The 72,089-nt window shown below is 45.6% G+C and overlaps 1 protein-coding gene and 1 pseudogene across 1 annotated transcript; both read left to right on the top strand.

Annotated features, from left to right (window-relative positions):
- Positions 1-22,341: 22,341 nt before the first annotated feature.
- LOC149449561 (cytosolic phospholipase A2 gamma-like) lies at positions 22,342-42,199 on the top strand. The gene is made up of 9 exons (XM_089693062.1): positions 22,342-22,356; positions 25,918-25,940; positions 31,973-32,057; positions 36,374-36,519; positions 36,705-36,912; positions 37,660-37,768; positions 39,308-39,448; positions 41,600-41,650; positions 42,099-42,199. Exons 1-9 carry the CDS (start codon positions 22,342-22,344, stop codon positions 42,197-42,199), a joined length of 879 nt encoding a protein of 292 aa, XP_089549188.1.
- Positions 42,200-61,315: 19,116 nt separating this feature from the next.
- LOC149449560 (U2 spliceosomal RNA) lies at positions 61,316-61,433 on the top strand (annotated as a pseudogene).
- The last annotated feature ends 10,656 nt before the right edge of the window (positions 61,434-72,089 follow it).

The following is a 72,089-nucleotide window of genomic DNA, read 5'->3' as shown; positions in this document are numbered from 1 at the left end:
AACTGACAATAAAGAATTACAGGGGGTTTTTTTGTTTTAATTGAGCACTTGAACACTTTACGACCTCCTAGTTTAAATTCTGATTTTGATTTACATTTGATTCTCTGTTTAGAGTATATGAGGGACCTATTATTGATACCATTTGGTTGAAACATCTACTTTTTTTTTTTTTTCTTTGGCATAAATAGTATTTGGCTGGCCTGAACGATCGGTTATTTAGATCGAGGATACATTCTTCCTCCACTGTCCAGAGAAGAGGTTTTCTAAGATTTGTGTGTTTTGTATAATTATGTATTTGCTAATTGATACAAAGTCTTCACTTCCTGTGTACATATATATCATTTAACCAGTTGCCCTCCACCCTATAGCAGAAGTACTGCTATAGGGCGGCAGGGCTGAGCACATTCATGTATATATACGTGATTTTGTATTTGTGGGTAGGGTGCGTGCACACGCATGCACACTATCCACACCGCTATTGGCTGATGGGGATGTCAATCAACAGGTCTGGGCTTGGACTCGGTGATCATCGGTAGGGCTGTGAGGGGAGAGACCTGTGTGTAAACTACACAGGTATCTCTACTGTCAGCAAGGACATGCTGCTTTGTATTTCTCTGCACAGCATTTCTCCCGAGTAACACGGCACACAGGTAACCCTTTGATCGCTCTAGATGTTAACCCCTTCAAGCCCGTTGTCATTAATACAGTGTCAGGGCTTTTCATTAGCACCGATCACTGTATTGGTGTCACTGGGGATGTCAGTGACACCAAGTCAGTCCCCCCCCCCAGTGTCAGAATGTTCGCCGCAGTCCCGCTATAAGTCGCTGATCACCGCCATTACTAGTATAAAAAAAATACAAATCCCAGTATCTATACCGCCATTGTTGACGCTATAACTTTCACGTAAATTAATATAAAGTAATATAAAAATTAATACATAATTACTGGGGTTTTTTTTTTAGCAAAGACATGGAGCAGAATACATTTTGGCCTAAATTTATGAAAAAATCAGATTTTTAATTTTTTTTTTATCGGACATGTTTTATAGCAAAAAGTCAAAAAGTGTTTTTTTTTTCAAAATTGTCGGTCTTGTTGTTTATAGCACAAAAAAATAAAAACCGCACAGGCGACCAAATACCATCCAAAGAAAGCTCTATTTGTAGGGGAAAAAAGGACATACATTTCAACGGGTGCAGCGTTGCACGACCGCGCAATTGTCAGTTAAAGTAACGCAGCGCTGTATCACAAAAAATGGGCTGGTCAGGAAAGGGGGGAAATCTTCTGGAGGGCGAGTGGTTAACATGTTACATTTTTCATGCTTCTTACCTGAAGAACAGAAGACTTTCCGGGAAAGCTTCTATTTACTGAAATAATGTCACCTGATCTTCTGACATAAATTCACAGAGTGCTGCAATCATGGACTTTGCTTTAATTTATATATATATATCATGAAATGAATAGATTGACTGACTTTGCAAAAAATGAAAAGCCATGTGCACTACAGAAATGAATGTGTGTATGTGAGTGTGCATTTGTCCTTCTGTGTGTGCCCCCCCATCCCGCCCCGGGGGTTCTTCTTCTCATACCCCAGCCCAGTATATCTCATACACAGACACACAGATCACTGCCATACAAAGCCATTTATTTCTAGAGAGAGAAAAGCAGAACAAAGATTTTCATGTTACAGGAGAGGATCTGACATCTGATCTGATCAATAGGAAGATTATTGATGAACCTCCAACTAATCAATGTCACTTTCCTGGGATCAGATGAATGGAATTCCAGAATGTTTACAATGGATCCATTCCAGAGATCCAATGACTGAAATCCATTCATCCTACAGAACAGATTTATTGACCAACCTTCCCGGAATTCTGTGTGTGGAATGTCCATATCACAGATTGTTCCCGGGAAAGAAGTCATTATTGATGGGACAGAAGAAGATCCACATCCTCTATACAAGTCATCCTCCATTTCTAATAAACATCACCTATTCCCCAATGGAAACATTTGTATCTGTATAGAGATCTGATCTCTGTGTGTATGGAGTGAGCGCAGTGTCTGGATGATGACAGAGAAGGAAACATTGTGAGATCATCAGAAACACTGCGACACCCACCTAGTCACCTCATTTACTTGGTTATATAAAAGTAACATTGCAACAACAGAATTGTTAAGGAAAGACAATTTCTTTACCTTCAATCATGTTATTTGTTACATCAATTCAATAAAAAGAAATGTGAGCTGTATAAAAAGTCTTACGAATTTAGAAGCTTTAGAAAGGTAACCTTGTCTTAGTCTATATTTGATCCTGGGTTGGGTTCTCATCAGGTCCGGTTGGCAGAATTACAACACATGATGAAGTGAAATGTATAGCTAATTTAGTTCAACAGAGATCTTTCCAGGCTGATCTCTTCTTCCTGACAGTTTATTAAGAAAATGTATTTCATGGAACTTAGATGGAATCATTTTGGGTTCTCTCACCCATAGAGGACAATGATTTAGTCACTGGAAGTCTGCATCAGATCAGAGTTAGTGTTATGGGTGGAGTTCTTCATCAGATCGGAATTATTGTTATGGGTGATCTTCATCAGATCAGAATTGGTGTTACAGGTGGAGATCTTCATCAGATCAGAATTGGTGTTTTATTGGGTGGAGGTCTTCATCACATCAGGATTGCTGTTCCCTGGAAGTCTCCATCAGATCAGAGTTGGTGTTACGGGTGGAGATCTTCATCAAATCAAAATTGGTGTTTTATGGGTGGAGGCCTTCATCACATCAGGATTGCTGTTCTCTGGAAGTCTCCATCAGATCAGAGTTGGTGCTACGGGTGGAGGTCTTCATCAAATTAGAATTGGTGTTTTATGGGTAGAGGTCTTCATCAAATTAGAATTGGTGTTTTATGGGTGGAGATCTTCATCACATCAGGATTGCTGTTCTCTGGAAGTCTCCATCAGATCAGAGTTGGTGTTCTCTGGAGATCTTCATCAGATCAGAATTGGTGTTTTATAAGTGGAGGTCTTCATCACATCAGGATTGGTGTTCTCTGGAGGTCTCCATCAGATCAGAGTTGGTGTTCTCTGAAGATCTTCATCAGATCAGGATTGGTGTTACAGGAATTAGGGCTCTCTGTAACAGGCAGGCCATCAGAAATCAGCAGAATAGAAGGCGATGCAGAGAGAAGCACACTGCTCAGCATTTCATGGTAAGGTGGTGGAGAGAGGGACAGTCCACCACATCTCACTTGGGAGCCTCTTGAGCCTAATATGTCTCATAAGGCTGCACAGGCTTTAGGGAGTTTACTCTATTATTCCAGCCAAAATCACAATAATTTTCCATTTCATCTCCTGCCAGAGCGACCATCTGTTCACCTGTGTAATAATCCCCAGTATACAGGATCCAGGCCCCACTGACCTCTTTGTGTGAGGAAGCCATGTTATCAAATCCATAGGGCTTTAGAGAATCTGTAGGCCTCTCCAGGGTTACGGATCTCCCATCATATTTGACGTGCTCAAACAGCGTAATCTTGGGATTATACAGACCGCCCTTCACACATCTCACAGAGCTGATTTTATTCTCAAATGCTGGGATGGAGACGTAGTGGCCTGCTTTGAAGCATTTAAAGTCCCCTTTATAACCGGTTTCGCTGAAAACAAACCATGGGTCTCCATGGACTTTGAGAGATTGGGCTCTCTTCAGGAATCCAACAAATTTCAGATCATCATTGTCTTGCTGTATACACACAGAGGCTCCCTTGAGATCTGGGAACTGGAACAGCTCAATAGTGTTCATCTTCCAATTCTTTGTGAAGGTCCAGTGATAGGTGTAGAAATCTCTCTGCAAGTTGGTTTGAGTTTTCTTCTTGGCTGTTGGGGCATTTATACAGAATCCTCAGTGTTGAAAGCAGGTGGAAATGTTTTATGGAAATTTTCCACTTTCTTCAGAATGTCTGTTGGCTCAGTGTCATTAATCTTTATATCTGTGTTGTTCAAATAGTTGTTTCAAAGTCAGCGATTCGGATTGTATTCCTTGCTTCCTGCTTCCATCTTACTGAGTGTCAATAGGTTGTAAGATGTTTGTCTTTCTGCACAATACACAATGTAATCTTTCCTAAGAAAATGGAATTTGTGTTGTTTTCTTTGTCACATTTCTTCGTAAGTAAAGTCTGATCTCCGGTTTAGCTGGAATCCACCTCACCTCAGTGTGCTATAAATTATTAATATTGATCAATCACTTCATAAATGGTCACACACTGGTCACCTGGATGAGGCCACTTTTGGGATCAAAAATGAGTTTGGTGTTTAGGATGAAAAATCTACATTTTTGGTGCCTACTTTGGGGATAGCACGGCCAAGGCTGTTGATAGAAATCACGGGGCTCCATACAGCCAACCTGACAGGCCCCCCCCCGACAAAAAAAAACACAGTTTACTATGCTTCAGATATGAATGAGCACAATGAGTGATTTGTACCGATCACTCCTTGTGTTAATTCAGGAAGGGAATGGTAAATGTGACATATTTGCCAGAGCTTTCCCCTACTTTCCATCCTGAATGATTCTATTATGTGATTGCAGCTGCCGGTGGGAAGGAGAGGAGGGAAGCCAACAGCACTGGGGAACACAGGGGGAAACATCTGGTTCAAAGGGAGGGTGATGGGCGCGGCAGGGGGCAATTACTGGAACTGATCCTCTATATGGTTCTCTCTGCAGCAGCTGAAAGTCAGCTGGAGGGAGAGGAGAAGAAGCCAGCTTTCAGCTGCTGGACAGAGAGCCATATAGGGGATCAAACTAAAATAATGAAGTGCAGCGCTAAGAAGAATAAAAAGTCAATAGAGTGATAATCTGGTATCACAATGATAAACTGTAGAGGTACGGAATCCCACGGCTTCCACTTTATCAGAGTAACAGAAATGCGCACTCACCGGAAACGCATGGGTTATGCGCATGTGTGATTATGCATCACGGGCAATGGGAACATCAGAATCCAGGCAGCCAGGCGTCTCCCTCACGGTGGGTCATCACAGACTCCTGTAACAGGTCCGGGGGATCCCCTTAAGGTAAGCCAGGTGTTCCCTTCTCCAGGAAAAAACCTCCTCTCAGGATGGCAAAAGTGCTTTCTCTATGGGAGTGAAAGCTCCAGATAGGAGCCCCAGAAAACAAATGCCCAAAATAGTGTAGTATGTTCAAAATCTCAGGTTTATTCATCAAAATAGCAGCAGGACAGTAAGCATATGGTACATCATGATATGTGAAGTGCATAGAGTAAACAAATGCAGTACTGACCCCCAGTGGTGTAAAACGCCGGGCCTCCTCGTGGCTCCGGCGGGTATATGACGTCACGCTCTGTGCAGTTCCTCCTTAGGCCTTTCGTGCTAAAGGCACATCATCAGAGGGGAGACTGCACAGCAGACGTCGGTCACGCTGCTGTGCAGTCTCCCCTCTGATGATGTGCCTTTAGCACGAAAGGCCTAAGGAGGAACTGCACAGAGCGTGACGTCATATACCCGCCGGAGCCACGAGGAGGCCCGGCGTTTTACACCACTGGGGGTCAGTACTGCATCTGTTTACTCTATGCACTTCACATATCATGATGTACCATATGCTTACTGTCCTGCTGCTATTTTGATGAATAAACCTGAGATTTTGAACATACTACACTATTTTGGGCATTTGTTTTCTGGGGCTCCTATCTGGAGCTTTCACTCCCATAGAGAAAGCACTTTTGCCATCCTGAGAGGAGGTTTTTTCCTGGAGAAGGGAACACCTGGCTTACCTTAAGGGGATCCCCCGGACCTGTTACAGGAGTCTGTGATGACCCACCGTGAGGGAGACGCCTGGCTGCCTGGATTCTGATGTTCCCATTGCCCGTGATGCATAATCACACATGCGCATAACCCATGCGTTTCCGGTGAGTGCGCATTTCTGTTACTCTGATAAAGTGGAAGCCGTGGGATTCCGTACCTCTACAGTTTATCATTGTGATACCAGATTATCACTCTATTGACTTTTTATTCTTCTTAGCGCTGCACTTCATTATTTTAGTTTGACTGTTTATATTTAAGGCATTATGGTTGCCTAATGTGTTCTAGCTGCTGACATCTATTAGAGCGCTCACTACCTATTTTATATGTACATATAGGGGATCAGTTCTAGTATTTGCACTCCCCTGCTGTGTCAATCACCCTCCCTGCCCACATCAGATTCACCCAGCTGCCTGGGCCCCTCCTTCTGGCCTGGGCCCTGTGCAGGAGGCCTGGTGGTACCCCCTTATACATCCCTGCTATGCTTGTATTTCCAAATGCCTGCCAATGGCTACTCTCTGCTGTCTGCTGCAAAGTACCCCTATTCTTGGACAACCTTCTCCCTCTTCCACCACATCAATACAAAACAAAATTTGCCTCCAGCACATAACTATTCTGCTTTACCTTGTTGTCTAATCATTGGGGATGTTTATTTCAATGTGTAATATTTGTTTTTATTGTTCATGTGGGGACTGCCCCTATTTCTGAAGTGTATAATAAACCTGTATTTCTGTTTAATAAACAGTTCCAGTTTACACTTAAGCTAGTGTCACCTAATTCTTGGGTGCAATGCCCAGCTATCACACCTTGGTCTTGTGTCCCAGCGGTGAGGAATCAGTTCTCTCACGGAAGCACTCAGGTGGGGTGCCAGGCGGTCCGTCACAACTCCCCCTCTTAAAGATGGCACATCCCGTGCCCATGGGTGCCCATAACAGGGAAGATGGCTTGCATAAACCTCACATACTGTAGATTAAACCGCAGAGAAAACAATTCTTCTCTACGCAGTAAACATAAACACTCGCTAGCTGCCTAGGTTCTCGGCAGGAGTTTGCTTTCATGCAAAAATCAGCATTAAGGCATAACTCCAGACCTAGAAAGGAGCCACCATGAGCACAATTAACCCTCTATAATCCATGGCTAACTGACTGACGGCTACACTAAGCGCTACAAACATTTACCACAGTTGGAGAACACCAACCCCCAGGCGTGCAGCATTTAGGGACCGTAGTGCCTGCACCGGCACCCCCCAAACCAGCAATTCTTGTTACCTTCAGTGGCGTCGCTATGTGGGTGCGGGACTCACCTGGATGACACCCACCAGAGGGGTGACACCCAGAGCCCACGCCAGCATATGGCAGCAGGACACCAGGCTGGGGGGGAAATCCCTGCCTGTTCCCTATTGCTGTGCCCTCTTCCCTACCGGGCCCAGCGTGACACATGGACGGAGGGGTCTCAATCTTCCTGTCCAGCATGTGGCAGAGTGGAGAGGACACAGGTGGATTCCTTCTGATGGGATGTGTGCTGAGGTGGGGGAGCCATGTAACTCCTGGACACATTGGTGAGGGCTGTGTGTGGGGGAGGGGGTCTGGCACGTAGGTTGAGCAGTCGGCTTCCCTGGATCAGATGGGGAGGCAGGAAAGTTTGCGGTGATGGAGGGAAGATGGCACAGGGCAGGAACTGAACTCCTCAGGACTCTACAGGGGAAGATGGCAGTGGGGACACTGCTCCTTATTGTGCCATGTGGACTGTGCAAGGGGCCAGGAGAGGACTCCTAGAGGAAGGAATGTCTGAAAGACTCCGGGGTAAGAGCCACTGCTCTGCTTAAATTTACCCCCCCCATAACCAGCAAGGCTGGGGGGAGGTGGGTAAGTTTCACTGTACGACCACAAATGCAGATGGGGGTTGGTGGGTTAAAATTTCACTGCCTCGACTCGTAATGCGAGATGGGGATGAGGGTATACTTTCACTGCCACTCCCCCCCCCATCATTGGTGGTCAGTGGGAGTGGAATGTAACCCCCATCACTCACCCAGTAGGCATTGGTGGTCACACCAGTAAAATTTTAACCCATTATCCCTCCTACAGCATTTGTGGTCATAACGCAAAAGTTAATTCACCTCCCCCCGCATTGGTGGTCACGGGGAGATACATTTCACTTCCGCTGACCACCAAAGTGGGGCTTGGGGTTAATAGTACTGACACCTATGTTGAGGGTTTTTACATTTTTACATCCACTGACACCAATTCAGGGTTTTAATATTGCGTTAATTGACACCAATGCAGGGGTTTATTATTGTGTCCAGTAACACCAGTGCAGTTCTTTCCCCTTAACTGGCCCAAGGTATGTAGGACTCACTTAGTCCTGTTCCTATGAGCTGTTGGGTTGGCAGCTGCTTCTGCTGGGCCTGCTCCTTCCCTGTTGCACAGGTAGACCTTGCTCTGCTGGCTGATAAAGTCTGAGCGTTCCTCCTCTCCAGCACCACTGCCTGGAGGTGAGCCCTTTCATAATTGGGCCCCCTCCCAGGCTCCTGCTTCTCAGTCTTCTCTGTCACTCGCCTACCCGAACTCTCCTGCTGCTGAGCAGGCTCTAGGACATTTAAAGTCTGCCCTAGCCCCATGCCAAGTTTCCTGCTTAGGGATTGGCCAAGGCCCCCCAAGTGTACAGGCCTGCTCCTCCTCAACCCTGCCCACTCCAAGATTCTCAAGCAGGGTGAGGTGTCAAGAAGCTGACATGCAGAGCCTCTCAGCCCTGACATAGCTCTCTGACTCAGCCCAGGCTGTTACTCAGCCTTTCTGTCTGAAAAACCTGAGCTAGCTCCCCCTAGCTGCCTAGGAGGGTGCTACATGTATGTAGGCACAGGCCCCTCCTACATAGCATTTAGTGATTGGTCATTCCAGCTGGAAGAAAAGACTACGTGGATGAGTGGTAAAGCCACCCAAAATGAGCAGGGCCTATGATGTACTGAACAAAGATACTACTTCCCTACAAACGTACACTAAATTGCCCAAAGTATACACCTGTGTCCATGGAGGGGATTGGAACACCTGAATCCAATTATTTGGAGGGCGGGGACAATACTTTTGGCAAGATAGTGTATATACGGCTCAAAAAATGAAAGGAAGACTTTGAAAACCCATCAGATGCCAATGGGGAGAAATCTCCTGCTGGATCTCTATACTGACATGGACTGGGTAATGTGTTAGAAACGTAAGGACAGGGGCATCCCTGGGGTTGGTGTCACCCGGTGCGGTAACACTTGGTGACACCCCCTCCAACGATCCCCGCAGAATGTATCAGATCTGCGGATCGAGCATAATGGATCAGACTCTGATCCATTATGCTCCCCAATCCACAGATCCAATCCATCCTGTGGGGATCGCTGGCATGCAACCTTTACGGGGTGACACCGGACCCGCTCCACGAAAAGGTAAGTTGTAAAGAAAGCCGACAATCCCCGCAGGATGGATCGTTGGCTTGCTTTACAACTTACCTTTTTGTGGAACGGGACCCCGTTCGGTCGGTGTCACCCGATGCGGACTGTACCCCCGCACCTGCCTCGGGACGCCACTGCATAAGGATGCCTCATCGTTTGATGGAAATGAAAATGATCAACCTACAGAGGACTGACTGATGCAGTAGACGAGTCCATCTAGCTGAAATGTCATTGCAGCAACTCAGAATGGTCCTCAGTAGTTTTCATGGCCCCCACGTGCGTGTATGCATGCCTCACAATGTCAGGGGAGGCTCCTAATGAGACCACGGATGGTGTCATGGGGGATTTCCTCCCAGATCAGGACCAGGGCATCACTGAGCTCCTGGAAAGTCTGAGGTGCACCCTGGCGGCATTGGGTGGACCACAACATGACATCCCAGAGGTGTTCTATTGGATTTAGGTCAGCTGAGCGTGGGGGCCATTCAATGGTATCAATTCCTTCATCCTCCAGGAACTGCCTGCATACTCTCGCCACATGAGGTCGGGTATTGTCGTGCACCAGGTCCCACTGCACCAGCGTAGGGTCTGACAAGGGGTCCAAGGATTTCATCCCCATACCTTAATGGTAGTCAGGGTGCCATTGTCTAGCCTGTAGAGGTCTTTGTGTCCCTCCATGCATATGCCTCCCCAGACCATCACTGACCCACCACCAAATCGGTCATGCTGAACCATGTTACAGGCAGGAGAATGTTCTCCATGGCTTCTCCAGACCCTTTCACGTCTGTCACATGTGCTCAGGGTGAACCTGCTCTCATCTGTGAAAAGCAGAGGGCACCAGTGGTGGACCTGCCAATTCTGGTGTTCAATGGAAAATGCCAATCCAGCTCTATGGTGCCGGGCAGTGAGCACAGGGCCCACTAGAGGACTTCAGGCCCTCAAGCCACCCTCATGAAGTCTGTTTCTGATTGTTTGGTCAGATACTTTCACACCAGTGGCCTGCTGGAGGTCATTTTGTAGGGCTCTGGCAGTGCTCATCCTGTTCCTCCTTGCACAAAGGAGCAGATTACGGTCCTGCTGATGGGTTAAGGACATTCTATGGCCCTGTCCAGCCCTCCTAGAGGAACTGCCTGTCTCCTGGAATCTCCTCCATGCTCTTGAGACTGTGCTGGGAGACACAGTGAACCTTCTGGCAATGGCACGTATTGAAGTGCCATCCTGGAGGAGTTGGACAGCCTGTGCAACCTCTGTAGGGTCCAGGTATGGCCTCATACTACCAGTAGTGACACTGACCCTAGCCAAATTCAGTGAAAAACTGTCAGAAAATATGAGTAGGGAAAAAATATCAGTGGCCTCCACCTGTAAAACCATTCCTGTTTTGGGGGTCGTCTCATTTTTGCCCATCTAGTGCACCTGTTGTTCATTTAATTAACACCAAAGCAGCTGAAACTGCTGAACAACCCCCTCTGCTACTTACCTGACCAGATCAATATCCTAGGAGTGTAACTGACATGATGCTAGACTCTGATTAAAACATGTTCCCTTCATTTTTTTTAGTGGTGTACAGTCTGCAGTTCCATGGAAGAGATTTTTTTACTGATCAGCCCCAGGGCTTTACCAACGGGACCTGGCATGTTCCTATAAAGTACATTGAGACAAAACCAGATCGGTAAAAAACAAACGTATATACATGCTTAACCCCGGTGATGTTTGTTGTTCCCAGGGCTGGGCTTTCATGGTTTTATATGTTACTGTATAATCTTACTTATATTACGGTCTGCAGTTCCATGGAAGGTCTCTTCTACTGACCAGACCGGTAAAAACAAAACACCCTTGGAGGTGTCTGGGAAGCCACCCAATGATATTGTGCAAGGTCAGGTTTATACGAGGCTAAAAACTGGCACGTGTTCCAATAAACCTTCCTAACCACACGTCTACCATCAGCTGATTCCTGATACAACCATCTCCACCTTGTATATGTGAGCTACACTCCTCTTCAGAAGTCTTACTGCTGCTTTTTGTGTTTGCAGATTTACACGTTGGGAATTAGACGATGACCTATCTTCGTTTCCAATGGCGGGCAATGAGGTGAATGACTTTCTATTCATTTTCAATAGTGTGATACCAAATCATTCAATACAAATGATGCAGAAAAACAAAAATGGTGTTACCAGCGCCACGGGTGGACACATAGATGTTCCCAGCACCATGCTTAGTATGTGCTCCCCACTAAGCGCACGCCGAGAATTGGTGACGAAAATGTGATAGCGGTGTTAGGGAAAAGCAATAGGCCTCTACACTAACAAATGTTAAAACATAACACAACATTAGTGCCAACAATATACTAACTAAAACCCGCAAATAAAATATCATCTTAAAACTGTCCCAACATGGTACTGTGCTCCAACAATGTCCATAAATCATACATGGTGCTCAACTGAGGCCCTGTGCTCCAACAATGTCCATAAATCATACATGGTGCTCAACTGAGGCCCTGTGCTTCAACAATGTCCATAAATCTTATGTGGTGCTCTACTGAGGCTCTGTGCTCCAACAATGTCCATACATCATACGTGGTGCTCTATTAAGGCTCTGTGCTCCAACAATGTCCATAAATCATACATGGTGCTCAACTGAGGCCCTGTGCTCCAACAATGTCCATAAATCATACATGGTGCTCAACTGAGGCCCTGTGCTCCAGCAATGTCCATAAATCATACATGGTGCTCAACTGAGGCTCTGTGCTCCAACAATGTCCATATATCATACGTGGTGCTCTATTGAGGCTCTGTGCTCCAACAATGTCCATAAATCATACATGGTGCTCAACTGAGGCTCTATGCTCCAACAATGTCCATAAATCATACATGGTGCTCAACTGAGGCTCTGTGCTCCAACAATGTCCATGAATCATACGTGGTGCTCTACTGAGGCTCTGTGCTCCAACAATGTCCATAAATCATACGTGGTTCTCTACTGAGGCTCTGTGCTCCAACAATGTCCATGAATCATACGTGGTGCTCTACTGAGGCTCTGTGCTCCAACAATGTCCATAAATCATACGTGGTGCTCAACTGAGGCTCTGTGCTCCAACAATGTCCATAAATCATACGTGGTGCTCAACTGAGGCTCTGTGCTCCAACAATGTCCATAAATCATACGTGCTGCTCTACTGAGGCTCTGTGCTCCAACAATGTCCATAAATCTTATGTGGTGCTCTACTGAGGCTCTGTGCTCCAACAATGTCCATAAATCTTATGTGGTGCTCTACTGAGGCTCTGTGCTCCAACAATGTCCATAAATCTTATGTGGTGCTCTACTGAGGCTCTGTGCTCCAACAATGTCCATAAATCATACGTGCTGCTCTTCTGAGGCTCTGTGCTCCAACAATGTCCATAAATCATACGTGCTACTCTACTGAGGCTCTGTGCTCCAACAATGTCCATAAATCATACGTGGGGCTCTACTGAGGCTCTGTGCTCCAACAATGTCCATAAATCATACGTGGTTCTCTACTGAGGCTCTGTGCTCCAACAATGTCCATGAATCATACGTGGTGCTCTACTGAGGCTCTGTGCTCCAACAATGTCCATAAATCATACGTGGTGCTCAACTGAGGCTCTGTGCTCCAACAATGTCCATAAATCATACGTGCTGCTCTACTGAGGCTCTGTGCTCCAACAATGTCCATAAATCATACATGGTGCTCTACTGAGGCTCTGTGCTCCAACAATGTCCATAAATCATACGTGCTGCTCTACTGAGGCTCTGTGCTCCAACAATGTCCATAAATCTTATGTGGTGCTCTACTGAGGCTCTGTGCTCCAACAATGTCCATAAATCTTATGTGGTGCTCTACTGAGGCTCTGTGCTCCAACAATGTCCATAAATCTTATGTGGTGCTCTACTGAGGCTCTGTGCTCCAACAATGTCCATAAATCATACGTGCTGCTCTACTGAGGCTCTGTGCTCCAACAATGTCCATAAATCATACGTGCTGCTCTACTGAGGCTCTGTGCTCCAACAATGTCCATAAATCATACGTGGGGCTCTACTGAGGCTCTGTGCTCCAACAATGTCCATAAATCATACGTGGTTCTCTACTGAGGCTCTGTGCTCCAACAATGTCCATAAATCATACGTGGGGCTCTACTGAGGCTCTGTGCTCCAATAATGTCCATAAATCATACGTGGTGCTCTACTGAGGCTCTGTGCTCCAACAATGTCCATAAATCATATGTGGTGCTCTACTGAGGCTCTGTGCTCCAACAATGTCCATAAATCGTATGTGGTGCTCTACTGCGGCTCTGTGCTCCAACAATGTCCATAAATCATATGTGGTGCTCTACTGAGGCTCTGTGCTCCAACAATGTCCATAAATCGTATGTGGTGCTCTACTGAGGCTCTGTGCTCCAACAATGTCCATAAATCATACATGGTGCTCTACTGAAGCTCTGTGCTCCAACAATGTCCATAAATCGTATGTGGTGCTCCAAGCCCACTCAGTGCTCTACTGAGGCTTTGTGCTCCAGTGAAAAGACACTGCAAGCAAGGTGGTAGTGCCACGTACCCCCTGTAGGTGAAGATTCAACAGAGGCTAATGACCCTGAAAAAGTCATAAGTCAAAAAGCTCTTTATAAACTTTGGAATTCCAACATTCTTATGCCAAACCAGGACCAGGACTCTCCACATCAGAGTTGTCAACATCAGTGCATCTCAGATAGAGAAACCCCAGAACACATCTTATTGTGCTCCCCATTTATTAAAAGTAGCCAACAGACAAAACACAGATAAAAACTCCCCTCTTTGTTCCCACTCCCGGAACCCAGTGTCTCCAGCGATATAATGTATAGAGCAGGGGTGTCAAACTCAATATCATGGAGGGCCGCATCAGCATTATGGTTGCCGTCAAAGGGCCGGTTGTATCTGTAAGGCACCCCACCCCTCCTTACATCACAGTGCACCCCCTTACCTTGTGCTGCTGCAGGGAAGAAGCTGGAGGTGGAGCTGCGAAGCACAAAGTGCAGGGTCTGGAGGAGGACCAAAGGAGGGTTGGAGTCAGCTGCTGGAGTCTACAGGGGTGGTGGAGACAAGGGGGTGCTGCGGCTGCACAGAGATGTGCAGGTTCTGTAGGAAGAGTTCCGTCCTCCTCTCTGCTGCAAATTGCTGAGACCAGGGGTGGGGAGGATGCAGAGATGAGCCTGTGGGTGCATGGAGAAGTGCAGGATCTGGTGGAGGAGGTCTGTCCTCCTCTCTGCTGCAAATTGCTGAGACTGGGGGGTGTTGCAGGGATGAGCCTGTGGCTGTATGGAGAAGTGCAGGATCTGGTGGAGGAGTTCTGTCCTCCTCTCTTCTACCAATTGCTGAGACCAGGGGTGGGGGGTTGCAGAGATGAGCTTGTGGCTGTATGGAGAAGTGCAGGATCTGGTGGAGGAGGTCTGTCCTCCTCTCTGCTGCCAATTGCTGAGACTGGGGGATGTTGCAGGGATGAGCCTGTGGCTGCATGGAGAAGTGCAGGATCTGGCAGTGGAGTTCTGTCCTACTCTCTTCTGCCAATTGCTGAGACCAGGGGTAGGGGGTGGGGGGTTGCATATATGAGCCTGTGGCTGCATTGAGAAGTGCAGGATCTGTATGTGGAGTTCTGTCCTCCTTTCTGCTGCCAATTGCTGAGACCAGGGGTAGGGGGTGGGGGGTTGCATATATGAGCCTGTGGCTGCATTGAGAAGTGCAGGATCTGTATGTGGAGTTCTGTCCTCCTTTCTGCTGCCAGTTGCTGAGACCAGTGGTGGGGGGGGGGTTGCAGAGATGAGCCTGTGGCTGAATGAAGAAGTGCAGGATCTGGCGAAGGAGTTATGTCCTCTTCTCTTTTGCTGACTGCTGAGACAAGGGGGTGCAACAGCTGCAGGAGAGATCTGAGTGCCACATGAAATGGCCTGGAGGGCCAGATTTGGCCCTAGGGCCCTGTGTTTGACACCTGTAGTATAGAGCCTCCCCTGTTCAGGTACCTGGAACCAGCGTGCACTCCACTGCCAGGAACTGATGTCACTGGAAGTCTGGAAGTGCTGTTGATCTCCTTAGACCTGCCTCAACGCGTTTCACCCTAGGAAGGGTGTCTTCAGGAAGCTGGGAGGATGCCATGCTGACTTCAGTATATACACCTAGACCCAATTAACCCCAATGTTACCCAGTCTCTAGCTGTCAAGATGTACACTATGGTATAGACATGAAGGCAGAATTTCATGCAAAAAAATAGCTCCCCCCCCCCTAAACATTCATACCAGCCCCTAATCCAAGCATGCAGCCTGGCTGTCCAGGAGTCCATACAGGTCACATGGCCTCAACATGGGCCCCCTGGTAAAGTACCTTGTCCCCATGTTGAAGAGGAGAAAGGCCCGCTGGGCCAGGGTTGTGGGGGGACCTGTAGGCAGAATGCTTACTGGAACCTGGAAATCCCCTTACAAATGAAGGGGGCCCCAGATACCAGCCCCCTTCAGTGTGTGGTTGAGTGAGGGGTGCATAGTACCTCTATTCATACACAAAACCAAAGTAACCTAGAAAATAAGACCCCCAAGTGTTTGACTATTCCTTCATGAAAAAAATAAAAATTCCCCCAAATATCTATTGTAAATAATGATGTCCATTACCTTACCACCTGACCAAAAGGAAAACATGGCAACCTGGCACACATTGTACCAATCCCAACAGTACTCCGAGTGGAATGATGGCTCCCTGAGCTGTCATTAGCTATGTAAGGGAAGGGCGGTGAGAGCGGTGAGAGAGGTGAGAGGAGTGAGAGCGGTGAGAGGGGTGAGAGCGGTGAGAGAGGTGAGAGCGGTGAGAGCGGTGAGAGCGGTGAGAGTGATGAGAGCGGTGAGAGCGGTGAGAGGGGTGAGAGGGGTGAGAGCGGTGAGAGAGGTGAGAGCGGTGAGAGCGGTGAGAGAGGTGAGAGCGGTGAGAGGGGTGAGAGGGGTGAGAGCGGTGAGAGAGGTGAGAGCGGTGAGAGGGGTGAGAGGGGTGAGAGCGGTGAGAGAGGTGAGAGCGGTGAGAGCGATGAGAGCGGTGAGAGCGGTGAGAGAGGTGAGAGCGATGAGAGAGGTGAGAGTGATGAGAGCGGTGAGAGCGGTGAGAGCGATGAGAGCGGTGAGAGCGGTGAGAGAGGTGAGAGCGATGAGAGCAGTGAGAGCGGTGAGAGCGATGAGAGCGATGAGAGCGGTGAGAGCGGTGAGAGAGGTGAGAGCGGTGAGAGAGGTGAGAGCGATGAGAGCGGTGAGAGAGGTGAGAGCGGTGAGAGCGGTGAGAGAGGTGAGAGCGATGAGAGAGGTGAGAGCGGTGACATCATCGACCAAATATGGTAGTACCATGATACCAGGTAAAAAAAAAAAAAATCCCTGATTCCCCCTCCCCCCCTTCCCAGTATAGTACAGTGTCACTATGGTGAAGAAAGAATGCAAAAAATAGTCAGTATCCTTGACCATCGCCACACCGGTCATGTGATGACTCTGCACTGCTCTGGTGACAGGATGTAAAAAAAGAAAAATGTGAAAAAAACAGTTTTTATATAATTTCTTAATTTTCAAAAAAAAATTGTAAAAAAAAATTACAACTTCAAATAACCCAACACTAAATACATAGGGGTATCAAGAAGGGGTCATCTGGGGGGATTTGTCCTGTCCTGACATTTGGGGGGGATTTGTCCTGTCCTGACATTTGGGGGGATTTGTCCTGTCCTGACATTTGGGGGGGATTTGTCCTGTCCTGACATTTGGGGGGATTTGTCCTGTCCTGACATTTGGGGGATTTGTACCATCCTGACATTTGGGGGGATTTGTACCATCCTGACATTTGGGGGGATTTGTACCATCCTGACACTTGGGGGGATTTGTACCGTCCTGACATTTGGGGGGATTTGTACTGTCCTGACATTTGGGGGGATTTATACCGTCCTGACATTTGGGGGGATTTGTACTGTCCTGACATTTGGGGGGATTTGTACCATCCTGACATTTGGGGGGATTTATACCATCCTGACATTTGGGGGGATTTGTACCATCCTGACATTTGGGGGGATTTGTACCGTCCTGACATTTGGGGGGATTTGTACCGTCCTGACATTTGGGGGGATTTGTACTGTCCTGACATTTGGGGGGATTTGTACCATCCTGACATTTGGGGGGGATTTGTACCATCCTGACATTTGGGGGGATTTGTACCATCCTGACATTTGGGGGATTTGTACTGTCCTGATATTTGGGGGATTTGTACCGTCCTGACATTTGGGGGGATTTGTACCGTCCTGACATTTGGGGGATTTGTACTCTCCTGACATTTGGGGGGATTGTACTGTCCTGACAAAGCCCTTTTGATAACGCCCTGTGGGTGGGGCGAAACGCGTTGACGCACTTCCGGTTGCCTGTTCCGTCGTCTGACGTCATTTCCGGTGAGTGGAGCGCACGCCGAGCGGTGCGTTCCAAGGGGCCATCTTAGCTTAGCAGATGAGTCTGTAGCTGAGGTCTGCCATCCTGCTGCACACGAGGCTGTGGGGTCTCTTAAAAAGTCGGTGTACTTGAAAAGTGGATCTTTTTGGAAGAAAATTATTGTTGTTTTGAATAAAATGCGGGTTATATCCCGCAAAAGAATGTGAGTGGTCTGGAGAGATTACTTTGAGGAGAAATTACTACGGTATCACGCTATGGTCTTTTCTTCTTCCTGATTTTCCTTGGGGGATTCGGTGAGAGGAGTAAGCAGAAGAGGTACCCAGACATAAGAAGAAACAGCATTTGGAGGTCTCACAAAAAGTAAAGGGGGTCCAGGAGCCCTTAATATTCCTGAAAGGCGTGTGACTCACTACTATCTGGTGAGTGCGGTTAATGTTGATTTCTGCACTGGTGGATGGTGAAGGGATCATAAACACGGAAGAATCCAATGAAAATTATAATTTATTTGATTTTTTTGTCACGGGACTGTTAAATATATAATTTTTGGGATCTTTTGGTTTTTTTTGGGATTTTTTGGTTTTTTTGTCACTTGATTTTTAGTCACTGGACTTATGAATTTAATATTTTTATATTAACTTATTTATATATAATTTATTTTTATATTTTTATTAACACAAAAGTGGTTTTCTAAGTTGAGTAATGCAATTGATTATGTGGGTTTGCGCTGGTTTTTATTGATAAAGTAGCGCAGTGCTGAATATAAAACCAAAAAAATGGCCTGTTCATGAAGGGGGTAAAACCTTCCAGAGGTCAAGTGGTTATACAACTTTACAGCTCATCATTAGGGAGCTTCATCCAGTCCTAGATGATGGCCAACAAATGATTCCTCTACCTGGGAGGGGTGTGCTGGATACCGGGACTTTACTGACATTGAGGGACGGATGGGACCAGCAGAATATCCAGCAGCACAGGTCTATTAACCCCTTCCATACCGGGCACTTTTACCCCCTTCCTGCCCAGGCCAATTTTCAGGTTTCAGCGCTCTCACACTTTGAATGACAATTGCGCGGTCATGCAACACTGTAACTAAACTAACATTTTATCATTTTCTTCACACAACTAGAGCTTTCTTTTGGTGGCATTTAATCACCACTATTTAGTTCACAAACTATGGAAGATATCTGAAAATTGATCAATCCTGAAGAACCGACGACCAATCTAATTTCTTGAAGCCCAAAAATGTCAGGACAGTACAGATATCCCCCAAATATCAGGACAGTACAGATATCCCCCAAATGTCAGGACAGTACAGATATCCCCCAAATGTCAGGACGGTACAGATATCCCCCCAATGTCAGGACGGTACAGATATCCCCCAAATGTCAGGACGGTACAGACATCCCCCAAATGTCAGGACGGTACAGATATCCCCCAAATGTCAGGACGGTACAGATATCCCCCAAATGTCAGGACAGTACAGATATCCCCCAAATGTCAGGACAGTACAGATATCCCCCAAATGTCAGGACGGTACAGATATCCCCCCAATGTCAGGACGGTACAGATATCCCCCAAATGTCAGGACGGTACAGACATCCCCCAAATGTCAGGACGGTACAGATATCCCCCAAATGTCAGGACGGTACAGATATCCCCCAAATGTCAGGACAGTACAGATATCCCCCAAATGTCAGGACAGTACAGATATCCCCCAAATGTCAGGACGGTACAGATATCCCCCAAATGTCAGGACGGTACAGATATCCCCCAAATGTCAGGACAGTACAGATATCCCTCAAATGTCAGGACGGTACAGATATCCCCCAAATGTCAGGACGGTACAGATATCCCCCAAATGTCAGAACAGTACAGATATCCCCCAAATGTCAGGACAGTACAGATATCCCCCAAATGTCAGGACGGTACAGATATCCCCCAAATGTCAGGACGGTACAGATATCCCCTAAATGTCAGGACGGTACAGATATCCCCCAAATGTCAGCACAGTACATATATCCCCCAAATGTCAGGACAGTACAAATCCCCCCCAGATGTAAACGGATGAAAAATGGACAAAAAAACAATGCAGACAGATGAAAAACAGATGTAAACTCATTCTTTTTTTTTTCTTTGAAAAAATGTGACTGAACTGAAGAAAAAAAACGGAACGCCCGTTTGGAAGGAACCTTTACAGCTATAAAAGTCCTCTATAGCTCCGGGTTTTTATTTCCAGCCAGAAAACGCTGATTCCAGTCTCTGTGTGTATGGACACCGAGGAGAACATGCTGGGGGGTTTACTGGCTGGAGAAAAAAATCATCAAAAGCCAAAAACAGCCGCTGTAACAACATCCCGTGTGCATGAGGACTCAGACATGTGTAGTAGAGGTGTAGAAGCAGTGTAGTAGCGGTGTAGTATTGGTCTCTTCTAGGGGGATCCCATGGGTATCCATACCTGGAATTCTTCATTAAAAACATTTCCAGGAAGTATATAAAATACAGTCCAGTTTTCACTTCCCGTGAGCTCCAATGGAAGCACCAAGAACTTCTTCCTTTTTGTAGAACCTACAAGTCCCATCAATCACCATGTCATGGAGGTGAACAATGGTGAACATATTGGTGGTCCAGCCGGGGTGACAACCACAGATACATTGGAGAAGTGAGTGTAGCCACCCAGAGGCAGAAATGTCATTGATGATGAGGTGCTCCCAAAGGGTTAATCAGGTGGGAAGGGATCCTGACTTAGAAATGCTCCTCATTAGGACCAGCAAGTCCATCAGCTGCTTGATAAGGAAAGTCCCTCCCGGTCACATTTAGTTTCCATCCTGACGGTTCTGAACTCGAGCAACAGAGGTAGGAGTCTGCAACAGAGTGTGTTCTGATTGTTGCTGTGTGTAGAGATTCCCCCCCCGTCTTAGTATGGGGGTCTAGGAGATGGGGCACCACCTCAGTACTGGGGTCTAGGAGAGAGGGGTGGGGGCACCACCTCGGTACCGGGGTTGAGGAGAGGGGGCACCACCTCAGTACGGGGGTTGAGGAGAGGGGGCACCACCTCAGTACGGGGGTTGAGGAGAGGGGGCACCACCTCAGTACGGGGGTTGAGGAGAGGGGGCTCCACCTCAGTATGGGGGTCTAGGAGAGAGGGGTGGGGGCACCACCTCAGTGTGGGGGATTTAGGAGAGGGGGCACCACCTCCGTACTGGGGTCTAGGAGAGAGTGGTGGGGGCACCACCTCAGTACTGGGGGTGAAGGAAGGGTAGGGGCACCACCTCAGTACTGGGGTCTAGGAGACATCTGAGGGGGTCTGTACAGCAGGAGCCCCACCATTCCATCATAGAAATGAGGAGGTGGAATGAATCCTGCATGGAGGGCTGAGGGTTTGGTGGTGGGATGTGTGTAGATCCTTCATCCCGGGTGAGGATTGGTGTTCCCAGGGTTGGGATTTTCAGGTTTTATTGGTTCCTGTAGGATCTCAGGCCCGGCTCACACCTATGTGTCTTGTAGAACCACCCTATAGTCCATTCTACATGGCTTCCTATGGATCTGGTTCATATCAGTGTGTTTTGAGCCGCTGCATTTTTGGGAAGGGTCATGGAATTTCTTCCCCCAGCAGATCGTGTTTTGTAGGTAATAGACTTCAATGGCACCGCACCAAAAACACAAGTGTGGCAACTGATGCATTTTGCTTTTTTTTTTGGGGGGGGGGGGGGGGCGCTAATAGAAAAGTACGAGAGTTCTGTTCATACTGTGCTACTTTGATATGACTTTACACTCTCTGGCACTCAAGTCGCATCAAAGTAGCTCAGGAACTTTTGTGTCCAAAGTCATTTTCTTGGCTGATTAGAATGCGTGCCTGTTCTGTTCCTGTGGGCTGCACTCACATTTGAGCGCTTTGTAGCCTTATGCTCCACAAAACAAAAAAAAAAGAAAAAAAACAAATCAATGGTCGCATGAGCAGGCACCATAGAGAACAATTTACTTTTTAATTTTTTCCCTTTTTTTTTTTTTTTTTAATGGGGCTTCGAGCTTCACGCTGCACGACACTCCAGTGTGAATGCAGCATTAGTGTTACTTTGATGCTATTTGAGTGCCAGAGAGTCGCATCGAAGTCGCACTACATGAACAGAACGCTCATACTGTCTAATTAGCCTAAAAATTTGGACTTTGGCCACAAAAAGGTTCCTGCACTTCGATGCGACGTTCATGCTACTTGAGTGTCGGAGTGTAAAGTTGCACTACATGAACAGAACGCTCATACTTTCCTATTGGCCAAAAACTCCCATCATGCAAAGGAAAAACGCATCGACTGAGACCTGCATAGATGTGACCCTAGCCTTCATTCTGTTGTGGTCTGCAGTTCCATGGGAGGTCTTTCACTGATGAGGCCCTACCAATGGGACCTGACATGTTCCAATCAGGTGCATCGAAGTAGAACCAGGAACCCCACTGGATGTGAGGATGTAGAAGCCACCCAATGGTATGATGTGAGGTCCGGAGGCTGGAGGCTCCCACACCTCCCAGTAGACCTTCCCACCCACACTTCTACCATCGGCTGATTTCTGCTCCAACCATCTCCATCTTGTGTATCTGAGATGAACTCCTCACACGTCTTACTGCTGCATTTTGTTTGATCAGATTTGCACATTGGGAGATCAGCGGCGACCGATTTTCATCTCCAATGGCGGGCAACGAGGTGAGCGACTTTATCATTTCATCCAAACGGCCCAACAAGCTGAGCGAAGAGCTCATAGCAGCCAATCAGATTGCATCCAGCACTGGTCTGGGGTCTTCAAAAAAAGAACCTCGTGCTGGTTTGGCTGAGTTGAGTTAATGTGAAATCCTCTATCAGAATCCTGAGAGCCAGAAAATCCAGAATTGTCCATGGAGCCCACGTGGAAGGAAATACAGATTTTAAAAATATTCTTCCCAAATATATTGACGTATATTTGAAATATTACAATTTTGGCCGTATTCAATATATTAAAAAATAAATATATAATGCATGTTGAAATTTTTTTTTTTTTAAATATATTACAAAATATATGAATTTTTTTTTTTTTAACATTTTTACATATATTTGTAAATGCATTCCAAAAATGCAGATTAAATGTATTTTTAAAAATATTTTGTAATCTATAAAAAACGCATTTATACATAGTGTGTACATAATAAAAAAAAAAAAAAATATATATATATATATAAAATTGTTATCCTTTTCTTATATATTACAGAATATGAGAAATATTTTTAAAATACATTTAATCTACTTTTTTTTTTTTTTTTGGAATGCATTTACAAATATATGTTTAATTGACTTTTTTATGTTAAAAATCTGAAGAATGTATTAAATATAATAATTTTAAAAATATATTTTGTAATGTATAAAAACACATTTCCACATAGTGTGTGATTTTATATAAAATTTGTATTTTTTTTTTTAAATAATACGGCCAAAACTGTAGTAGTTCCAATGTCCTTATATTTGGGAATAATATTTTTTAAAATCTGTATCTTCTATGTGGGAAGCTTCATTACAAACCTTTAAAAAAAAAAAAAAAAAAAAAACAGAATGGGGCTTCCCCCCAAAACCCATACCAGGTCCTTTTTTTTTTTTTTTTTTTTTTTTTTTTTTTTTTTTTTTTTTTTTTACACAATCCCTGCTCCTTTGTTTCTAATCGCCTGTCATTGGGGAATCTCCAGGCAATGAGCAGCACAGGGGCGAGTTGTTAGAATGCAGCAGCTGCTGGCTCCCCAACAACCTCCACCAAACCCTGCCGTGTGCATTTATGGGGCCAAAATCCTGCTGTAGCAACACAAATACCTCTCCCAAAAAGTGCAATCATGAAGGTATAGAATAGAGGATTGCTGTCCACTTTTATAACCAACTGAGCCACGTTCTGATTGGCTGAGGTTTACGTTCACCACCGCGCTATAGCCAAAGGATGACTACAGTGATGCTCATCCAGTTCTGGGACAACATCCATGGACATCCTCATCCTCCCAGAAGTGCAACTCCTAGACACCCCCCCGGGGCATGCATTGGGCGCGCTGTGACTGTTGTATGATTACAGATCAGAAAAAAGGGCCAATTACAGCAGCCCTTTACCATGTGATCAGCTGCGACCAATCACAGCTGATCACATGTAAACAGACTTGTTGGCTATTGGCTGTCCTTTGTTCACACGCTGTGTCTGTGGGAGGAAAGTCCGCCAAGCCAGGCAAGGCTGTCAGTACATAGTATACACTGATAATTGGGGTGCTGATCATTGGTACACCGATCAATACTGCCTCATCAGTGCCCATCAATAGATGATGGGATTTTTTTTATTTTTACTAGTAATGGCGGCGATCAGCGACTTATAGTGGGACTGCAGAGGACATTCTGACACTGGGGGGGGGGGGGGGGGGAACTGACTTGGTGTCACTGATATCCCCAGTGACACCAATACAGTGATCAGTGCTAATAAAAAGCACCGACACCGTACTGGCACTGGGCAGGAAGGGGTTAACATTGGGGCCATCAAAGGGTCAAACATAACCTAGAAATGGAGATGCGCAAACATATGAGAAGTCCTTTACTAAAAAAAAATCCTTAAGGACCGGTGATGAGGGGAAGCTGTCTGTATAGAAGTGGTTGAAATACGGCATCGGTATAGGATACTTGGCTCCTGCAGGACAGGGGCCCCAAAACACAAGGATTCAGGGGTTTGTCTGAATGTCCAAACAGCCAAAGTTTGGTCCAAGCACGGGCGGTCCATGTGTTTCTGTGCACATTAGAGGGATTGTAGATCCTATAGAGATGTCCACAATCCTCATCAACCCATCCCTGCCAACGTGGGGCGGTCTTTCCCGTTCCTCCTCCCCCTGATACCCTGTGAGGTGTTTGTATTGCTGCTGCTTTGTTAGTTTTTGTCTACTTTTATAGTACCTTTGTATTGCCGCCTTTGTATGTATCTCTACAGTGTTCTGCTTCATTGCTTGTCCCTGCGTGGGCTGGACCATCGCCTGTTTATTACTTGTCACATCAAATACACATGATTGAAATAGAGAGATACAATGTTACTTTGTATCTCTCCGTCTCCCCGTCTGATCGATGTTTATAAACAATGTTACTTTGTATCTCTCCGTCTCCCATCTGTTCAATGTTTATAAACAATGTTACTTTGTATCCCTATCTCCCGTATGATCAATGTTTATAAACAATGTTACTATGTATCCCTCTCTCTCCCGTCTAATCCATGTTTTATAAACAATGTTACTTTGTATCTCTCCGTCTCCCGTCTGATCCATGTTTTATAAATGTTACTTTGTATCTCTCCATCTCCCGTCTGATCGATGTTTATAAACAATGTTACTTTGTATCTCTCTACCTCCCGTCTGATCCATGTTTTATAAATAATGTTACTTTGTATCTCTCTACCTCCCGTCTGATCGATGTTTATAAACAATGTTACTTTGTATCTCTCTACCTCCCGTCTGATCGATGTTTATAAACAAGTGTTACTTTGTATCTCTCTACCTCCCGTCTGATCGATGTTTTATAAACAATGTTACTTTGTATCTCTCTACCTCCCGTCTGATCCATGTTTTATAAACAATGTTACTTTGTATCTCTCTACCTCCCGTCTGATCCATGTTTATAAACAATGTTACTTTGTATCTCTCTACCTCCCGTCTGATCCATGTTTTATAAACAATGTTACTTTGTATCTCTCTACCTCCCGTCTGATCGATGTTTATAAACAATGTTACTTTGTAGCTCCCCCACCCCCCCCCCCCCCCCCCCCAAGGATCAGAAGAAAGGAAGAAGCCCTCCAGAGTACAGAATCACGGCCTATTTATTAAGTGTTAAATACTCAAAGCTGTAGTTAAAAGGCTTTGAAAATGATTGTATGCCACTTTGCTAATTTCAGCGGACATGATGACGTCAACTAACTTTAGCTCTTTCCAAAACATTTTGTAACATTTGACACTGTCAGGGGCCGGGGGAAGTTTTGTTTGCCTTCATGATTATTCTGGGTTCCTTTCCGTGAACGTACTGCTGGCTATTTTGTCATTTCCAATAATTTGTGGAGATAAAAGGAGTGGAACAAAAGCTGCCATACATGAGCCTTAAACTGTGAAATGTCCTTCAGGGTCACAAGAACTCTAGATTTATTTCTGAAAACGTGTGTTTGTTTGTTGAGGTTTGCATCACCAGATTGCTTCTGAACCTCACAATGTGCCTTTTTTTTTTTTTTGTGTGTTCTCACAGGGAAATATCGACCTTGTAGACGGGTAAGTACAGTCATGGTGACTGATTTGTGTCTTCATACACAGTGTGTGGCTTGTATTTGCTGTCCCTTTTGTAGACCTATATAGTTAGAACCTCCACAGTCGGGGGGTGTTGGCCACACAGGTCTGTCATCCCGCAACTCAAAAAAAAAAATCTCCGATTATTTGCAGAATGTAATCAGATCCAGAAATCATTATTTATCCCTCCAACCCGGAGATGATCTTCTTTATATATAGTATTTTGGGTGATTGAAAAGCTATTTGCAAAAAAAATCACAACCCACCAAAATCCATAAATCACAATTGGCGGAAAAAAGTTTAAATCCCAAAAAGATTGGGATGTGTTTTTAGAAAGGGCTTGTAGAAATGAAGGATCTGATGGAGAGCAGCTTCACAACTTATGGAGAAGACAAACGGGAATGTATATGATCAGTGTAACCCCTGTACTAGTGGCACTGGGCAGGAAGGGGTTAACATGAGGGGGAAATCAAAGGGCTAACTGTGTGCTGGGAGGTTTTTTTTTTTTTTTTTTAACTATGGGGTGGGGGTCTGTGTGCTTCACTGTACTCACACTGTGCACAGCCATCCAGAGCAGTGTGCCCAAGCTGACAGGGAGGACTGTTAGTAGACAATACTGTCCTCCCTGTTGGAGATCCTCTGAAACCACCAGGCAATGGTGCGTAATTACCAGCCGGGACCCGGTGACTGACAGCCGCGGCCACGAGCACCCCCTACCCGGAAATGTAAAATCGTGTGTGTACAGGATTGATGTAGCGCCAACAGTTTGCTCAGCACTTTACAATATAAAGGGAGACAATACAGCAACAATACAAGAGATTTAGGAGGGCCTGATCCTGGGAGCTTACAATCTAAGATAGGTAATGATTTTGCACACCTGTGCCTCCCTGTAGTAATATTTCTGCTATACGGCGGTCGGGAAGTGGTTAACAAACATGACTTGTAATGGTTTTGCACAGAGCAGGTCCCCCACCAGTGTTCCTGGTCCCCCTCTTTGAGTATCCCAAGAGCAACCAGCTTGCTATGGAAGCACCCAAGGAGGCTCGCTCCCGAGCCACTGCTCTGTCCATTCACACACAGTTGTGGCTCAGTCATGCCCCCTCTCTCCCCATTGGCTCACTGACTGTGACTGACAGGAGCGGGAACCAAAGGCTCCTGTGCACATCACTGGATCATGATGGGGCTCAGGTAAGGATTTTGGGGGGGGGGCTGCTGAAGGGTTTTACGCTCATAAACAGAATAAAAGGGTAGAAACCCCTGGAGCCTTTACAGGGACTATAATTGTAATGTGATTACCAATATACCCTTTATATAGCTAAATAGCCGGGTGCTGCACCAGGGCATTGTGCGTTATCGCATATTTGGGTGGGGATATCCATATGCCCGCCCCATGCCTAAGAGGTGGGGGTTCCCTGTGACATCATTGGTTCCGGGGATGCTGCGGGTACAATCACTGATGGCAGGAAGCTGTCATATAGAAGCAGATGAAATGCCTCTTCTATAAAATGTTGTCACAAGATGCGGGACTTTTTAGGCGTGTCTACAGACAACTCCAGATGTGTAAAATGGATTTTTATTAACTCCGCCGTTGCGCCTGTGCGCCCCCCGCCTGACGCTCCACCGTTGCGCCTGTGCGCCCCCCGCCTGACGCTCCACCGTTGCGCCTGTGCGCCCCCCGCCTGACGCTCCACCGTTGCGCCTGTGCGCCCCCCGCCTGACGCTCCACCGTTGCGCCTGTGCGCCCCCCGCCTGACGCTCCACCGTTGCGCCTGTGCGCCCCCCGCCTGACGCTCCACCGTTGCGCCTGTGCGCCCCCCGCCTGACGCTCCACCGTTGCGCCTGTGCGCCCCCCGCCTGACGCTCCACCGTTGCGCCTGTGCGCCCCCCGCCTGACGCTCCACCGTTGCGCCTGTGCGCCCCCCGCCTGACGCTCCACCGTTGCGCCTGTGCGCCCCCCGCCTGACGCTCCACCGTTGCGCCTGTGCGCCCCCCGCCTGACGCTCCACCGTTGCGCCTGTGCGCCCCCCGCCTGACGCTCCACCGTTGCGCCTGTGCGCCCCCCGCCTGACGCTCCACCGTTGCGCCTGTGCGCCCCCCGCCTGACGCTCCACCGTTGCGCCTGTGCGCCCCCCGCCTGACGCTCCACCGTTGCGCCTGTGCGCCCCCCGCCTGACGCTCCACCGTTGCGCCTGTGCGCCCCCCGCCTGACGCTCCACCGTTGCGCCTGTGCGCCCCCCGCCTGACGCTCCACCGTTGCGCCTGTGCGCCCCCCGCCTGACGCTCCACCGTTGCGCCTGTGCGCCCCCCGCCTGACGCTCCACCGTTGCGCCTGTGCGCCCCCCGCCTGACGCTCCACCGTTGCACCTCTGCGCCACAGACTCTATAGAACATTTACCTTTGCCTAGACTGTTGCCATTGTAAAAGTTGTACCATATAATCCAAATACTCCTGTATAAATGAGAAAGTAGCGTCTATATTCCATGAACCAATCAGATGTAGACAAGCAAAATGTTTTATAGTCCAAAGAACATTGTTAAAACGAGAGACCGACCACCCACTTCCTTCCTTGCGTAGAATAATGTACAGTGTGTGTATGTGTATACACACGCACGCACACAAAAAAGTATTTAGTCCCCACCAATTGTGCAAGTTCTCCCACTTACAAAGATGAGAGAGGCCTGTAATTGGCATCATAGGGAGACCTCAACTATGAGAGACAAAATGAGAAAACAAATCCAGACAATCTCATTGGCTGATCTGGAAAGAATTTATTTGCAAATTATGGTGGAAAATAAGTATTTGGTCACCTACAAACAAGCAAGATTTCTGGCTCTCACAGACCTGGACCTTCTTCTTTAAGAGGCTCCTCTGTCCTGCACTCATTACCTGTATCAATGGCTCCTGTTTGAACTTGTTATCAGTATAAAAGACACCTGTCCACAACCTCAAACAGTCACACTCCAAACTCCACTATGGTGAAGACCAAAGAGCTGTCGAAGGACATCAGAAACAAAATTGTAGACCTGCACCAGACTGGGAAGACTGAATCTGCAATAGGCAAGCAGCTTGGTGTGAACGAATCAACTGTGGGAGCAATAATTAGAAAATGGAAGACATACAAGACCACTGATAATCTCCCTCGATCTGGGGCTCCACGCAAGATCTCACCCCGTGGGGTCAAAATGATCACAAGACCGGTGAGCAAAAATCCCAGGACCACACGGGGACCTAGTGAATGACCTGCAGAGAGCTGGGACCAACGTAACAAAGGCTACCATCAGTAACACACTACGCTGCCAGGGACTCAGATCCTGCAGTGCCAGACGTGTCCCCCTGCTTAAGCCAGTACATGTCCGGGCCCGTCTGAAGTTTGCTAGAGAGCATTTGGATGATCCAGAAGAGGATTGGGAGAATGTCATATGGTCAGATGAAACCAAAATAGAACTGTTTGGTAGAAACACAACTCATGTTTGGAGGAGAGAGAATGCTGAGTTGCATCCAAAGAACACCATACCTACTGTGAAGCATGGGGGTGGCAACATCATGCTTTGGGGCTGTTTCTCCGCAAAGGGACCAGGACGACTGATCCATGTACAGGACAGAATGAATGGGGCCATGTATCGTGAGGTTTTGAGTGCAAACCTCCTTCCATCAGCAAGGGCACTGAAGATGAAACGTGGCTGGGTCTTCCAACATGACAATGATCCCAAACATACCACCCGGGCAACGAAGGAGTGGCTTCGTAAGAAGCATTTCAAGGTCCTGGAGTGGCCTAGCCAGTCTCCAGATCTCAACCCCATAGAAAACCTTTGGAGGGAGTTGAAAGTCCGTGTTGCCCAAAACATCACTGCTCTAGAGGAGATCTGCATGGAGGATGGGCCAACATACCAGCAACAGTGTGTGCCAACCTTGTGAAGACTTCCAGGAAACGTCTGACCTCTGTCATTGCCAACAAAGGATATGTAACAAAGTATTGAGAGGAACTTTTCATATTCACCAAATACTTATTTTCCACCATAATTTGCAAATCAATTCTTTCCAGATCAGCCAATGAGATTGTCTGGATTTGTTTTCTCATTTTGTCTCTCATAGTTGAGGTCTCCCTATGATGCCAATTACAGGCCTCTCTCATCTTTGTAAGTGGGAGAACTTGCACAATTGGTGGGGACTAAATACTTTTTTGCCCTACTGTATGTGGTCCACTGTTAATAGTCATGCTTGACCCTGTGAGAATCTTCTCAATGTTCAATCTTCACACCACACGAATGTTGGCCTGGATGTTCGTGCATCAAATTCTCACATTTCTTCCATATCTCTTCCTGTCCTGCCCAGTTTTTCCGGTTCATCTCTGACTTCTCTCTACTTGACTCTGCATCTCTGATTAAATTAGTCTGTAATATGAAATCTTCCACCGGCATACCTGACCCTATTCCCACCCATTTATATAAGTCCTGTTTGTTCTCTATGCCCCTTTTATTCTCAGTATTGTAAATGACTCCCCTTAGCACCAGTTTTGTACCAACAATCCTCAAAACTGCCAATATCACCCCAGTAGCAGAATTCTCACATGGCTCTGGACAAGTTAAACAACTTTTACTCCATATCTAACTTTCCTTTTCTTGCCAAGATCCCCAATCGAGTTGTGAAATCTGTTACATAAAACATGGCTTCAACCCCTTCTTGCCGAGCATATGCAAATATGCGGCCTCTCGGCGGCTGGGCCTTGACGCCGAGTGGCCGCATACTTGTGTACAGTTTATAAACAAATGTGTTCAGAGCGTGGCCCTGTGCGCTCCCTGCATGTGTCCGTGTCCCCATATCTCTCCGCTAGCCTTTGAAGGCATGAGATGGGGGGGGGGGGGGGGATCTCATTCCAGGAAAAACATGGCTCTGTTCACATTTTGCCCTAACCGGAAGTGACAAAATGTCTCTTCCAGTCTCCTAGACCATGAAGATGATTGGAGATGTTCCAGTCTCTGCTCAACTCTATCGCTAAGGGACGCAACCACTGGATAAGATGCCAGGATCTCCAATGGGTTAAAAGAGCCTTGAAAAAAACACTAGAGAGATGGGAAGCCCCCCATCTTTCTCTCCTAATTACCTGCTAGAATCTATTTTATGGTTTAGAGCATTGCCGACGTTACAAGACCAGGGGAGCACAATGGGGGGGGGGGGGGGGGCTGAGGGTGCACATTGGGAGGACCAGGCAGCAGAGAAGGAATAGTAACCTGGACAGGAGGGGTGGCATATACAGGGATTGGTTATGGGAAATGCCGCTGCCAATCCTGTCCAGGTTCTGGGGGTCTGCATGGAAGGGACTTGATCTACCTTGCACCCACCTGTGATCAACAAGTTGCCGACACCACTTTAATGTATAGACTATGCCTCAGTGTATTTTAGGTATGACTTTTAGGGACCAAAATACCTTCACATAAATTCAAGGGAGAAAGAGAAACCTAGCCTAATGGTTAAAAAAAAAAAAAAAAAAATAGTTCTAGCATTGTGGACCCGAGAGGTGCCCGGACAGGTGCAGGGTGACAAAATGCTCTCAAGGACCCTGGAAAGCATGACATGCTTACAATGGCACAGAAATTGCCATGTTATACAGGTGCTCTGGGGTCCTGGCCAACCACAACATTGCCACCAGGAACAGCAGCCTTCTGTATATGATCTACAGCTCCCACCAAATGGATGGTAATTGATGTTCATCTGAAGTCCAAAACAACCAAAGCTCTGTCCAATCCTAGGACTGGACTGAACCATAGGCTCTTCTCTAATATAATGCAGCTGGCTCTGCCAGGTGACCTTGGCCCTAATGGGAGTTCAATTGGCCACAACTCAAGGAACCTCTAGCAACTTCTGGAGGAACCCTAGGACTGCACAACACCCAGGTTGGGAATGGCTGCTTTAATTGGAACACTTTTTCAAGAGAATTTTTCCCACTTTGGAGAGGTGTGTGGGTCTTTTTTTTTTTTTTTTTTTTTTTTTTTTTTTAATTTTCTTTTTTCACTTAACAGATCAGAAGGGGAAACCGTATCCCTCAAGGCAAGGAAGAAAAAAGTAAAGGAGACCCTTTCTTCCCTAGGCATGACTATTAGAGAGGTAAGTCTTTAGTATTTGTAGACTTGGCTTTGTACAAACAGCAGTGTAAATTGACAGTGATCTCAAACCAGCATCATCCCTCCAGATCTGCTCCTCTCACCTGTCCATGGACAACCTGGGTGCTGACTCAAAGAAGTCCATCCTGTTCACCATTTGTAAGGAATAGATGAATGAAAACCACACTCCAATCTCCGCTTTTCAAAACTTTCATTCTATTCAACAATCAACACTGTATGTAGGGTAAACTGGATGCTCGGGAGCAATAAAACAGTACGGGTTTATGCTCATGCATGTGCGCACATTGCACTGCTGCTCATACTCCTAGGTGAAAGGGCAATACCAGATGTGCTGTGATGGCTTGGCATGCACACTTGGCACGCAACAGCCTATTTAAATAGATATGCTGCTTGGGGAAGTTGCTGAATGGTGGTTCTGTGTGTCCTGAGAACTGATCCGTTGTATTTGTCTTCCTGTACATGACTTGACTTCTCCCTGAGCTTTTCCTCAACCTTGCTCCTCTGGTTATATTGACCTTGGTCTGTTCATTGGACTTGCCTCTGCTTGCTTCTTCTGTACTGCTTGCCCGGCTGTTACTGACCTTGGATTGCTTCCTGGACTTGCTCTGCCTGCCGATTTGGTCACTTGCTGACTGGCCTGCTACCATCTCTTGCTATTGTGCCAAGCTGCTTCAGCATCCTGTCCTGAGGATTGAAACTTCCAGCTCTACCCACCTAAGGAGTGGACATAGTCAGCCACTCTGGCATTCATGCCACTCCATGCCCTCGCACTCCCTCTGCCTTCAGGAGTGTAAGGCAAGAGAGGCCTCGGCAATGTTCCTGTCTTCACCAGATACCTGATGGTATAGCTGCAACCAGGATGTCTCCATCCAGAAACCAAATAGTATGGGATCCTCCTGCGCTCATGGGAATAACTGACACAATACAGCTGCTGTCACTTTAACTAATACCAATAAGTGCAAGAAATAAACATAAAATTAGTGAAGCGCTTGTATCTCATGAATACAATCATGTGTCTCCATAAAGTATAATAGTAAATCAAAGTGACCACGATATATATTAAAAATATGTGAACTCCCTCTAGTGGATAGAAAAAATAATGTCAACCGAAATGACTATAATGGCTAAATATCACACATTAAGAACCTAAATAAGTAGTGCATAAATCAGATATACTAAACAAAGTATATATACATGAAAACAGAATAATTGGCCACATACAATGGTGTCTAAATCAAACATAACTAATATATGCCATAAGTGAAAAAGACAATATCAAAGGTGAAAAAATATTCCATGCATGTGACTGTGCTTTAAGCTGGAACACACACGTGATCTCCACTTCTAAGTGCAAGTACTCTCCTTCAAATGGCAGCAATGCCTGCTCACCTCCCTTCCTCGACCCACACAGGGCCTCAAAGCAGTTACCACCTCAGTGGTGTATTCCTCTGGCAGACTCCTTAATCCTCCTCCTCTCTTATGCAACTCATAAAAAGACAAGAAAGCCTTCCATAGTGTAGTAAGTTTTAATAGGCAAAGTAAAAAGTGACAAAGTAAACCACTCACATGCTCCTTTCCATAAACAAGCGTTTTTCCCAGCCTGTGGGTAGATATGCATGCACCTGGGGGAATCCAATATGGCCACTGTGTCCGGACATACGTCACCAGGAAGTAGACAAACCGACGCGTTGCGTCACGCGCGTCGTGGCTTCATCAGGGTACCGCCCCCTGGTGACTCAATGGTATTTATAGAGAAAAAAAAAAAAAAAAAAAACCTAATTGGATTCTATTGCGAGGGCGGGCATACGGCGGACATCTTATTGAAGTCCTGCACTCACATATCACATACATGAATCTATCCCATATATGAATTCTAGTGCTGGGTACGAATCTCCCTATATCATATTCAAGATATATCTATGTGGGAAAAGAACGGATGATAAATATAAACCTATATAAACCACATCTACAACTAAATAAATGCACTGTTATCGAATCATGAACTTTATTAATCATAAAAATGTTAAAACCATTACTCATAATGGGCTTCCTTATTAAATAGATATATATATCTCCTAAATGAACTGGGAAAAAAAAAAAATAAATAAATAAATAAATAAATAAAAAAATAATAATAAAAATAATAATAAAAATAATAATAAATATGAAAAAAAAAAAACAAACGGTCATTCGGATAAATGCTCAAAGAGCTCGTTTAAATGTCAATTTTAAAAGGAGAATTAAAATTAAAATTAAATAAAGTGGCATGCACAAATACCAATAGCTTGGGTTTACAAAAAATACATTCGTCATATTAACAAAATTAAAAAATACAATAAATAAGTTAATATTACCAGAGATAATTTATATATAAATTATTATTACCAGATCAATCTTTTAACATTTAAAATACACATTTTTAAAAATCGCTAATAAAACAGTTGAGATCAAACTCAATATTAAGGCCATGCGGTGCCTGTGTATGCATGGTATACATCCATCTCGACTCTGCCTGACTAAGGGATTTAATCTTGTTACTCCCCCTCCAATGACTCACATACTTCTGTATACCCCAAAACTTGAGTCCTGACGGGTCTTTATTATGCTGTTTTAAGAAGTGCCGGGAAACGCTATGTTTAGGGAACCCCTTTTTTATGTTTTGTACATGTTCCCTCATGCGTTTCCACATAGGCCTTTTGGTTCTTCCTATATACTGATAACCACATGCACATTCAAGGCCATAAACTACTCCCTCTGTGTGGCATGAAATGAAATCTTTAATCTTATATGTTGTACCATCATAATTGGCCTTGAAAGTGTTACATTTGCCATTTTTACCCTTGGTTGCTCTACATGCGTAACATTTTCGGCACGGAAAAAAACCTACTTGGTCAAGAAATGTAATACTCTTCTTTTTGACTGGTGGCTCAAGTACATTTTTAACTAGTTTCGTCCTCAGAGAAGGGGCCTTCCTATATATAAATTTTGGATTATCTCCCAAAATCTTATTTAGATCAGGGTCCGTCTTAAGAATAGACCAATGTTTTAGAAAATATTTTCTCGATTTTTTTATAATTGACATTGTAGTCCAGAATAATTTTTTTTTTTTTTTTTTTTCAGTTCATTTAGGATATATATATCTATTTAATAAGGAAGCCCATTATGAGTAATGGTTTTAACATTTTTATGATTAATAAAGTTCATGATTCGATAACAGTGCATTTATTTAGTTGTAGATGTGGTTTATATAGGTTTATATTTATCATCCGTTCTTTTCCCACATAGATATATCTTGAATATGATATAGGGAGATTCGTACCCAGCACTAGAATTCATATATGGGATAGATTCATGTATGTGATATGTGAGTGCAGGACTTCAATAAGATGTCCGCCGTATGCCCGCCCTCACAATAGAATCCAATTAGGTTTTTTTTTTTTCTCTATAAATACCATTGAGTCACCAGGGGGCGGTACCCTGATGAAGTCACGACGCACGTGACGCAACGCGTCGGTTTGTCTACTTCCTGGTGACGTATGTCCGGACACAGTGGCCATATTGGATTCCCCCAGGTGCATGCATATCTACCCACAGGCTGGGAAAAACGCTTGTTTATGGAAAGGAGCATGTGAGTGGTTTACTTTGTCACTTTTTACTTTGCCTATTAAAACTTACTACACTATGGAAGGCTTTCTTGTCTTTTTATGAGTTGCATAAGAGAGGAGGAGGAATAAGGAGTCTGCCAGAGGAATACACCACTGAGGTGGTAACTGCTTTGAGGCCCTGTGTGGGTCGAGGAAGGGAGGTGAGCAGGCATTGCTGCCATTTGAAGGAGAGTACTTGCACTTAGAAGTGGAGATCACGTGTGTGTTCCAGCTTAAAGCACAGTCACATGCATGGAATATTTTTTCACCTTTGATATTGTCTTTTTCACTTATGGCATATATTAGTTATGTTTGATTTAGACACCATTGTATATATCCATCCAGAAACCACCACTTAATGTGCCTCCACCACGAATGGCTTGGTCAGGAAGATAACCAGAAGCCTTACCCCAGCTCTAACCTAACCCTTTTGACCAAGCCATCCATGGTGAAACGTTTTTATACTGTTGATGATCACATAAATGTATTTGGAAGAGCTTTCCTTCAACCTCACACAATGAGAGCTCCACACAGACTTTGCTTTATCCTCCACATGTATCTAGTTTTTGTTAGGTTTCCTTTCACTGTCCAATACATACTCCATCTGTGACATGACTTATACTAGCGGTAAGCATTTTCTTTTTTCTTTCTGAAGAATTGCGACCCTCCTATAATCGCGGTCTTGGGATCTGGGGGAGGACTCCGTGCCATGGTTGGTTTTTTGGGAACGATTTCGAAACTGACTGAACTCAAGCTTTTAGGCGCCGTGACGTACATCGGTGGGATATCTGGATCAACATGGTATATACATTACAGCAATTTATTGAATACAAAACCTAACAGCTATTGTTGCTTTTTAGCCACTTCATGCTTGGGGCAATTTTTTTTTTTTTTTTTTTTTTCTTCTTGCTAGATAATTGGAGTGCATTCATAAAAGATGGATAACTTGCCTATCAAACATCCAACATCCTGTTTTACCATTCCAGGTGTATGTCATCTCTCTATTCCAAAAGTGACTGGTCAGACTTTATACACGTGGAAAATCTGGAGAATCAGATCTGTCAGCAAATGGAATCCAACAATGAGCGGGAATGGACAGGGCCATTGGAGAAGATAAGGGAGACATTTCTTGGAGATTTCTTTTCTCTTACAGATCTTTGGGCCTATACGGCTGTGTTCCTAGTCGTAAATGCAGTAAGTACAAGCTGGGTCTTCTCCTCTTTGGTTCAGCAGGGGTTCGGTGAACTTCAAAGAAGTGCACCTCCCCCCCCCCCCCCAAACTGTAACAGGCCACATTACCTCAACTTGGGGGGGGGGGTGTAACTTGGCACTCATGTTAATGAGCACAAGGGCCTCTTCCCCACCACCCTGGACAGTGGTTGTGGGGGTCTGCCGATGGTTCATAAAAAAAGTAACTTAAAAACAGATACCCAAATGCTTGAAGTCCGTGTGGGTTTTTCCTTTTTTTTTTTTTTTCCCCTTTAAACCCCCCCCCCCCCCCCCAAGAAAAACTTGCAAAAAAGTCACTGTAAGTCAATCTTCAATCATGATGCCTGCTGACTTGCTGAAGAGAATTTCTGAGGGACTAGCCTGTCTTGAAGGTAACATCAAGCTGAATGATACCTCCCCAAGTTTTCATTTTATATAAATGAAAGAGCAGGGATGATGGTGACCACAATGCCCATGACAGTGTCACTGCTATCCCTGCCCCTTTGCTTATGTGGCCGGACAAACCCAGCCATGTAAGGCAATGTGTCGGTAACATCAGCAGTTGCTATGGATGCAACTAGTGAAAGCGGGGCAATTACCTTGCGATATGACACTGAACCTTGGTGTGCACCACTATAGACACTGATCCTTGGGGTGCACCAAAACAACTTATTTAATACTCCTTCTTTTTTTTTTTCTTTTTTTTTCTTCCCCCCCCCCCCCCCCCCCCAGATTAATGACGGAAAGCTGTCCAGTCACCAGAAGATGTGTGAGGACGGTGAAGTCCCGTATCCCATCTACTCTGCTGTGGCAAAGGATAAAATACACGACAATGATTCAGGTGGTTTTACTAAAATGGCAATTTTTGATTCCTCACCATATGGGAGTTATTATTCTTGTAAAGAAAAAATAATCAAAACTAAAATTGGGGCTTGGGCTGGCCATGATCTCTCCGCTTCCACATACTGCTTTGCCCATTTCACTACAGGCTCCTTCCCTGGTAACTAATACCATCCACCTTGTGTTCTTCTGATCAGACCCTTTGTAGCTGTCAATAAAACTGCCTATCAAGCTAGTGGAGTTCTAAAGTTGGCCATACGCTAGTAGATTTTCATATGGGGGGGAAAAAAAACAAAAAACTCAACAGTATGTTCAATAAGTTGGAATGTCTTATGAAAGTACTTCAGAATTTTGTTTCCCAGAACTATGCTCACCTCCACTCCAGTTGTGGTGTCCACAAGGTCATTCACCCACCGTGTACCTCTTCGGCAGGTCATCCAACTTGAGCTCTTTTACCTTTTTGGCTGGCAGGGTTGGGATGACATCACTCCCACAAACGTGGCGGTTTTAATCTCAACAGATGCCCAAATTGTTCCCAGCTGAGTGTGCGTGTAGCTCAGTATACAGAGAGGACACGCGGGTAAGACTACTTTAATGCAGAAAAGACATAGTAGATCCTCCAAAGCATAGCAGGTAGAGATGGAAGCACACACCGAGAGCCGTTCAATTGCAAATGTGACAGGAAGGCTTCAGCTCCATCCCCTCCCGAACCACACCCTCTACCACATTCTTCCATTTCCCCCCCCATGGGTTCTACCATTCGGCCCATGATGAGAGAAATGCATTAGGGAGTGTGGTTCAGGAGGGGATGGAGCTGAAGCCTTCCTGTCACATTTTCATTTGAATGGGGCTCTGTGTGGGCTTCCATCTTTCCCTGCTATGCTTTTGAGTATGGGACAAAGCAAACCCTGTGAGAGCTGCACCCAACAGAAGTTCCATCACTGGGTGATTCCCCTTTGTTAGGATCTGTTTGCCTGGGGGTGTGAAGGGTTGGACTGTTACTTGACTACTTTAGCTGGCTGTCAAAGTGGTCTAATGATCAGAAAGCCGGTTCTGTCAACTTCTGATCATTGGTATGGTGTGAGCTGTCTTTTGACAGCTCAGTTATGTTGCTGGGAGTGGCCAGTGAGCATGTTCTCAGCAAAGAAAGCTCTGCTGCCCATGGACACATAATGTGAGACATGTGGGCATTTAAACCAACTCCCTTTCCCGACGCACATTTATTTGGGTGGCAAGTAAAGGTCCACTTTAACATTCAGTTTTGAAATGAATGAAAACCATATTTAATGATAGAAATTTTCCATCCTGCTCCTTTTTACATCTTCTCATCCCTGCAGCCAAATCTGAACATTTTGATCCCCACCAACCATTCAAAATTAAGATGACTATTCCAAAAACAATCACTCAATTTTGTCTTGTCCTTGATGCCTGGAGGCTCATGGTTTTGCAGTGAATCGGGAATAGAGGTGACTCCATGGTGTGTAGAGGACACGTCTCTGGATGGACAATCACTAACTGGAGGAAAATCTTCTCATTTCAGAAGCTTGGTTTGAGTTCACTCCACACAAGTCAGGATTTCCTTCTCACAAATGCTACGTAAAGACTGAGCACCTGGGGTGTAGGTTCAAAGGAGGATGTTTATTGGAGGAGCTGCCTGAACATGACCTGATGTATCTTCAAGGTGAGCCCAATCAGAAATGGTCCTTCATTAATGAGGCAAAAAATCTTACCTGTGCAAATGATCATCGTACCAAATCAGATAATTTCCATTGGGTGTTATTTTAGTGGGAAAAAAAAGTAATTTCCTGCTCTGTAATGGTTATGCAGAAAAGTCCTGATCCTCTTCTCAGGTCCCCCACTGATGTTCTGGGCTCCACCCTCAAGCCAAATGCCCCCACAGTAAGCCGCTTGCTATGGGGTCACTAATGCATGCTCTCTCCTGAGCCCTGCACTGTCCATAAGATGCACACAGCTGGGCTCAGCCCTGCCTCCTGTTCCTTTGTCACTGGCTGTGGCAGCCAATGGCCATTAACTACCTCCCAGGGGGACAGAGGCCCCAGGGAAGAGGGAGCTCTGATCAGACCCTCCTTAAGCATTCATATTCCCAGCCACACCTTCTGGGCCTCCCTCCCTGGAATTGGATGAGGTCATAACTTAGTGACTGACCCCAGGAGCATATTTAACACAAGGCACTTGCCTAGGGTGGCATATTTCAGGGGGGCAGCACCACTCCCTAGAAGTAGGGATGAAAGAAGGGACAGTTACACCATGAGAACCAGGTGGGATCCAAGAGCGGCTGCTTGATGGTGTATGTAGAGCCTGGCTTTCGTTCCTGGGGATGTCTGGAGCTGTGAAGATACATGGCTCTGTATTGCCTGGGGGGGGGGGTGTAGTGGATGGCTCTCCTGGGAGGGGGGCAGGGGTGTTGGTCAATGTCAGGCTCTCTCCGTGTGAAGGGGGGGTTGTTTGCCGGTGTCTGTAAGGGAAGACTATTTTTGTGTTGCCTAGGGCAGTGGTCGGCAAGCCGCGGCTCGTGAGCCACATGCGGCTCTTTACACACTTTTAAGGCAGCTCTTCTGTGTGCCGGGCGCCCGCTCCCCTCCCTCCTCTCGGGCGGCCGCCCCAAAAGTCAGGACTCTGCAGCTAGCCCAGCAATGGGCAAACTACGGCCCGGCGGACCTTTTAATCCGGCCCGCGGAGCGTGGCAAACATTGGCTGTCAGGATGTAGGCGGGGCAGCGTGATGAATTCCTCTCCTCTCAGTCCGCCCTGAAGACCAAAACAGCGCGGGAACACGGTGAGAGGAACGCGCGGAGCAAAGGTAAGTGAATTGACACAATATGGGGGATGAATTACTATAGGGGGGATGAATTACTATAGGGGGGATGAATTACTATATGGGGGGATGAATTACTATAGGGGGATGAATTACTATATGGGGGGGATGAATTACTATATGGGGGGGATGAATTACTATATGGGGGGGATGAATTACTATATGGGGGGGATGAATTACTATATGGGGGATGAATTACTATATGGGGGATGAATTACTATATGGGGGATGAATTACTATATGGGGGGGATGAGTTACTATATGGGGGGGGATGAGTTACTATATGGGGGGGGATGAGTTACTATATGGGGGGGGATGAGTTACTATATGGGGGGGATGAGTTACTATATGGGGGGGATGAGTTACTATATGGGGGGGATGAGTTACTATATGGGGGGGATGAGTTACTATAGGGGGGATGAGTTACTATAGGGGGGATGAGTTACTATGGGGGGGATGAATTACTATGGGGGGGATGAATTACTATAGGGGGGATGTATTTTCAGTTTTAAAAATGTGGCTCTCAAAATAAATTTCAATCGTGGTTTTGGTGAGATTTGGCTGTTTGGGGGAAAAAAAGGTTGCCCACCACTGGCCTAGGGCAACACAAAAGCTAAATACACCACTGACCCTCCCCCACACTGTTTCTGGAACATTGTTCCTGCCTACCTCTGGAAAAATCCACCACCAGGCTTAGGGATAGACCTGACCGACCTGAAAAATACAATTCTGCTCAAATAAGTCCATCAGAGCCAAATACGAAGTTCATCCAGCCTTGGACATGGCGGTACAGCTACATACATATATCTTGGCTCTTTCCGATGGCCATCATCTGATGTCTACATCCCTGACAGTTGGAGAGAAAACCCCAAAAGTAAATATGAAAGTGTATATGCTTATGGAACTATTATGGCTATACGTTCATTTATAATTCCTACCTGGGATCTTCATTGTATTCAGCACTAATCTATATATATTTTTTTTTTCTCCTCTGCAGGATTGTGGGGCAGTGCGCTTGGCGCTGATTGGGTCAAGTTGTTCTTTCACGGTAGGTGTTTGAAATGTATTGAAGTTCTTCTTCTACAAGGATTCCCAGCCTAACAACTCGCCAACCCCTATCCAGCTAATTGATGTAACAGTTATCAAAAGCACATGTAGTGCAGACCCCATACCGGTCCCACTGTCCCAGGTTCTAGTTCCCATTTAGTGCACAGCAGCCAGGCACAAGGTATTTTCTCAGCATTTCAAGATTGTTCAAGACTAGGGATTAGGGTGAGCCTTGAAACCTAAAACTAGGATGCTATCTTGCAAACATTTAACTGCAGAAAAGGTGATCAAGGTAGAATGAACTGGAGAATCCCACTCCGGAAACAGTCCTGGACAGCAGAATCTGGCCCAATCTCAACAAATGGCCACTACAGCAACAGTCTCCCTCCCAGGATTTATTTCGGGTCTCTACTTGCTGTGCCCCTGTATACATGGATGCCTCTTTCTAGTATCAGCCCGTCCTTGTACGATGAGCTTCCCGGCCAAATCCTCCACACTTTGCTCCAACGCTTCCTGCAGCTTTGGTAGTGGTTTCCCCAGCTGTCCTTGAGAGAACCTCATGCAGACTTCAGGCTGGGTCACTCTCCAGCAGGCAAAGGACCCTGCTGTTCGGGCCCCAGGCCATTTATACCTTCCATCCCTCTGCTGGTCACTTTCCCGACCAGGGAATGGCTGAGGCTTTATGAATTATCAGCTCAGGATCAGTTCCTTCTAGCCCAGCAATGGGCAAACTACGGCCCGGCGGACCTTTTAATCCAGCCCGCGGAGCGTGATACTGTCAGGATGGCTGTCGGGATGTGTGTAGGCGGGGCAGCATGACGAACGTGAGGGGAGCTAGGCTCCTCACAGTCCGCCCTGAAGACCGGAACGGCGCGGGAACACGAGAGGACCGCGCGGAGCAAAGCTAAGTAAATTGACACGGGGGACATGGGGGATGAATTACTATATGGGGGATGAATTACTATATGGGGGATGAATTGCTATATGGGGGATGAATTGCTATATGGGGGATGAATTGCTATATGGGGGATGAATTGCTATATGGGGGATGAATTGCTATATGGGGGATGAATTGCTATATGGGGGATGAATTGCTATATGGGGGATGAATTGCTATATGGGGGATGAATTACTATATGGGGGATGAATTACTATATGGGGGATGGATTACTATATGGGGGATGAATTACTATGCTTACTATAGGGGAATATTACTATACTTACTATGGATGACACATACACATCATTCATCTACTCTTGGTCCGGCCCCCGGGTCCAATATATGAACCCATTGCGGCCCTCAAGTCAAAAAGTTTGCCCACCCCTGTTCTAGCCCACTATGTTCCAACACTTTCTGGAATACAAGGAAAAGTGAGGATGCAGAAGGGCCCATTTTACTTGTCTAAATCTGTAGTTACTCAGCATGCTGGTTCCAAGTCCTCCATCTTCCTCACTGCAAAGTGGAAGGTTCCTTTTGGGTACAAAACTACAGTCCAGCTAAGGGAGCCCTCCAGACATTCCAGTCCTAATGAGGCTCAGAGTAGACAACTCTTCAGTCTTTCAGCAAAATCAACTGGAAGTTTGTTCTCTTCGCCCTTCTTCCTCTTTTTCTTTCCCTTCCTTCCTATTGGCTGCACCACACATGGGTTCCTTAAGCCTCCTGGGGTATGTTATGGGCGTCTCCCAGGGGGTAGTGGGAGCAGACGTGTCATGTCACGGATGGGCCTCTAGGAAAAATAAAACACAGAAATGGCCCTCCAGAATAAATACTGCCTAATATCACATGAGGGGCTTCAAAAGTATCCGCACTCCTATATTCGAGTAAAACTAAAAGTGTGGAAACTTTTTTTTTTTTTTTTTTTTTTTTTTTTTTGAAGAACCCTCATGTTACTTGTATGTTCTTAAAGATAATATAATTGTTGTTTGATTTACAGAAACGTACAAAAAAATGATCGAATGCACGACTAGAGGTAAGAAGTCAACCACTTGGTAAATTCACCTCCTATGATCACCTTTCTGTATATTATGTATGGATGATCTTCAATAATATGACATTTTAGACACTTGCACTTCCAGACTTTTTTTTTTTTTCTCTTTAAATACGAAGATTTGGAGGTATGCCATCACAGGGAACTTGGAGGCCTAATCATTTTCGTGTGTGGGGGGGGGGGGAGGGGTGGGGCTGTTTTTTTGTTTTTTGTCTGAAGGGCATAAGTGCTTGGTTGTAACTTAGTTTTTTTGCAGGGGAAGAAATAATTTTAATCACATAAGGGGCATAAAGTCCTTTTTGAACCCCTGATGTCTCATCTGGTCTCCATTAACCACTTCCATACCGGGCACTTTTATCCCCTTCCTGCCCAATTTTCAGCTTTCAGCGCTCAGTTTGACAACTGTGCGGTCATGCAACACTGTACCTAAATTACATTTTTATCATTTTGTTCACACAACTAGAGCTTTCTTTTGGTGGTATTTAATCCCCACTGGTGTTGTGTGGGGATTAAATACCACCAGGCATCAATGCCTATAGCCAAGCATTTAAATAAAATGGATTTTTTTTTTTTTTTTTTTTTTTGTGATTTGGCCACAGCTAATCACATGACAGATGGGCTGTGATTGGCCCAATATGTACCACGTGACCAATCACAGCTAGTAACACAAATGTATACAATGAATGGAAGCTATCCATGCTTTACAATTGCCGTGTGACCTGTAATTGGCCACAGCGGTCACATGGTACCGGCAACAGGCCAGTACGCAGATCGGTCATCGGCTATGTCAGGATACAGCTGGAGACAGATCTTGAAGCAGCGCGGTGGTGATCAGGAAATCTCCACCCAGACCGCTGAAAAGCCCGCCCTGCCATCATTTTACTATTGGCCCGGAGGGAATTGGTTACAGCTGAGAGTGCATATTGTGCTCCATTAACGTCTCTACCTGCCACAAGGGCCACAAACGTGAGAGCCGGACCTGGAAGTGACATTGATCCACGGTTCTTACTGGGTAAGGGAGATCAGAGGATGGCAACAAACCATTTACCCCTGATAGGGGTGCTTACAATGATCATTTGTATCTATGCATGTAAAACAGGATGATTATTTATGAATGCTAAAAATGATGATTTATAATTCAGGAATTGTGGTTATATCATGATTAATAATCATTCCTTATAAATGCTGAATATTTTTATAATTGTTTCCTAACAAATCCCGGGGTGTTTATATCAGAATAACAAATATGGGTTTGTTGGGGTTGTTGATTATTCCAGAATTTGTAAATTTCATAACCAATCCTGAGTGTTTGTAGTAATAAAAATGAGGATTTGTTATGAAACTGACAAATATTCAGGAATAATAACAAATACTCAGGATTTGTTATTAAACTGACTAAAATGATAAATATTCAGAATTATTCCTGGTTATAATTTTTGTTGGTTTCATAATAACCAATCCTGAGATTATAATTTTATTGCCGGCGTCCTTAACCAGTGAACAGCAGGTTGTCAAGGAGCAGGTTGGCAAGTAGGCCGCTGCGTCCTTAACAATGGATGAGTCGTTCGCTCTCAGGGGGTATAAGGGGCCCCAGATGCAAACACTCCTAAAAACTTAAACACCAGCAAAAAAAAAGCTAATTTGCTTTTTTTCTTTTCCAGAGTTTTTGAGTTGCTATTGTGCATGGAGCCTAAAAGGAGACAGTACAAGTTCAATACAAGAGATTTAGGAGGGCCCTGATCCGGAGAGCTTACACTCTAATGGGCATTAAGACGTGTTTTCGCTTCAGGCATTAAGATAATGAATTCCACCGTCCTGTTGGTTCAGTCATGGATATCGATCCTCTATGGTGACTGGGCAGATAGCTGGTGTGCAGCTCCTTCTCTTCTAGCACACCAGCAATCATCCCAGTCACCATGTATAGAGAATCTGCTTGTCTCCTGCTAAAGCTACATCTCCAACGCGTTTCATCATAGAGGTCCAATCCTCTATGCATGACTGGGAAGACTGCTGGTGTTGCTGCTCCTTCTCTTCTAGCACACCAGCAATCATCCCAGTCACCATGTATAGAGAATCTGCTTGTCTCCTGCTAAAGCAACATCTCCAACGCGTTTCATCATAGAGGTCCAATCCTCTATGCATGACTGGGAAGACTGCTGGTGTTGCAGCTCCTTCTCTTCTAGCACACCAGCAATCATCCCAGTCACCATGTATACAGAATCTGCTTGTCTCCTGCTAAAGCTACATCTCCAACGCGTTTCATCATAGAGGTCCAATCCTCTATGCATGACTGGGAAGATTGCTGGTGTTGCAGCTCCTTCTCTTCTAGCATACTAGCAATTTTATACAGATATAAAAAAAAATTCTCTCATCCTTGTCTCCTTCCAAATCAGCTCTCTGATGCATTTCACCCTCTCATGGGCTTTGTCCTAGAGGTCTAATTCTCCATGTATGACTGGGCTGGTTGCTGGTGTTGCAGAGCCTTCTCTTCCAGCACACTACTAATCAGCCCAGTCAACGTGTCTAGAGGATTGGCTTCGGCTGGTCTCCTCTCAAAGCCACACCTCCAATGCGTTTTCACCCTCCAATGGGTTTAGTCATAGAGGTCCCATCCTCTATGCATGAGTGGGCAGATTGCTGGTGTTGCAGCTCTTTCTCCTCTAGCGCACTAGCAATCATCCCAGGAGATATATATATATATATATATATATATATAATTTCAGCTGGTCTCCTTCCAAAGTAGTGCTCTGATGCATTTTACCCCCTCATGGGTTTTGTCCTAGAGGTCCAATCCTCCATGCATGACGACTGGGCTGGTTGTTGATGTTGCAGATCCTTCTCTTCTAGCACACTACTAATTCGCCCAGTCGACATGTCTTAGAGGATTGGCTTCAGCTGGTCTCCTGCCAAAGCCACACCTTCAACGCGTTTCACCCTCCCATGGGTTTAGCCATAGAGGTCCCATCCTCTATACATGACTGGGCTTATTGCTGGTGTGTGGCTCCGGTCTTCCACAGTCATTCATTGGGTTGGGTAAGTCCTACTGGCACAGTATTGGAGTCACCATGTTGTTGCAAGTCAGTGCTGGGAGCGGCGCTCTTCATTTTTACTCGCCATGCTTCTCCATCGCTGATTTAATCATCTGTGATGTGTGGAGCACATCGGACCGGGACACTGCTAACCCGAAAGTTGGATGTCTATAGCGGCGGATTTTTGAACGGATGTTTTTGTATGAATATTTACATGCAGGGGCGGACTGACCATTTGGAAACTCGGGCACTGCCTGAGGGCCCGGGGTCAGTAGGGGGCCCCATGAGATGCCCCTAGTATTCCCCTTTTTTTTCTTTTTTTTTGTTTGGGTGAGGACACGGGGGCCCCATGATTCTCTATTGCCCGGGGGGCCCCATAAGTTGTCAGTCCGCCCCTGTTTACATGAACATTCATACAATAATTCTTTGTACATTCCATGACTGAGGGAAAGTCTTTCAGAACTTGTTTGCTTCTAACATTTGCATTCGGAATAAAATGTCATCTGCTGAGGGAGAACCACATACACAGATGTATTGTATGTAAGATCGAAATGTGCAAATCCCCAATCCACTGAAGTCAGAGCTGCAAGTATAGAAGAGGATATCATCTCTTGAAAGGCAAATTCAAATGGATGCCGTGCTAGGTGACCATTTGAGATAAATTGATTGCAGAAAATGTTTCCATTCAATTCCTTCACAGCAGTAAAAAATCATCAGAAATGGAAGGAACGTTCTTAGAATGAAACGCTTTGAACACCATCTCACTAGTGTACAGTCCAACTCCTGCAGATTGCTTCCCTCATCGTCTCCTCTGGATCTCCTCCTCCCAGGTCTTCCTCCATTCACCTCCAGATAGAAGTTTTTGTGTTTTTAGCTCTGGATTTGTTGTACTTATGCCGTTCACTGACTGACCTCTCATCTCTTATTTCCTCAAATAGTGAAAGATGGAAGTGTGGGATACTGCAAAAGTAAGATATTTATTTATTTTTTTTTCCCTTTTAATCGTGTCCTTGTTTATTTTCTAATTTCCATTATAACGCGGCAAAAGAAACCCACGTCAGTTTATAGAACACATTACTAGTCTGATTGTTGGAGAATTCCAGATATGGATTGTGATACATTGTTACTTTGTTCTACATCACTAGATTCCAGCAATACAGGTCTGTGCTTGCAGCAAACAAGGCACCGTGGGGTTTAAATGTTCTCAAAAGTTTGCATCCCCTGGCAGAAATGGTGACATTTTGCATTGATCTTGAAAACAGGACTGATCATGCCAAAGTGTGTGTTTACATTTTTATAGGGAAAGTTGATCCAGGGAATATCCGATTGCCTCTCGGGGGATCAGGAAGGAACTTTTTCCCTGCAGGAGAAAACTGGATCGTGCTTTGCTGGTTTTTTTTGCCTTCCTCTGGATCAACTGTGGGTGTAGGATTATTATATATCTAATTTCGGTATCCACAATAATTATCTGCTTCAAACTGTATAAAACTAGCAAAGTAGCCCAAAAAAGTCACTTTCACCCCTGAAAGTGAACAATTAACCTTTTTTATGCCAATCTCTATTTAAATCAGACCAAAAAATAGTCTACAAAAAAATTTATATATATATATATATATATATATATATATATATATATATATATATATATATATATATATATAATTTATTACTTTTCCGTGTCCAACTTGCCCCTCCACACAAATCCAGATAAAGTGTGTACCTCAAATACATGGAAAACTAAATAGTGCATTACCTTAACCTCCTCGGCGGTCTGATTATTTCCGATTTTTGGTGCTCAAAGCGGTACCATGGAAATATGTATTTTTTTTTTTTTATTGTAGGCTGTAATTTTTAGGAATAACTCCCTGAAATCTGTCCAGACAAGAGTCTAGTAAACATCCCGGGGAGGATAAAATTTGAAACACGAAATCATAAATTATAATTTAATAAAAAAATCATAAAAAATAATATAATAAATGTAACTCAATAATCTAATCAAACCAAAAACACTGAAATGTGAAATAGAGCGCCAAGTTCGCCCATCGCTGAGCTCAGTCGCAGAATCATTTTCAGTGTCTGATGAGGAATTTCCCCCACCAATCATTATCACTCAATTCTGCAAGTGGTTCTGATTTACTATCGCTGTTCTCTAGCCGATCTAAAACCGCGTCTGACCTAAAGGGACGCTTTTTGGACGCCATGGACTTTTCTAAGTTTCCAGGCAGAAAGAACAGACAAAATGCAGGCAGGGCGCCGGACAAAGCACTCGGGACAAAATGTAAGTGAAATGGGTTGAAACAGCAATGTTTTACTATGAAAAATCGTTTTGAAAAAAATGACTTTTTTTTTAAATTTTCAAATTTCCCGGCGGCGCCCGTACGTCCCGACGTCACAGGGACTGGAACGCAGGAGCCGGATGCCGGCATCTGCCGGAGGAGATGGCCGGGGACGCTGCAGGGGACACATCGCGAGACCGAAGGACAAGGTAAGTGCTGCAGGGGCTCCCTATGCAGCGCTGCATGGTAAGACCGAGTGTAGTGGGGAGGTTACCGCTTTTGGTACTGAAACTCTACCCCGAGCTACACTCGGGAATACCACCAGGGGGGTTAAATAACTGGTATATACTTCACACAAAAAGGTGCCAAAATAAAGCTTCAAATCATGAGCAACACGTGAATCATGAAATCACTCCGTGTACACCATAAATGTGAAAAATCAGTGTACACGCTAAAATAAATAAAAATATTAAGTATATAAATAGTGCACTCTCCGTGAACACTTCTATAGCTGAGAAGCATACAATTGCCCTCTCAGAGTAATAACGAGCCTTGGTGGAGTACACCCTGGACTCGCTCCAGTGTTGCGGTTGCTTCCTGGACTCGCTCCAGTGTTGCGGTTGCTTCCTGGACTCGCTCCAGTGTTGCGGTTGCTTCCCGGACTCGCTCCAGTGTTGCGGTTGCTTCCCGGACTCGCTCCAGTGTTGCGGTTGCTTCCCGGACTCGCTCCAGTGTTGCGGTTGCTTCCCGGTCTCGCTCCAGTGTTGCGGTTGCTTCCCGGTCTCGCTCCAGTGTTGCGGTTGCTTCCCGGACTCGCTCCAGTGTTGCGGTTGCTTCCCGGACTCGCTCCAGTGTTGCGGTTGCTTCCCGGACTCGCTCCAGTGTTGCGGTTGCTTCCCGGACTCGCTCCAGTGTTGCGGTTGCTTCCCGGACTCGCTCCAGTGTTGCGGTTGCTTCCCGGACTCGCTCCAGTGTTGCGGTTGCTTCCCGGACTCGCTCCAGTGTTGCGGTTGCTTCCCGGACTCGCTCCAGTGTTGCGGTTGCTTCCCGGACTCGCTCCAGTGTTGCGGTTGCTTCCCGGACTCGCCCCAGTGTTGCGGTTGCTTCCCGGACTCGCTCCAGTATATACAGGTGGAGTTCCACTTTTAGGCAAGCATCTAATGTCTCCTCATAAATAGAAAAGGGAAACCATGTAGTGTGGTATCGAGTATAAACATTTATTTAAATCTTACATGGGGATCTGATCTGTCAGCCGCATATTCCCATGACCTAGCCTGAGAAGCTTCCTGGAACTTTTTTTTTTGAATGCGATTTCCAATGGTCAAGATGGCTGCTCTGCCACTTCTGGTTTGCTCCGTTACATCAGACGTCACGTCTCCAACGCGTTTCATCACTTCTGGACTTCTTTTGAAGGGATGTGGGATTATTTTATTTTTTTTTATGGTTGAACTGGATGGACGTGTGTGTTTTTTGTTTGTTTTGTTTTTTTTCCCCCAGACTATGTTTTTACAATAAATTTTTGGAATTTACATGAAATATAAACACCACCAGCCAATACACAGGTTAGGATTTTTATAACAAAGGGCAAGGGAGCACCCAAAAAGCAAAAATAGAAATGGTGGCAATGGATCACTAGAGGCACTTGAAGGATGGTAGTACAAGCGAGGCTTGGAGTACACTAAATATCACTTGTTGATCCAAGTAGACCAAGGTGTCCACATGTTGATCCAAGTAGACCAAGGTGTCCACATGTTGATCCAAGTAGACCAAGGTGTCCACATGTTGATCCAAGTAGACCAAGGTGTCCACATGTTGATCCAAGTAGACCAAGGTGTCCACATGTTGATCCAAGTAGACCAAGGTGTCCACATGTTGATCCAAGTAGACCAAGGTGTCCACATGTTGATCCAAGTAGACCAAGGTGTCCACATGTTGATCCAAGTAGACCAAGGTGTCCACATGTTGATCCAAGTAGACCAAGGTGTCCACATGTTGATCCAAGTAGACCAAGGTGTCCACGTTGTCAAAGGCCGAGGCAGAACTGTTCCACGCTGCAATCGTTCTCCCATAGGGAAAATGGGGATTTAACCAGTGTGATAGGTTGGGAGCTAATTGTTGCTTCCAGTCGGGTGTTTGCTGCGAGGCAAACAAGGTGTTTGCCTGGGGTGGCACTTTTCAGGGAGGCAGCGCTGACACCCCCTCCCCCCCCGATGAAGGGGCACTGGTTGTCCTGCATCATGCAGAGGAGGCTCCAATGGGCACTGGGGCTGGGCAAGGGAGCTGGGGGGGGGAGGCAGAATTTGTGTAGCCTGGGGCTGAACAAAACCTAAATACACAATTTTGCCAAGACAAATGGGCAGCTCTACCACCTGCAAGAATTTTGGGGGGCCTCGTAGGCCATGATTACAGAAAACGGCATGCTGTCATTGATGCTATGGGGGGGGGGGCATGATACACAGGATTACTTGTTGCCATGTTTTGTTCTATGATTGGGCCATTCTGTTATCACCTCCAGTTACAGAATAGTCGGCAAAACACATTTCTTGTGTTTCTTATGGGATTCCTAACTCATGTTTTCTTTACAAATGGTCCATCCTTTATGACCGATTCTTCAAGGGAGGCAAACTTTTCTGCACAACTGTAAAGTGAAGATGTAAGATTCGATCTTCATCGTCACATTGACCTCCAACTATTTCCAGCCTCCTCCTCCTATGACTCTGGACCATCTAAGTTTTGTGACTATCCCAGTCATTTCATTTTTCCTGAAATTCGGGGACACGGAGTCACTACGCCCTGTGAGTAGGTACTGCGGTCACACATTTCAGAGCCCGCCTTCTGAGAGGAGTTTCAGGAGGTGGGGTCAGTACAGGAATCGGCAAGGTACCATGGGATAGATGTTTTTTTAGAAATTAGAAGCCACAAAGCATGCTGGGAATGCAGGTAGTTGTGGATAGACAGGCAGCACTCACCAGACGAAAGGAGGTGTTCTACGACGTCTTTTTATTGGGTTGTCAGAACTTTTTGTATTTTTATTCCAATGTTAGAAAATGAAAGCGTATGTATGGTATGTGCATACCTGGGGTTACATTGTTCCAGCTTGGGCCAACTATGGACTGTATATATCGTACCTGGGGTTACATTGTTCCAGCTTGGGCCAACTATGGACTGTATATATCGTACCTGGGGTTACATTGTTCCAGCTTGGGCCAATTATGGACTGTATATATCGTACCTGGGGTTACATTGTTCCAGCTTGGGCCAACTATGGACTGTATATAGCGTACCTGAGGTTACATTGTTCCAGCTTGGGCCAATTATGGACTGTATAGATCTCATACCTGTGGAATCCCTCTAGAAGCTGGAAATCCCTGTCCGGGCACCTTTACTCCAGTTATCTCCATCAGTTTCCAGGTCCTGTGCCAAAAGGCTGTCCTGCATTCTGAAGACAGGCGTTCGCTGCCCGGCATGGGCCCTTTTCAGAGATCGCTTTGCATTTTCTTAACGAATGCACAGCATTCTTTGGTTGGATGAGATGGTGAACATAATGTCACCACCCCATCCAATCAGAACACTTTGGATTATTGAGAAAATTCAAAGTAATCTCTGAATGGCAAGCAGCTAACTTCATGTGTCCAACAGCCAGCCACTTGGCCCGAGACCTGGGAGCAAGTGGAGATCACTGTAGTGGTGGTGTCTAATACAAGGATTTCCAGCTTCTAGAGGGATCCCACGGGTATGAGATGTATACATAGTCGTTCCAATCTGGAACAATGTAACCACAGGTATGATATACACTACTTTTTTTTTTTTTTTTTTTTTTTTACGCATTGTGCCCTGCAGTAATATCTTTTCCCCACTAGATGCCCCCAGAGAATACCCAGCATCATTTAATCTGACACTGAGGGCATACTGTGAGTACAAAGGTGTCATGTACCCGCCCCCTGAGGAGTTTCCATGACATGCTCCAGTCAGTGTATTGGTGTGATCATTTTATATGTATATTGTGTATTATCATTTATAGGTGACACCGAATACAACACGTTTCATTGGCTGTTTATACATATCTCTCAATGAGACGTACAGCAGTAACACATCATCCTTTCAATACTAGTTTGATTTTTTTTTATTTCATGACCTTTAAAAATCAGACTTTGATACAATCATCATACCATGCAATGTTGCACACAGGCAGATCTCATCCTTGTGTCGGTGGTATGTACACAGCTCACACTGTTTCCATTCATTTTATGCAGGAACCTGGAGAAGATTCTGTCTATGGATTTCTGGTAAAAAGGAGGAGGGTAAGAAGATGTCACCTTCTTCCATACACTGATCAACAGATAACATGACCACCCACCATAACCCGTCCAGCCATGGACTCCATTAGACCTCTGATGGTATGCTCCAGCACCAAGCTCTCAGGAGCAGATCCCTCAAGTCCTGCAGTTTGGTTCCTCCAATCCTTACACTTGGTATTTTTATTCTGCTTTCAACACGTCAACTTCAGGGACAACATGTTCGCTTACTGCCTAATATATCCCACCCACTTTCAAGTGTCATTGTAATGAGATAATAAATGTTACCTCACCTGTTAGAATGTTGTGGCTGATTGGTGTACAAGGGAGGGAGATGAGTTGGACAAAGAAGAATGGAAGAGTGGGAGACGGATGCCTTGCACTGGAGAAAAGCCAAAGCAACAGCATTTTTATTGGTACCATTTTGAGAGCTCAGTCTCGAGGTGGAGGAGAAACCTTAACTATAAAAATGTTTCTTTGACTATCTTCTGATTTTGCTTTCTGTTTTGGATTTGTATGGATATCTCTTCATGGGTGAGTACCTGGGCACTTGCCTTACAAATACAGGGTGCAGTGGTATCCCTTGGGACTGTATGTCATAATTGTATCATCTGATGGCCTTTGCAGACATTGGTATAGCTTGCATTGCCTATATATGTGTTTTTAGGAGGTAGTATCCTCAGGTTTTAAAATGGTTTCACCCCCATCCGGCACCTTGATTTTTGCTTTGTGTAGCGGATTGTTAATCCAGGAGCGTATTGCTGCTAATCCTTCAGAGTTTTATATTTAGACCCGTTTACAGTTCAAAAAACTCAGGCCTTTTCCCCTTCCTGATTTTGTTAGCTCATAATGCCTCTGTATGCTCTTAAAGCTTCTGTTCAGTCAGTTGCCTCCCTTCATCACAGGGACTTGGTATCCATTGACATAATGGATGCATATTTACACATTCATATCTTCAGAGGTCACCAGGTCTTCAGTGGTTACGTCACTTTTTGCCATGGGTGACAAATACTACAGCCTAGCCTATGCTCTGAGAGCCTTCACAAAAGTCCTTGCACTGGTTCTAGGCCTTCATCTGAGAGGTAATTTGGTCATTGGAAATCTAGATCTACTGCTACCAGAGTAGACATCTCTGAGCTTTTTGGACCTGTGGTAATCACACTGAGAACCTTGGAGAACTTCAGATGGTTCCTGTACACCAAGAATCTCATTCTGTCATCACAATTACATTTAAAGCATTGAATTGATCTTGGACTTTTCATAATCGGACCTCTCTCTCAGATCTGGAAGGCTGAGATCCTTCTTTTTTTTTTTTCCCTATCATTCTGTTCAAGGGAAATATGTTTTTGATGGCTTTCACGCTATGGGGTCAAAGATATGTGGTTCCTTCGACATAACCCCCCCCCCCCCCCCCCCACACACACACACACACACTTTTCTTCCACAATGCTATATACACTTCTGGAGTAGATTACCCCCCCCCCCCCTCACACTGTCCCGCTTAATTGCTACTCATGGGGCACATCAATGCCATCTTGGCTCCCGACCTGGACAGACCTACCCAACCAAATTTTTTTTCCACTGATCTGGTTAATTGGGCATGGGCAGCAGGATTGGAAGAAGTTTGGAGATAACAACATCCTACCACTCTCTTATTCCTGTTTCTCCACCTCCTATAAACTTCCTCTCATTGACCTGGCTTTGGCTAACGCCACATTGTTGGCGGATGTTCTCACTGCTTCCTACCTATCCAGCTGATTATCAGACCATTGTCCATTGGCCCTGACACTCTGCTCTCTCTCTTCTCATAATGCCTCCATCTGGCAATTGGGACCCCACTTGATCTCCCACCCAACTGTTGAAAATGCTATTCCACCATTGCTAAGTGAGTTTTGGGACAATAATGCTGGGTCATCCTCCAGATGTTACATGGGATGCCTTTTTAAGGCATATACAAGAAGAATACATTTCCTCTATTGCTGTGGTCTGCAAAGCACACACCACTACCACCCACACCCTACAGGAGTCAGTGGAGGCATGTAATACCAAATATACAGCAGATCCCTCTGAACCCAACTTTGACCTCCCCTCCATGGCCAAAAGAAAATTGCACCTTCACTTAGTTGAAATTACCAGATTGGATCTTCTTAATAGCCGGGCTCATGACCTGTCAGCTTTATTGGATCAGTTAGCACTGGGATGGCTCTCAGATGCAGAGTGCAAGACCATTACTCCAGAGGAGGTCTCTACTGCTATTCACTCCTTCCCTTCTGGGCAAGCCCCTGGTCCTGAGAGCCTCCCCATTGACTTCTACAAGACTCATGGTGATATACTCACCCTGTTTTTAGCTTCCCCGTACACATGGTTTCTTAGGGTAAGCTGCCTTCCTCTATTAATCATGCCCATGTGGTGCTAATCTATAAACCCCCTAAGGATCCCGCCTCCTGTAGGCCAATCGCTCTGCTCAACACTGATTTTTTTTTTTTTTTTTCCCTTTCTTTTTTTTTTTTAAATCCTAACCAAGCTTCTTACCCTGCAGCTGCAACCATTACTACCTACCATTATTGACCTGGACCAAACTGGGTTCATAGAGCCACAGACATAAATATACGCAGACTGTACACAAACATTCATGCTACCTATGCCAATGTGGGTTCTAGGGTGGTGGCCTCCCTAGATCTTGAAGGCCTTTGATACCATTGAATGGTCATTTCTCTGGGAGGTACTTCATAGAATGGGCTTTCCTCTGGTTTTCATTACATGGCTCAAGACTCTTGATGCCAATCCTACTGTTGTGGTCCAATTGGGTGGTGGCCTGTTGGCCACATTCTCTGTCCAGAGGCACTAGGCAAGGTTATCCCCTCTTCAGCTCTTTTCGCCATAGCTGAGGCTCTCTGTACCTCCCCTAACATCAGGGGCCTTTGCATCGGCTAGCTGGAGGAGAGGGTGGCCCTTTACACTGACTACCTCTTTGTTCCTAAATTATTCTGGACTGTCGCTCACCAGGGCCTCCAAATCCTGCACTCACTTGCTCCTGTTACAGGTCTCGGTCAACTGGACAAAATTCCTACTGTTCCCCATTGACCCCCGGACTCCAAGCACAGCCCTCCCTTCTGCTTAGCTACAGTGGGTGGGGAGTGTTGGGTATCTGTGAGTTGTGATCTGTTGCCAGGCCTCTGATTTTTCTACCCTTAAATCTTACTCCCATGGTGCAAGATCTTGGGCTTAAACTGAAGGCATGGGAGTCCCTACCTTTTGATCGCTTCTAGGGCACATCAACCTTTTTAAAATCTTTCCCAAAACTCACCTATCTGTTCTGACACTCTCCGCAATGGATCCCCAAATCCTTTTTCGCCTAACTTGACCAACTATTCTCCTCCTTCATTTGAGGCTCCAACACCCCTAAGTACAAACTTTCTACCCTCACGTGACCCCAGGCTCAATGCGGCTTAGCCTTTCCTGATTGTTCCAAATACTTCTTGGCCACCCAATTGGTTATGGCTGCCTGGTGGCTAATCCTTAAGCCCCAACAACGCAAGTGTTCTGGAAGCTGCAGTGTTGCGTTCCATGGAGGCTCTGAGGTTCCTTTTTTATATAGAGGGCCCCCTACCCATTGATGCCCTTCATGCTCACCACCCTGCTGGCCTGGCGCGCAGTTTTAATATGCAAATACTATCCCAAGCTAGCCGTGTCTGCGAATGCCCAATTATGGCTTAATACCACCCTGCCCCATATTTTCATGTTGCCTGGACAAAACTTTATATAAAAACAATCTCCCAAATTGTCACCGGTTCTAAATTATCCCCTTTTGGCTGCCCTTTCTTCTACTTAAAATGTTCCTGCATCCCTTCTATTTCGATACTTAGAGCGCTCCCATGCCATCCATGCTCAATTCCCTCAGTCTACACTGTAGCAAACTTGCTCATCAGATTTGGATGTGGAGGTCCCCTTTTTTCTTTTCTCGTAGTGGAAGCATTCCTCACATTTCCTACCCCCCTGCAGTCCTGAGAGGCAAACGTTATCTCCTGACAGATGGTGTGGGTCAGCCAGGTTAAGCATCCTGAGTCCAGGTGCCAGGCCGTCTGCTGAAGTGTAACCTTTGTCACCCAAAACTGTGTAGGCCCACACATCATAAAATTGACCAGTAATTAATTGAACATTTCCTCAGGTCAACTGTGTGTTTCATATCATGGGGTATGAAGCTGTAGTTTAATTCAGAGTTTCCCACTGACCACTCCCAAAACGTGTAGTCGGAGCCCCCCCTCCCTTTTGAGAGGGACTTTTAAGAAAAGACAAGCTAGTTTTGTCAGATCTCCTCAGCTGAACATCCTAACAAAAGGAGATAAAGAAACCGCCTGCTCTGCATCGTGGATCTGCTTGCAAACCAAGGCAAGGGCAAGTAACTTAACCCTGTAATTTCCTTTCTAATTATCTCTTTGCTGCTTGTGTGTGTGTGTGTGTGTGTGTGTGTGTGTGTGTGTGTGTGTGTGTATATATATATATATATATATATATAATTTTGTGACATCTTTGTAAATATTTTATTGCACCTGTTTGGCCCTTTTAGTAATAAATCTCTCTTTCTGAAAGTGTTAAACAGTTTTTCAGCGCTTACCTGCAATTCACGAATTCCTGCCTTTTGAAGAGACGCTACTGTGTTTGTTTACTCCCTGCCCAATTGACCATATTGGACAGGTGACTTTTTTTTCAATCATAGTGTATATTTGATAATGGGAGTTTCCCAGTCTCCTTTAAAAGTGGTGGTGGCAGTTTTGAAAGGGTTAGTTGCGTAATTAACCCGACCCAGTAACAAGCGCATTCAGGCTGCAGGCACCGATTGTAGTCCATTAGCTGGGCAATCGCTGTGCTGGGTGTGGCCTTGTTACGCGCGTCGCACCGCGGTTTTAGATCGGCCGGTCCTTCGATCACTAGTTTGGTGAGAAGGTCTGGGGCCTGACGCCGTGGGCGTGACGTATTACTGCTAGTCGCGGTCGTTCGATTGTCGCATGTTGGTGGCGGCGACCGTGGATCCGTGACATACACTACGTGTCATCCACCCAGCTCTTGAAGTATTGAGGTCTCATTGCACTGTGAAGCCTACCTCCCATCTATATTCCCACTTATTGAAGGTTTCGCTACCTGCTCTGGAGGTCTTACGTGAGCGATGGTTGCGGGATGTACTGGAATTGGGTAGTGATGACTGGGATGATATTTAGGACCTTCCCTTCCATTCCCTGGTTTCTCTAAGACTGTCTAGTTCAGTTTTACAATGGCACATAGGGCCTATTTATACTCCTTATAGACTCCATAAAATGAACCCAATGCACTCTCCTGAGTGCTGGCGCTGTGGGTGTGCTCCAGAGCATTTTACCCATTTTTGTTTTGGCATTACTCAGGTTTGTGGAGAGAGGTTATATCCCTTTATAAACTGACCTCTGTTCCCCTACAACCTACCATAGCAGTATGTTTACTGGGATTGATTAGTAATCTCCTACCTACTGCGGCTGGGCCCACCATGATTAGCCTGCTTTCTGTTCTATGCTAGAAAAGGCATTGTGTTGGAAGAAATCTACTCCTCCATCTTACATTCTGGAAGCGGATAATTGATGATTTGTCATTTTTTTGGGGGCAGCCTCTGTGGATAGGTCTTTATAAAAAAATGGCAGAGTATGGTCCAAATGGTTAGTTGAACCTTTCACAACCTGACATTCCGACAACCTGGTAGCTTATTGTACCTCTGAGGCATCACCATATATTCTCCTGGTTCCAAGGATGGTGTACATTATCCAACTGATATTATGACTGGACATTCTACATTCCCTCATATACCCCTCCGGTAATAGTGGTGACCATCCAGGCATCTTGGGTAGCTTTTCAGGTTTTTCTATGTAACCTTTTTCATTTAAGTTTTTTTTGCTGGATGTGAAGCTCTACATTACTCTGCCCCTGCGAGGGTATAATGTATGTGAACCACTGTTTGCCTTCCCTCCCCCCTTGTCCAAATCCACTTTGAATAACGGACTGTCCTCTACCCATTTCTGTAGTCCGGGTGGACAGCCTTTGTAACCACTTGCATGTATGTCTGCTACAGTATTCATCTATACCTTCATGGAATTTCCAATTAAAATCTTTTTTCTCAGTCCATTGATGGGCACATCTCCCTGATTCTATGCCATCTTCCTCTTTGGCTACTTGATGCACATGAGTTGGGTGTGAGGTGGGAGGAGTTATATCCTCTAGGACAGTGGTGGGCAACCTTTTTTTTTTCAACTGAGCCAAATCTCGCCAAAACCACGATTGAAGTTTATTTTGAGAGCCACATTATTAAAACTGAAAATACATAGGATGGTACACTGTTTTTAGTTTCAATAAGTTTTTATAGTAATTCATCCCCCCTATAGTAATTAATCGCCCCTATAGTAATTAATCGCCCCTATAGTAATTAATCGCCCATATAGTAATTAATCGCCCCCATAGTAATTCATCCCCCATATAGTAGCAAGTAGTAAGCCAAGTCCCCCCTGTGTCAATTCACTTACCTTTGCTCCGCTCGTTCTTCTCGCCGTGTTGCCGCGCCGTTCCGGTCTTCAGGGCGACTGTGAGAGGAGCCTAGCTCCTCTCACGTTCGTCACGCTGCCCCGCCTACACACATCCTGACAGCCAATCACTGGCTATCAGGATGTGAGTGGCAGCGAGACTGGCCAATCATTGCATTTGAGCGTGCTGCCCTGGCTTTTTTTTTGGATCACGCACCGCGGGCCGGATTAAAAGGTCCGCCGGGCCGTAGTTTGCCCATTGCTGGGCTAGCTGCAGAGTCCTGACTTTTGGGGCGGCCGCCCGAGAGGAGGGAGGGGAGCGGGCGCCCGGCACACAGAAGAGCCGCATTAAAGTGTGTAAAGAGCCGCATGTGGCTCGCGAGCTGCGGCTTGCCGACCACTGCTCTAGGAGAAGCTGGCCTTCAGTGTCTAGTCTGTTTCTCCTGTAGGCAGGGCCGGTGCTACCACTAGGCAAACTGGGCAGCTGCCAATGGAGCAACCAGGACCATCAATAGTGCAGTACAGCCCGCCATCCTGTAACATTAATTATATCTTCGAGGGGCCCATGAGGTGAGGAGCAGGGGGACTTTTTTAATTTTGGGGGCAGGTAGCTGAAGCAATGCTGATCCGTGGTGGAAGACCGCAGCTGCTCACAGCCTTGAACCTAGGAAACTATTATCCCTTCTTCCACTAAGGGCAGAAGGTGAGGCTGTAGCCCAGCAGCAGGAGGGAGTGCCCAGGTGGCAATGGGAACCCGGTGCCCAGGCGAGCTCACAATATCTGAGGCACAGACATACATCACCTTCTGTACTGTGTGATGATTATCACATAAGCTCAGTGAGCTGCTTCCTGTTATGTTTGAGGGACATTAAAATTCAACAGCTGAGCCACACTTTTACTGTACCACTCCCCATTACACTGCAAAGTTACTGCACTAGGATGGCAATAGTGGTGGAGTGCTGTATAAAGCACCCGCCTCCCCCCCCCCCCCCCCCTTGCTGCCGTACTATGGTGACAGTGCTTTTGCAGCACTAACCAGAAGCCTCTTGTTGAGTGTCATGTGCCCTGCCATGCTCCCCAGGCTCCACGCTCCCATCAGCGGACCTGCATAGTGGGTACCACCGGTAGAAGGGAGGGATATCAGCGAACATCTGTTCACTGATCTCCCCTTCCTGTTAATGACCCGGAAGCAATGAGTTAAATGGGACTTCTGTGTCCTGGTGTCACTAGTTGGAGACTAAGCCGCCTCCTGCAAATTTCAACCAATCCATGAAGAGGTATCCAGCCAATTAAGTGCCGTACTGCGTGCAGCATCACTTCTTCCCTGCTCCCTAGTCAGTCTCCACACAAAGCCAACATAGGCAATGATTTATTTTTGCAAGGGGTGGGTGCAAGTAGCTGGTCTTGCCTAGGGTGCAAAATAGGGTGACATTGATTCCTACAGGCAGGGTCAGTGGACTAAGTTGCTTAATACCATCAAGCTGTGTCCAAATTTTTATTTTTTTCCAGTTAGTTTTTGTAGAAATCGGGGATAAGGTTTGGGCCGCTTCTTGGCCTTTTGGCTAAGATCAAGTGTAGTATCTGTTCTTATCAATGTCCAGCAGGGGTGCTCCATGGTCATTCTAGCTTTGCGGGGATGACTGGTTGTATAGTACCCCTGCTGGTATGATGGGGGTCCTAATGGCTATTACAGGGGGAACAGAACCCGGGATGCCCACACGTAGCTGGGGCCTGGAAGTAATTCCCCTTTGGAACGTCGGAGGGACCCAGTTCCTCCTGATTTGAATGGTCTACCTTGGTCTGGCCAGGGGTCGGGAAGGCAGAAAGTCCGCAAACACAGTGCCCCCTGAGTAGTTGCCTCAGGGGTGCTCTGAGTAGCACTTGGGTGTGGGACCCCACGTTGCGAAAGAGCACAAGGTCAGGAGTTTAAACACTTTTTGCATTGCGCCTCTAGGACCGGGCCTTTTGGCTAAGTTCTGGGCAATTTTTGTTACAGGCCTCAGGGCCTGGTCAGTGCACAATTTGGCACGACCACTTTTTTATTTTCTATTTAATTTATTTTTCTCCCACTGTTTCACTTTCACTCTTATGTGTGTTTTTCTCACAGGATGGAGGGTGTGGGTCCGCGGGCCCGCCCTGAAGTCTAGGGGGAGGATGTGTGGCCTTTTGGTTCCTTCCTCCCCTGTCCCTGGGGGGTTTTCTCTTCGGGAGAGCCCCCTGACAAAGTACTGAGTGTCCGGCTTCGGCTGGACACAAGGAACGGTGGTCCACCAGGCCTTTTGGCCAGGAGGACCAAATGGGAACCTTGTCCCTGTCAGGAGCTTCGTGCCTCGGGGGATCAGGGTAGTGGTCCATCCCCTTCGGGGGGGGGGAAGGACAAAGCACACCCCTAAGTGCACTTTTTGTGTGGTGTTTTGCACTTGCACTTTTTTGTGAACACTTGCGGGTTTTTCGTTTTTCGCACATTTGCGAACTTAAAAAAGAAAAAAAAAAAGTAAGTTCAACCCAAGCTGTTAGCAGTTTGCTGAACAGGAGAACTAAATGGTCAGATTTGGCCAGTTCATCTACCACAGTTCCCACCACCCACAGTCCTCACATTGTACTCAAGCAAGTGGGCCCCCAAGTGAAATCATTGACAGTCTATGGCTATGATCAGATCATCAGTGATGTCAGCCAGGTTTCTGGGCACCAAGGTTTACAATCCTGAAGGGTCAGGGAACTGTCAGTTGTAGTGAAATGAGTGGGAGAGGAGCAAGTACCCCCCCCCCTTCTTTTTTTTTTTTTTTTTTTTTTTTTTTTTTTTTTTTTTTTCCCATGTGGGGGGGGGGGGGGAGCTACAGATTCTGATTACCCTCACATCCAATGCAATTTTTTTTTTTTTTTTTTATAAACCGACCCCTATGTGGATGATTTACTAAATGGTATCTCTGGTGAAAACAAGAAGCTCCCCTTGCAGTGGGACGGCCACGACACTTCAAGGGTTAAATGCTCTATGCCTAGACTGTATTGGGGACTTGGTGACCTTGTACCTCGCTCCCCCACTGGTGGGCGCTTAAATCCTCACCCTGATTTTTCCAGCTTGTGGGTGGTCCCTCCACATTCTCACATACAACGCAGGGTTAATGGTCTTGTATTTGATGTCAAATGCCAGAGCGTGAGGGAGAAGAGACCGCCAGACCTGGACCTTTCAGAGTGGAGGATCAGGTAAGCAAAAGTTCCTGGTAAGTCACCCTCAGCTTAAATCGGCATTCACCTCCTGCAGTACCGGGGGCAGCCTCACAGCAAGGGGGGTGTCTCTGCAGAGTTCAGCTTTTAAGGGGATATTCGTGAATAAGGGAAACCTGGGATTGGACACCCAATCATGGCAAAGGAAATAAAAAAAGGAGGGAAATTTGTCTTAATATTTAATTGATATGAACAACTTGTGTAATCTGCTTAGTTGATGAATGGATACAAGGAAGGAAGGAAGGATTAAGGGGTGAATGGATACAAAGATGGACAGATGAATGGAAGGATGCATACAAAGATGGATGGGGTGAATGGATGCAATGATGGAAGGATGAATGGATATAAAGATGGACAAATGGATACAAGGAAGGAAGGATGAAGGGGTGAATGGATACAAAGATGGACAGATGAATGGAAGGATGCATACAAAGATGGATGGGGTGAATGGATGCAATGATGGAAGGATGAATGGATATAAAGATGGAAGGATGGATGGCGCGAATGGATGCAAAGATGGACAGATGAATGGATACAAAGTTGGACACTGCAGATTGGTAGATCACTAACTAAATGGTAATCTGCAATAACTGTCAATTATTTTGCTACATTTTGTGTACTCTTCAATATTGTCCTTCATCCTGTAAATGTTATCTGTGTTTCACTTTACAGAAGTGCCATTTGTACCGATATATCCGCCATTTCCACGCCGAGGTATGTACTGCTGGGGGGGGGGGGGGGACGACGACGACTCAGTGAATGGAATAAAACATGCGACTATTTGTGTGAATGGAGTTGTGTGAATTTCCCACAGCTTAACTATCGACAGATAACAGAGCAATCCCAGCACAGCGCTACCTCAGGGCAGGTATATGGGGGATGGGGTGTAATTCTAGAGAACCAATAAAAAGCATCAGATCCTCCAACCCAAATCACAGAAAAATGATTTTCACGCTGGTATTTTGGTATTCCTGAGCACACGTGAAGCCTTTGGTTAATAGAAGTGTACCTTGATTACTTTTTTTTTTTTTTTTTTTTTTTTTTTTTTTTTTTTAAAGCCAACAAATGTGAAAAGATGCAATTTTAGTATAACTAGTGTTAGTTTAGGACATGGGACTGGCTTCACACATCCCCGAAAAATGTCGTCATAGTGCCCATTTGTAGCACGTTCAGTCCTTCTGCCCCCCTGCTGCATCCCCTCCTACCCCACAGCAATTCTGTTCTAATTATTCAAAGCCGGAATTGCTGTGTAAATGCAGAAGCTCTAGAGCAGTGGTTCTTAACCTTTTTGGAGGTACTGAACTCCACCAGTTTCATATGCGCATTCACCGAACCCTTCTTAATTGGAAAAATAAAATATGATTTTTAAAATTCAAAACATAGGTATATATTTATACATAGGTGCACAAAATGAACAAAACCATTAAAACATGATTTTCACACAAAAACAAAATAATGAATATTTACCGCAAATCAGTGCGACTTCTGCTGTTGTCTTTCAGAGGCCAGTTCAGAAATGCGCGGCATTACCTTGGCAAGTGCCACTCTCATGTCATTTTCGTAACAAAGTCTGTTCCTTTTCTTCGTCTTTATGTCCAGCATCCTCAAAGGATTGCTCGCAAAGATATGTTGTAACAAACGGTATGAAAATTCATCCCCCATATAGTAATTCATCCCCCATATAGTAATTCATCCCCCCCATAGTAATTCATCCCCCCCATAGTAATTCATCCCCCCTATAGTAATTCATCCCCCCTATAGTAATTCATCCCCCCTATAGTAATTCATCCCCCCTATAGTAATTCATCCCCCCCTATAGTAATTCATCCCCCCATATAGTAATTCATCCCCCCTATAGTAATTCATCTCCCCATGTAGTAATTCATCCCCCCATGTAGTAATTCATCCCCCCATGTAGTAATTCGTCCCCCCATGTAGTAATTCATCCCCCCATGTAGTAATTCATCCCTCCATGTAGTAATTCATCCCCCCTGTAGTAATTCATCCCCCCTATAGTAATTCATCCCCCCTATAGTAATTCATCCCCCCTATAGTAATTCATCCCCCCTATAGTAATTCATCCCCCCATATAGTAATTCATCCCCCATATAGTAATTCATCCCCCCCATATAGTAATTCATCCCCCCCATATAGTAATTCATTCCCCCCCATATAGTAATTCATTCCCCCCATGTAGTAATTCATTCCCCCCCTGTAGTAATTCCTTCCCCCTGTAGTAATTCCTTCCCCCCTGTAGTAATTCCTTCCCCCCTGTAGTAATTCCTTCCCCCCTGTAGTAATTCCTTCCCCCCTGTAGTAATTCCTTCCCCCATGTAGTAATTCCTTCCCCCCATGTAGTAATTCCTTCCCCCCATGTAGTAATTCCTTCCCCCCATGTAGTAATTCCTTCCCCCCATGTAGTAATTCCTTCCCCCCATGTAGTAATTCCTTCCCCCCATGTAGTAATTCCTTCCCCCCATGTAGTAATTCCTTCCCCCCATGTAGTAATTCCTTCCCCCCATGTAGTAATTCCTTCCCCCCATGTAGTAATTCCTTCCCCCCATGTAGTAATTCCTTCCCCCCATGTAGTAATTCCTTCCCCCCATGTAGTAATTCCTTCCCCCCATGTAGTAATTCCTTCCCCCCATGTAGTAATTCCTTCCCCCCATGTAGTAATTCCTTCCCCCCATGTAGTAATTCCTTCCCCCCATGTAGTAATTCCTTCCCCCCATGTAGTAATTCCTTCCCCCCATGTAGTAATTCCTTCCCCCCATGTAGTAATTCCTTCCCCCCATGTAGTAATTCCTTCCCCCCATGTAGTAATTAATCCCCCCATGTAGTAATTAATCCCCCATATTAAGTCCCCAAGTCCCCCCTGTGTCAATTCACTTACCTTTGCTCCGCGTGTTTCTCTCGCTGTATTCCCGCGCCGTTCCGGTCTTCAGGGCGAACTGAGAGGAGCCTAGCTCCTCTCACGTTTGTCACGCTGCCCCGCCTACACACATCCTGACAGCCAATCACTGGCTATCAGGATGTGAGTGGCAGCGAGACTGGCCAATCATTGCATTTGAGTCCCTGCCGCCCGAGAGGAGGGAGGGGAGCGGGCGCCCGGCACACAAGAGCCGCGGCTTGCCGACCACTGGGCATGTCATCACAAATCATATGAGTCGGGTGTGGGTCACCTCCGCCGAACCCCCGAGACTGACTCACCGAACCCCTGGGCTTCGATCGAACCCAGGTTAAGAACCACTGCTCTAGAGGTTGTTAGCTGCAGAAGATAAATACTAACAAATACTTTGTATCTCTGGGAGAGAAAGATGCAAAGTAACATTTGTATCTCTCTAGCTCCCATCTGATCGATATTTATAAAAGTAACGTTTATAAATTTTCACACATGGTAGAGAGGTACAAAGTATGTTTGGTTTTTGGTTTTGTATGGTTTGTTTTTAATAAACATCGATCAGATGGGAGATTGATTAGACAGGAGATGGAGAGATACAAAATATCTGTAAACCTCAATGTTTACAAACAATGTTACTTTGTATCTCTCTAGCTCCCATCTGATCGATATTTATAACCAAAGTAACATTGTTTGTAAACATTAAGGTTTACAAATACTTTGTATCTCTCCATCTCCTGTCTAATCAATCTCCCAAGTATTTGTAAACCTCAAGATTAGAGATGAGCGAAGTATTCAAAAATTCGATTCGGCGAATTCGTGGAAAAATTGCGATTCGAGTCGAATATATGCGCTGCGAATTTAACTTATAAAAAGGGTGTTTCTAGGCTTCAGAGAGCCTTTATGTTAGTGCAGAACACTGTACCTTTAATTTAAATGCCCTTGGAGTCTGCTGGGGAAGAGAAATAATACTGTCAGTCAGTATGACATGCAGATGAGTGCCGTCGATCTTAGAATCACCGCACACTTCACTCATTTGGGCAGTCACGGGGCCAAAACCAGAGTGTGGAGCCACAGTGTGGCGGTGGAGGCAGCAGCAATGGGAGGCCATACAGCACCCTATGACAAAATGGAACCCACCAGCAGTGTGAGGAGACCTGAAAGTGGCACATGGCAGAGTGTGGCGATGGAGACAGCAGCAATGGGAGGCCGTACAGGGACCCATGACACACTCTGGACCTGGCAGCAGCATGAGGAGGCGGTACAGGGGCCCATGACAGATTACAGGCCTGGCAGCAGCATGAGGAGGCAGTACAGGGGCGCATGACAGATTACGAGCCTGGCAGCAGCAACTTGGACAGGAGGACGTTCAGCTTCTGCACCGTCGGGTGCGTGCTCGCAAACTGTTGTCTCTTGGAAACGGATTCCAAGAAAGACTGCTGACTGAATCCGTGAAGAGGAGTAGCAGGAGAAGGAGCATCTGAACGAGTGGAATATGCCAACAAGCGACAACAGGGGCCCATGACAGATTACGGGCCTGGTAGCAGCATGAGGAGGCGGTATAGGGGCCCATGGCAGATTAGGGGCCTGGCAGCAGCTATGGGAGGCCCGTAATCTGCCAGCACCCTATGACAAAAAATGGAACCCACCAGCAGTGTGAGGAGACCTGAAAGTGGCACATGGCAGAGTGTGGTGATGGAGACAGCAGCAATGGGAGGCCGTACAGGGACCCATGAGAGACTCTGGACCTGGCAGCAGCATGAGGAGGCGGTACAGGGGCCCATGGCAGATTAGGGGCCTGGCAGCAGCTATGGGAGGCCCGTAATCTGCCAGCACCCTATGACAAAAAATGGAACACACCAGCAGTGTGTGAGGAGACCTGAAAGTGGCACATGGCAGAGTGTGGCGATGGAGACAACCCACCGACTGTTTTGCTCGCTGCCAAGCTGCCACCCTCTTCTCCTGATGATGCGGAAGCAATAGCCTGATGACGACGAGGCTGCCAAGTGCGATCAGCCTCATCATCATCAATTAGGGTCTCCGCCTCACTACTAGCCCCCTCGGCTGCGTGTGGGTCAGGAGACAGACCTGTCTCTAGACCGGCTACCGAGCCACTCTCCTCGCCACTACTTCTTCGCCTGGCTGCTGAAGAGGCGGATGTCTCCCCCCGTTCCTGACCGCCCTCTGTTAGCTCTTCCTCACTGTACTGGATGACACCGGGAGCACTGGCCTCTGGCTGCGAATAGTGCTGCCTCGACCCCTTCCTCTGCTGCCACGTCTGCTCGCTCCTAAAACATTGCCTCCTCTGCCACTCCTCTGCATGTTGTCTGACATACTCTTTAATTAAACGATTCTGTGTCCCCGAGTAACAATTCTGTGTCTGTCCCTGAGTAACGTTTCTGTGTCCCTGAGTAACGTTTCTGTGGCCCTGAGTAACGTTTCTGTGGCCCTGAGTAACGTTTCTGTGGCCCTGAGTAACGTTTCTGTGGCCCTGAGTAACGTTTCTGTGGCCCTGAGTAACGTTTCTGTGTCCCTGAGTAACGTTTCTGTGGCCCTAACTCTTTCCCTGAATACAGCCAGGTCTGCCTCTGTTGAATGACTGGAGGCAAATGGAGAATTCTAAAATGGCCGCCATTTATAGCTCGACCATTACACAGTGCTGGCTGGCTGCTGATTGGCTAATGCGATCACATGTCATGAATGAATGCATTATGGGTCAGCGCGCCTTGTCTGCGCGCCTTCCCAGGTATCCCCGCTCCGTCGCCGCACATGTCGCCGCTATTTTAGGAAAAATTTCGATTCGCGCATCCGAAGTCTGCTTATTTTCGGATTCGACGCGAATCGAAATTTTCCTAATATTCGAAACGAATTCCACTTCGCCAACTTCGATTCGCTCATCTCTACTCAAGATAATAATAAAAATGTGATAAATATACAAATCACAAAGAGCGCAAACCAAATCACACAACTAAATATAACCACCACCAAATAAGTGCATATTAACCCCTCGCCCTCCTGAGGATTTACCCCCTTAATGACCACGCCTCTTTTTGCTACTCAGCGCTGCACTAATTCAACTGATAATTGCGCAGTCATGCAACGCTGCACCCAAATGGAATTTACGTCCTTTTTTTTCACACAAATAGAGCTTTCTTTCGGTGTAATTTGATCAGCTGTGCGCTTTTTATTTTTCACGCTATAAACAAAAAAATGCCAAAAACTTTGAAGAAAAACAATATTTTTTTACTTTCAGCTATAAAAAATATATAGTAAACTCAAAGTTGGTTATAAATTTAGGCCAAAATGTATTCTGCTCCATGTTTTTGGTAAAAAAAAATCCCAATAAGTGTATATTGATTGCTTTGTGTGAAGTTATAGTGTCTACAAACTATGGTATAAATACTGCAATTTACGCCATTTTTTTGCTATACAGAGCTGCGCTAATTTAACTGACAATTGCGCGGTCATGCAATACGGTATATAAATGAAATTTACATCTTTTTTTTTTTTTTTTTTTTTTCCCACAAATTGAGCTTTCTTTCGGTGGTATTTGATCGCCTGTGCGGTTTTTGTTTTGCGCTATTAAAAAAAAAAAGGCTGACAATTTTGACGAAAAAAAACAATATTTTGGACTTTTTGCTATAAAACATGTCCAGTAAAAAAAAAGCAAAAATCAAATTTAGTCATAAATTTCTGCCAAAATGCATTCTGTGACATGTCTTTGCTAAAAAACCAAATACGTGTAAATTAATTGGTTTACGTGAAAGTTATAGCGTTTACAAATGGCGGGAAAGATACTGGGATTTTTAATTTTTATTCTAATAATGGCGCCGATCAGCGACTTTTGGCGACATATGGCGACGACCAGCGACTTATGGCAGGACCAGGGGGGGAACTGACTCGGGGTCACTGACATACCCAGTGACACCAATACAGTGATCAGTGGAAAAAAAACCACTGAAACTGTACTAATGTCACTGGGGAGGAAGGGGTTAACATTTTTAGAATTTGCAGTGCAAGGGGAGTGCTTTACTAGGGGGTGGGGGTGTGTACTGGATGGGGGGGGGGAGCTGATCGAGGGAGAGAAACTCTGCAGCTTCTCACAAGCTGTCAGAGAACTGACACAGAACAGGGCTGTGTGTAAACAATGCAGCCCTGCTCTGTGTCAGCGATCACCGGCAATCGCGGGGAAAAGGCCCGTAAAAACCGGCCGTGACCCGTCGGCTGACACCCGCGGGCCAGGTAGGGCGGGCGCACGCCTTGCGCGTGCCCCCTACCTGTTTTGAAGGCAGCTGTTTTAAAACGTGCTTTTGCCTACGAGCGCCGCCCTGCCACCGTTTATATGCGGGGGCTGGGCGGCAAGTGGTTAATAGTTCAAACAAAAAATAAAGAGGGAATCTCACTATAGTCCATTCAGAAAAGTCCATATAAACATGATCCTCAGTAAATGAAGTAATGAGATCCTCCTTCACAAACAGAGGATCATGTTTATATGGACTTTTCTGAATGGACTATATTGAGATTCCCTATTTTTTGTTTGAACTATTAATATGCACTTATTTGGTGGTCATATTTAGTTGTGCGATTTGGTTTGCGCTATTATTTGTGATTTGTATATTTATCACATTTTTATTATCTTGAGGTTTACAAATACTTGGGAGATTGATTAGCCAGGAGATGGAGAGATACAAAGCATCTGTAAACCTCAATGTTTACAAACAATGTTACTTTGGTTATAAAGATCGATCAGATGGGAGCTAGAGATACAAAGTAACATTGTTGGTAAACATTGAGGTTTACAAATACTTTGTATCTCTCCATCTCCTGGCTAATCAATCTCCCAAGTATTTGTAAACCTCAATGTTTACCAACAATGTTACTTTGTATCTCTAGCTCCCATCTGATCGATCTTTATAACCAAAGTAACATTGTTTGTAAACATTGAGGTTTACAGATGCTTTGTATCTCTCCATCTCCTGTCTAATCAATCTCCCATTTGATTGATGTTTATAAATTTTCACACTTCGTAGAGAGGTACAAAGTAATTTTTTTTTTTTTTTAATAAACGTTACTTTGTATCTCTCATGTGTGAACAAGGTTTATACACTGTCAAAAAAGGTAGGTGTGTGTGGGTTTTTTTTTTTTTTTTTTTTTTCCCCCTTAACTCCCCCCTTAACTCCAGATGTTTTGACAGTCAGGAATTGTGGGAAGGTGTGAAGAGGGGGTGGGGGAAAGGCAATAGGAGGAGTTTTATTAGAGGGGTGTGGCATTCCCAGTGTCCACAGCCGGTTCTTGTACAGAACCGAGAAGTCCTCTTAGATCGGCATATAGTCGAAGCAACTTCACAAGTTATAATGAAACTTTTTAAATGACAATTGATCGTAGTAACCTCCTTATTAACTGGTAATTTATTATAATTGGCCATAATTAACATATTCCTTCCCTTAGGTCATATTTCATAGCCAAGTTTGTTTTTTTTTTTTTTTTCAGTTTCTTTTTGTAAGTAAACGTTTTGTTTGTCTTGTTTGTAATGTTGGTCTACAGTTCGGATATAAGCTCATGTTAGAGATTTGTTCCAGACTTCTGTTTCAGGCCATTTGGCCATCACCCGTGCCGTGTATGGAGATCTCGGCTTCTCTGGCTTCTGGACACAATGGTACAACCATGCAGGTCATGGAGGGATAAAAGGAACCCAAGTCCCCCACCGATGACCAACTGGAAGCTTTGTGACTTTGTATGAGGACCATTTCAAGCTGGATATTGATCTGCTTAGATTTTGCCTTCCCTGGTTCCTCCCACCCTGTCTGATGTAGAAGAGGCTGAAAATATCATTTGTCAGAAGCCATGGCACGGAGGATTACTCCGCCTCCTTGCGAAAATTTGTAAACGGTCTGCTCTCTGTCCCCAGACCCTTCTGTCTAATAGTCGGGGCCCAGGGAACTTTTATTTAATTACTGGAAGCCATGGCTCCTGGGAGTACTGTGCATGTGCTCACAGGTACATGACCCCTCCCCCCACCTTGAGGCTCCTTGCTGTACTATTGGGGCCCAGTATAGGATGGCCATCTCTACTTCCCTATTAGCAGCCCTACTGTTGACCACTGAAAAGCCAAGGCAGAGGGTCCCCTCCAGATAAAACTCTGGTATTACAGGAACCTGACAGATAAATATATTGGGAGAGATGAAAAAAGTG

Source organism: Staurois parvus, unplaced genomic scaffold (assembly GCF_062004578.1).
Source record: "Staurois parvus isolate SC_StPar_1 unplaced genomic scaffold, SC_StPar_1.0 ptg000612l, whole genome shotgun sequence".
Lineage (NCBI taxonomy): Eukaryota > Metazoa > Chordata > Amphibia > Anura > Ranidae > Staurois > Staurois parvus.
This window is presented reverse-complemented; position numbering and strand designations above follow the sequence as displayed.

Coding starts and splice junctions, on each gene's coding strand:
- LOC149449561 (XM_089693062.1), top strand. Junction 37,769..39,307: donor AATACACGACAATGATTCAG/GTGGTTTTACTA, acceptor TTCTCATTTCAG/AAGCTTGGTTTGAGTTCACT. Junction 41,651..42,098: donor GGTCAAGTTGTTCTTTCACG/GTAGGTGTTTGA, acceptor GCCTCTTTCTAG/TATCAGCCCGTCCTTGTACG.